Source organism: Cryptomeria japonica, chromosome 1 (genome assembly GCF_030272615.1).
Source record: "Cryptomeria japonica chromosome 1, Sugi_1.0, whole genome shotgun sequence".
Classification (NCBI taxonomy): Eukaryota; Viridiplantae; Streptophyta; class Pinopsida; order Cupressales; family Cupressaceae; genus Cryptomeria; species Cryptomeria japonica.
In genome coordinates, this window is record NC_081405.1 from 541755282 (window position 1) to 541827370 (window position 72089).

Genomic DNA, 72089 nt, shown 5'->3' on the forward strand with positions numbered 1-72089 from the left:
ATAATTCCACCTTCGGTGAGTGATCCACCTCATGTGGAATATTTTATTATTTCTCCTACCTACCACACCTATTTCCTACCTACCCTTGTTTATTATTAAGCCATATGTTATGTTTGTGTGCTCACATATCTATATAGTCTTGCCTATACAAGAAGGCTCATATTCATTGTATGTAACAAATATTGATCTTTTGATCATATATCTATTGATGAGAATACAATTTATTCTTCTTCTATATTTCATCTCTATTTTGTACTTTTCATTGAGCTCTTGATCTTGGCAAAATCTCACAAGTTTTTTTTGTTTATGGCTTCTTCTTTGCTTCTTGTCTTTGTTTTTTTTGTGTTTGCAGGTGCCAGTTTGTAGCAGAGTGTATGGATTCCCCAATTATGCCCCTATCATCAAAAATCCATATGAATTTTATTGGTATAATCAAGGGAAAATGAATGAAGGAGATGCTCAATGAGTCCCATTTCGTCACCTTCGGAGCAATCAAAATGATCTTGGGTGATAAATTCATTAGAGCCAAACACAAGTATAGGGTAAATATGGAAATCCTAGCGGTTTTCATTGCCACCCTTCTACACTGTGACCTTCCTAAGGATAAAACAGAGAGATTACGCAAGAAATTTTTCAAGGAAGCTTTTCTTGGAGACTTGAGAAATACCCTAAATAACATTGATGAGAACTTGACAATTTTGTTGTCCATAGACTACAATGTGAAAATTAGGAATGGAAAACTATTTTCGAGGTTTCCAATATTATACTATGAGGACAAGAAATGCTTCAAAGTCTGGAGATTAATTATAAAGGAGAATGCTATTTTTCTTTCGGATTTGTTTCGATTGACAAAAATAACATAAGAAAATTGGATCAAGTATTATCTTGAATTTCATTGTTTATCAGAATTTGCTCCCATAGAAAGGCTAGTAGAATGGGAAGTAGAGCTTAAATATGTCATGACTCATGGGGGTATAGAACCACTGGAAGTGATCGATTGCTTTTCAAAACCAAAAAACCCAGTTTGGATTAAGCATGTTCCAATGATTGTTGAAAGCTCCATGCCCCTCATCATCAGCTGGGTGGTTATTTAGTATGACAAAGGCTCTTCATGGCCGGGTTAGGTCATTTTGTTTTTTTTAATTTTCAATTTAAGCTAGTATTAGCTCTTTGTGTTAGCATTGTTTTTGGTTTAAGCCCTATATGATCTTTGGGCAATATTGTATACTTTTTAAATTAGGGCATGCTTCTTCAGACTGGTTAAGACTTAATTATGTATTTTTAGTATATATATATATATATTATCAACCTCGACCCTTTACTAATAAAAAAAAATATTACTAATATTATTAATATCAATTTTAAGATGAACTCCTTTAAATTAAGAAGAAAAATAAATACTCATGGGGCCACCGGCTCGACAAATATTTCCTAAAAAAGTAGACCAGCGACTGCTAGTCAAAATAAGCTAAGAAACCTCATAGGAACATGCCCTAAGTTCCACTAAATATTTTGTGTTATCTTTAAATGTAGTATAAGACATAAACAATAATAACTCAATTCAAAACTTAATGTTGAACCCCTTCAGTACATCAAAATTTATTATTAATTGTAACAATCTGAACCAGCAATATTTTATTGTTATGAACAATAGTATTCAATCAAACTCTTATGCGTGTTATCTAAGAGAATATAAACTAGGTGTTTGAACTGTTTGACACAATTCCTGAACGAATTGAGGTTCCCATGACAATGAGATATTCACAAACTAGATTAAGAAATCTCACAAACTTCTTCCAAATCATTTAAATCTATATAACTCTCGATTAAAAAATTGTTGCAACAAAACAGTCTAGGAATTCTTTATCGATAAAGGGAAATATTCAAGACTAAAAAAGAACATGCTAATGGCATGAAACTTACAAGAATAGCTCCACAAGTTTCAAACATGTATTTTGTCTTGATGTATGTTTATAATGCATTTGGCTCTCACCTTGCTTGTATCGTGTTTGAGAAAATGGAACTCCCATATGGGTCGATTCTTAGGAAGAGGGATAAAATCATTCACACACTCATCATTTTCAATGTTCCTTGTAGGGAACAATTTGAAGCTTTTTTGCACATGGAGAAATCTACTTCATTCCATCTTTTTTGTTTGATTGATTTTCAACATCTTTAAAAGACATTGATCATTTTCCTTGCTCTGCACAAAAATGGTATAGGATTTTGTCATAGGTAATAATATCAAAAGAAAAAGGGTGTGGGACATAGAGAATCATTTGGGAATACTAACAACGCATGCCACTCTATTTCTATGCATTCAACCATCACCTATCAAACAAAAAAGAAGATGATAATTATGAAACACTACACACAATTGAGTAAAGGAAGTAAACTTAGAAAATAGAAGCTTATCCCTAATGTCTTTTTGTAAATTAGCAATAAAAATTCTTTGAACATCATGACCAGGCATATGCTAAGGAATTTGGGAATACAAATGTTTGTATCTACGAATAAAAACAATCACTTTCTCTTTAACTGCTTGCTTACAATGATTCAAATAAGTCAAAGTAATCTTAGAACCAATATTATTGTGGAATTGTTGAATGAAAGCATTAGCTAATTGTTGAAATGATGCAATAGAATAAGGAGACAAATAACAATACCATTGAAAAGTTGTATCCCTAAAGGTTCAAGTAAAAAAATTAGCCATGTCTTTGGTCATGAGCAAAATCACTACACAAAGATTGTAATATTTTCACATGAGTCAAGCGATGACCTTTTCCATTGTACAACTCTAATTGGGGGATTTCAATATGTTTAGGAGGGACAACACAAACATTGTCATGGGATAATGGGCTCGCTACATCAAATGTGGACACATTAAACTTGGATTGAGCAATGGAAGCCAATTGTTGTTGTAGGGATGTATCACTTTGGGCAAGGTTATTAATGGTTGCTTCAATGGATGGATTGAAATTGGACATATTGGATTGTGATAAAGGAGTAACATTGTTGTCTATAGCTGGAGGTTAAGAGTAAGGAGGTGGAACACTATGATATGTGGGTATGGGTTATGATTGGGATACAAATGGAAGACTCACGGAAGGACGTATACAAAGAAATGATGAATAATGATGAACAACAAATACCCTAATCAGTACTGAGAGGGGGGGTGAAATAGTACATACAAAAACATCTCAACAACTTATCAAATTAAAACAATGCTAATCAGTTGTCTTCATCACTGAACTTAACCATGGCAATACCTGTTAAACACAGTAAGATTTTAGATAGCTAAACCATTAAAACTAAATACTTCAAATAACATTCAACACTTGATAACTACTTCACCAATATACTCATGCATGTGTTGTATCAGTAATACCATAACCATTAGCTTTGCATGCATATTCACCTAAACAAAGATTGCTCAATCATCACACGAAAAATGCACAACTCATGACACACAAATTTTTCGCATGGAAATCCAAATGGGAAAAACCACGGTGGGGATGAATACCCACAAGCTTGTTTTTGAACTCTTTTGAAGCTCGCTCTGTTAGGAGCCTAGTCCAGTTAAAGACTTTACAATAAGGTTATGTTAGGAACCGATCCTTTTAAAGATCACCCAATTAAGGGATGGCTATATACCCTGTTAAAAGTTGAAACCCTGTTAAAGGTTACCTCACTAGAGGATTTGAAGAACTCAATGATATTGAGTCACTTGGTTAGAGGATTTGCAATAAGCTTGTTAAAGCTACCCGGTAAAGGGATTTTCCTACTATTGAAATGGTTAGAAGACAATAGGTAAATCTCTGGTCTGATAACAACACTACATGCTAAGGCAGATCCTTTTCAGCTCCTCTACTCTGCAATCACACTCTACATTTTTCCACTCACTGGTTTGGAAAGTATCTCATCACTTAGATACAAACACAACATTTGCCAACACAAAAAATAACAAACATCATCAACCTTATAGACAACAATTAGGTCAGTAGCATAAACCCTAAACCCTAAACATTTTAGGTTTACAATTACAAATGGTCCAATCGTGACCATTCAAACACTTTGCATAGAATAAAACAATCTCAAACAAATCACAAGTCATTCTGCATTGTCCATTCTTCACCGTATATGGAAATCAGTAACCCATCACGCTCTCTTCACATATCGCTAAAAAGAATGTTCAGGTAGACATTTAATGCAATGGATCTTCACATGAAAGATCCTCAAGGAAATCCTTCACGTGCACAAAACTAACATGGCATCTCGATCTCATTCTTATCTCTTGGCTAACTCATCACCACAATGTCACCGGTTGCATCACACAAGCTAGATTGCCAAACTAGAAACCCTAGAGCTGAGACTACCAACTGATAGTCACACTTAGTGAAACCCTGACACCGGTCCACTTCATCCCTTCATACTAGTTCGCCTAATTGAACATCAATAACAACTTCTTCCAATCTTCATACCGATTCACCTGCACTTATTGACATCAATGACAACATATATTATCATCATACCGATTCATCATATGCCAATAGTCTCCCCCTTTGGCATTGATGGCAATACTCAGTGTAGCATTGCAACTATAAACAACATAGACCAGTGCAACTATAACATATATCTTCTCTCATATCATATATCTTCATCACTTCATATATCTTCTCCCCCTTTGACAACAATGCCAAAGTGGAGGCACAAGCTTCCATTCTCCACTATATTGTTGCCCCTATGGAGTAGCATCCTTCAACGCATCAATCCTGAAAGATTTGACACTATAGTACCTGACTGATGTGGAGCACACAACTTTATTTTACTTCATGAAGGGGCAGAACCCCTAATTCACCTCTCAAATAGGTAAATGTAGTCTTCGATAAGGGCTTAGTAAATATGTCCGCTAGCTGCTCCTTACTGGAAACATGTTCTACTACAACCTTTTCTCTCAAGAAGTGATACTTGAGCTCAATGTGCTTTGTCCTAGCATACAATACCGTATTTTTGGAAATATTGATTGCACTAGTATTATCACAGAAAATACTCACCGGTTTAGATACAGGTACTTTGAAACCATCCAATACATGTTTCATCTAGATTGCTTGAGTGCAGTTCATAAATGTTGCCACATACTTCGCTGCAGCTGTAGACTGGTAAATATAGCTTTGCTTCTCGCTCATCCATGAGACTAGTCTTCCACCAAGGAAGAACACTCCACTGGTTGTGCTCTTTCGGTCGTCCACATTACCTGCCCAATTTACATCGGTAAACACTTTGAGATCAAAGTTGCTATTGTATGGATACCACAATCCATAGTCAACTATCCCTTTCAGGTATCTAAGAATCCTCTTGACTACTACCAAGTAGGATTCTCTTGGACTTTTCTTAAAATAGGCCACAATTCCCATTGCATGAGCAATATCCGGTTTGTTGTGTACCACGTAGTGTAGCTTAGCGATCATTGACCGGTACTCCTTCTCATTTACCAATGTTGAATCATCTTCCTTAGTCAATTTGCAGTAGGTCACCCTTAGTGTACCAACCGGTTTGCTCTCCTCCATGCCAAAGGTCTTCAATACCTCTTTGACATACTTGGACTGGGTAATAAAGATACCCTCTTTCATCTATTGAATCTGTAGACCAATGAAGAAATTTATCTCTCCAATCAGAGACATCTCAAACTATTTCTTCACTTCATCTGCAAATGCATGGCTCGTTTTATCATCTCCTCCAAAGATTATGTCATCTACAAACACTTCACAAATCAGAATCTGATCACCTTCAAATTTCAGGTAGATGTTGTTGTCCTCACTTATTCTCTGAAATCCTATCTTCACAAGATGAGAGTGTAATTGTTCATACCATGCCCTTGGTGCTTGTTTCAATCCATACAGGGCCTTGTGTAATCTACACACCATGTTACTATCTTCTGTTAAGGCAAACCCATCTGGTTTCTCAATATGCAGTTCCTCTTCTAGGATTCCATTCAAGAATGTAGACTTCACATCCATCTGGTATACCTTGAATCCCTAAATGCTGCAAATGCAAGTAGCATTCAAACACCTTCCAGTCTAGCCACTGAGGCAAAGGTTTCTCCATAGTCTTCTCCCTCTTCCTGAGCATATCCCTTGCATACAAGTCTTGCCTTGTTACTTACAATTGTGCCTTCTTCATTCAGCTTATTCTTGAAGACCCATTTGGTACCTATGTCATTCTTGTGTTCTGGTTTGGGTACCAAAGACCATGTTGCATTCTTTTCTATCTAGTCTAGCTCCTCTTCCATTGCCTTAATCCAATCTTCATCTATAAGTGTCTCTCTAGTGGTCTTAAGCTCAAATTTAGAAATCATGCAAGAGTTTTCTTTCACCTTTCTTCTTCTGAGTATCTCTACATCTTTATCTCCTATGATCTTCTTCGGATCATGATGTAGTTTCACATATCTAGAAATGACTCTGGGTGAATTCACAAAGTTGGTTCCCACTTTTGCCAATGAAGGAATTTGGCAAAAGTGGGAACTTTGATTTTCTAGGTGTTCGAGCGAAATAGTGGTATTCGCTCGAACTACCCCTGGGAGTTCGAGCGAAATAGTGGTATTCACTCGAACTACCCCTGGGAGTTCGAGTGAACCACGTTGCGGACCTGGGTTCGCTCGAACCACAGGTGAATTTGTACGGGCTGAAATCAAGCCTATTGGTTCAAGCGAATGGGGATTCACTCAAACCATAATTGATTCGAGTGAACCCCATTCGCTCAAAGTATTGTTCATTCGAACCCTCTAATTTGAGGTTTCTCCCAAAAATTTTCAGAATTCTGAAGAATTAATGACTTCGAAGCTCTGGTTCAAAGAATGAATGAAATAATCTTGATAACCCAAAAATATTAGATTGTAGTACTCGGAGCAAGCTTTCCAATGAGTATAATTTTGTTATATTTTGAATTTATTATGTTCTTGTTTTTTTAATTTTATGGAAAATTGGTTTTTCATCGAACATGAACTTCTCTATTCAATGCACTGGGAAAAATAAGAAACTAATTCAAAAAATTTTTGAAAAATATCTATGCCCCTGGTATTGATGTCTTCTTTCTATCAAAAAAAAAAATTGAATTTCGATTTATATAGAACAAGTTATGTGTTCAAACGTAAACCTATGTCTAAATTATGACTAGTCGGACTTCAAAACTTTATAAAATGAAAAATATTGAACATATCACTATAAAACTAAATGCAAGCCCCAGATATTGATGTTACAAACCAAAATTCGAAAGAATTGAGTTTTTATCATTTATAGAAAAAAAGTTATACGTTTCGGGAGGCACCTCACTCTTAAAAAATGTAGTTTGTTGTAAAAAACTACTTTTCAAGGGAGATGGAATTTTTTTTTTTAAATCCTTCAAAAAAAATTGAAAAAAATGTATATAGAATCTACAAACAAAATGCTAGAAATCACTAATTTACATCATCTTCAAATTTTTAATAGTTTAAAAGTTATAGTTCTCAGAAGTTGAAGATTATTTTAAAAATGTACATCTCAGTGTCAAAAGTGGCAAAAAAGTGGGAACCATTATTGTGAGTTCACCCCTCTAGCTGGTTTTGCTTTCTTTTCCTCTTCTTCTTCTTCTTCTCCATCTTCTTCTTCACCTACTGCAACTTCTACCAGTACAGGAACACTGAGGTCTTTGATTATTTCTTTCTTAACCGGTTCCCAGAAGATTACACCCAGTTCATCTTCCACTTGCTCATTGTTGGTTTCCTTGAGTTTCTCGTAGGATTCATCAACCCTAACATTGATACTCTCAACAATTTTTTGAGTCCTATTTTTGTAGCACTTGAGAGCTTTTCTTTTAGTGGAATATCCTAGAAATATTCTTTCACCACATCTAGCATCAAACTTTCTCAGATGCTCACCTCTCTTGATATAACACTTACTGCCGAATGCTTTAAAATAACTCACAGTGGGAGTCTTCTCGGTCCAGTACTCATAAGGGGTTTTAACTTTACCTTTCTTCATGAGTACCCCATTCATAGTATAGACTACAGTGCTCACCGCTTCTCTTCAAAAAGTGTGAGAAAACCTTTCTTTGGATCAACATTGTTCTGGCTGCTTCAACTACAGTCCTGTTATTCCTTTCTGCCATGCCATTCTATTGTGGTATCCTTGGGGCAAACAACTGCCTCTTGATACCGTTCTCTTCACAGTACTTGTTGAGTTCATCAGAAGTGAATTCACCTCCTTGATCAGTTCTTAGGCATTTTATCCTTCGACCACTTTCCTTCTCTACCAATGCTCTAAAGGCTTTGAACTTTCCAAATGCCTCATATTTGTCTTTCAAGAATGTGACCCACATCATTCTTGAGTAGTCATCAGTAAGAATAATGAAATACCTATCTCCCTAAATAAATCTAGTTTTCATTGGACCACACAAATCGGTGTGTACAAGATCAAGTAAGTTCTCTACTGAAAAAGACTTACCTTTGAAAGTTGAGGAAGACATCTTCCCAAGTTGGTATTCTTTGCACAAATAATTCTTCGGTTTGTTCAGCAAAGGAAATCCTCTTACTGGTTTTTACATATTGTCAAAGTTTATATGATAAAGTTTCTTATGCCATATCCAACTGTCATTAAACTTCGCCATCAAACACTAACTAATCTTGGCATTCAACTGAAACATGTTACCTCTGGTCTTCTTATCGATGGCAATAAGTTCACCACTCTTTCCAATTATACTACAGACTCCACCTTTGAACTCCAAAATGAGTCCTTTGTCATTTAGTTGAGCAACACTCAAAAGGTTATGCTTAATACCTTCTACCTAGTAGACATTGATGTAGAACATCTATCACAAACCATAAAACCTTCATTCAAAGGTAGACTTTAAACTTGAATCAAGAGGTGCATATAAAAAGATAAAAAATTCTTCTCAACTCCAAACCAATTTCAAAGGTTATATTACATCCCTAAAAACCTTCATTCAATATTTTAAATTATAACATTCACCATAACATGAGAGAACAAATTCTTTATTGCCATGGAATACCCTAGTTCAAGGTTTCATCCTTTAAAAACTGTTTTCACCAATATAACCACACAAAATTCAATTCTTAACCAAATTAAGTAAGACAAAAACAAATGGAAATAATATTCAGAGACCTTTCCAAAAAATATATTCTCTCTTCATTAATATTCCTCATGTGACCACACCAAATGCTGCAACCAGGCTATTGCTGCCTTCACCAGTCTGCCTTTCACCATGAACTGTAACAAATAGTCATCAATCACATTTACAATATTGATTATAAATACAATCTCTTTGGTCAGCTTTTATATTACTGAGTTACACAATTCCTCTCAAAATTTCAGCCAAATCCAATGGTTAATTCGAACGTTATGATCATTTTCCCAAAAACAGGTAACCCTTGGCAGGGTTTTGACAATTATTTTAAAAACAAACATATCTTACCAAATACTCCACAAAAATGCATAAGAAAGGATTCATCTGAAAGATATTTCATTAATATATCATTCAATAACATCTACATACAAAATTACATCAAATGTGATCCTCCATGGATCTATGACAGCCATAGATTCCTTAAAACCTCATGACAGTTTGAGGGTTTGATGGATAATCTTTGTCAAATCCCCTCCAAACTGATCTACCTTCTTGATTTCGACCAAACATGGTTTTATAAACCATTTCCAACTCCTTTCTAACTACTCCAACCACCTCATAACCAATGGATTTCATTTTTACACTTATGTTGCACTTTTTGGCAATATTGCAACTTTGCAATTTTTACAATTTTTGACATAAATGACTCTAACTCTTACATGGACACTTTTAAAACTTCAATATGAACCAAATATGATATCTTTGGAAAAAATGGCTCATTTAGGCTTACATATTATGATTCAATTGACTCAAATAGCCTTAATACACTATGAATGACTCAAATACAATAAATTGTTCATATTATGACTTTTGACCTCCTGGTATGCTTGTGTGCTTAGGTGCCTCTGCACCAGACATCATCTACACTTCTCTTTCCATTCAATGAGATGGATCCTTTACCTTTCACCAAGCATGGTGCATCGTTGCTAAACTGGACAACACCTCCATCATATTCTTCCAGAGACACAAACTTTCTTCGTTCACTAGTCATGTGGTGAGAACACCCACTATCAATAATCCACTCATTAGAGTTGTCAATGCGAGAGACAAGGGCTTTCTTGTCAGACACTTCTTCCTTTACAACTATAAACACTATGTCCTCATTCTCTTCATCCTCATAATCTTCATCGGTAACACCTTCATCCACTGCAACAAGACAATTTCTCCTACCTCCTCCTTTATACTTTCTAAACCTCTATGGTTTATCCTTATTGTCATTGTTAGGACAGTTAATAGCTATATGTCCTATCTTATTGCAGGAAAAACATTTTAAAGAAATCTTACCTCTGTATTTTTTGGTGCCTTTTGGAAGTCTCTTGGAAAGAATAGTTTCAAACTCCATCAGAATCTCTTCATCATCCATATCTCTGCATTGCTTGGATTCATAACATGTACTTACTTCTTTTCCTTTTCTAGTTGGTGTAGCAGATGCTCTAAAGGTTGACTCAGTCTTTTGAACACTGCCATCATAGCTATTCAACTCATATACAGTCAACTTTGCAATGATAGAGTCTAAGGATACCTTGGTTTTGTCGATAGACCTTATCTCCTGAATAGTAGCAACTCTGATTGCATAGACCGGTAACAATGATCTCAAAACTTTACTAACAACGGTGGCATCATCAATTGTTCCACCAGTGCTCTTGATATCTCCAACCACATTCTTGATCCTTATGCCATATTGTTGAATGGTCTCTCCTTCAACCATCCTCATATCTTCAAATTTTCCTCTAAGGCTCTTTTCCTTAGCTTGCTTGACATGCTCATCACCACCATAAATGGTTTCCAGAGTGTCACATACATCCTTAGGATTGTCCTTATCTTGTACATCAATGAACTCAATATCAAATAGGATGCTAATAAGGGCTTCCATGACTTGCCCATTTTCTTGAATCTCTCTTTTATGATCACCGGTTAGAGTGCCAGTGGGGATAACATAGACATTCTCAACATAGCCCCAGTGTTGAGCACCCAAACTCTTGATATAAATCTCCATTTTGTCCTTCCATATTTTGAAGTTATCTCTATTGAACTTGGGACCTTCCCTCTTCATCATTAAAGCGAGATCTTTTACCTCAAGCGGTTAAGCTTATATCACGGAGGACCTGGAGTCGTTCTGATACCAATTGATGAATAATGATGAACAACAAATATCCTAATCGGTACTCAGAGGGGGGGGTGAATCAATACATACAAAAACATCTCAACAACTTATCAAGTTAAAACAATGCTAACTTGTTGTCTTCATCACTAAACTTAACCATGGCAATATCGGTTAAACACAATAAGACTTCAGACAGCTAAACCAGTAAAACTAAATACTTCAAATAACATTCAACACTTGATAACTACTTCACCAATATACTCGTGCATGTGTTGTATCAGTAATACCATAACCATTAGCTTTGCATGCATATTCACCTAAACAAAGACTGTTCAATCATCACATGAAAAATGCACAACTCATGACACACAATTTTTTCACTTGAAACCCAAATGGGAAAAACCACGGTGGGGATGAATACCCACAAGCTTGTTTTGAACTCTTTTGAAGCTCGCTCTGTTAGGAGCCTAGTCCTTTTAAAGACTTTACAATAAGGTTATGTTAGGAACCGATCCTGTTAAAGATCACCTGGTTAAGAGATGGCTATATAACCTATTAAAGGTTGAAACCCTGTTAAAGGTTACCTCGCTAAAGGATTTGAAGAACTCAATGATCTTGAGTCACCTAGTTAGAGGATTTTCAATAAACTTGTTAAAGCTACCCGGTAAAGGGATTTTCCTACTGTTGAAATGGTTAGAAGACAGCAGGTAAAGCTATGATCTGATAACAACACTACATGCTAAGGCAAATCATTTTCAGCTCCTCTACTCTACAATCACACTCTATAGTTTTCTACTCACTAGTCTAGAAATTATCTCATCACTCCGATACAAACACAACATTTGTCAACACAAAAAATAACAAACATCATTGACCTTATAGACAACAATCAGGGTAGTAGCATAAACCCTAAACCCTAAACATTTTAGGTTTATAATTACAAGCAGTCCAATCCTGACCATTCAAATACTTTGCATAGAATAAAACAATCTCAAACAGATCACAAGTCATTTTGCATCGTCCATTCTTCACCGCATATGGAAATCAGTAACCCATCACGCTCTCTTCACATACCACTAAGAAGAATGTTCATTCTCGAGGTAGACATTTAATGCAATCGATCTTCACATGAAAGATCCTCAAGGAAATCCTTCATGCACACAAAACTGACGTGGCATCTCGATTTCATCCTTATCTCCTAGCTAACTCATCATAGAATGTCACCGGTTGCATCACACAAGCGAGATTGCCAAACCGAAAACCCTAGAGCTGAGACTACCAACCAATAGTCACACTTAGTGAAACCCTGACACTGGTCCACTCAATCCCTTCATACTGATTCTTTTACTTGAACATCAATAACAACTTCTTCCAATCTTCATACCGGTTCACCTGCACTTATTGACATCAATGACAACATACATTATCATCATACTGGTTCATCATATGCCAACATAAAATTGATTAACGGGATCGCTCCCATGACTAACATGTGTAGGATTAATATTTTTTGTGGTAGTAGTCATGATAGAAGATGTAAATGTAGGCACACTAGGCAAGGATTTAGGCATAGGAATGGAATGATTGACTTGACTAGTAGGTCGAGAATAACTGAGGACTATGACACAACTTTTGATTGGCATGATATAACAGAACAATATGAGCAAGGCCACACAACAAATCAACACCAATTTTATCACTTTGCACCATTCTTTTTAATCCTCCAATCAATGGGATTGCCTCACTTTTTGGGTATTGTTAACTCATCCATTGTTGAAGATTTTTAAATTTATTTTCAATCTTCTCCAATTGGTTAATGGTAACCATAGTTAGTGATTCATTCTCATCATGAGAACTATGAAGAGAATGAGGATAAATGACATCATTTGTTGGATTGGAGAAATCACCAACATTCTCATAAAACAAGTTGTCCACATTAGGCTCCATATCCTTAGTAATTATACCCTGAGAAGCCTTAATTATACAACTTCCCATGAGAATATTGTAGGTAGGACTAATGGTAACAAAACTCATGCACAAATTAAAAATTATAATTAAACAATGCACTTTTTTGTAAAAGATTGATTAACCAATTAATTAAGAAATTTGATTTGTGAATTTGAAAGACAGATGCCTCTAAATCATAGAATAACATGTCATAAAGATCACATCTGAAAATAGACTTGAAAACTTATACAACCCACATGTTAATTTTAGAATTATAAATTAGGGTTTTTTGTGAATTTAAACTCTAAATTTATGTAATTCAATTGAAAATTAAACTTATGAATGCAAATTTGAATTTTAAAGTACATAAATAATCAAATCTGAGATCACAAAATAAAAATTAAGGTGCACGAGGTTGGGTTCATCAAAATATAATAATGAAAAATTAGGGTTAAGATTAAATTAAGATAATAAAACCACTAAATTACCTAATTAACCATCACATTAAAGAGAAGAGAAATTTAAAAGATCTAGCCTTGATAGACCAATATTCTAATAAGATTCTAGGCTCCTTTGATAGGGCTATACCCTCCTTAAATTGAATTGATTTGAATTGTTGAAGATTAGGGAAATATAGTGAAATATTGAAGCAATCAAATAGAAACAGTGAGATACAAATGTCGTAAAAAGCCACCAACCTGGATTTGAATAGAAGAAGATGTTTTAGATTTGTTCCTAGAACTTCAACTTGATTTTTCAAGACCAAGTAGTATCAATTCGCCATGGTCCTCTGAATTTCTTGCGGTCGAAAGCTGAACCTATTCGTCTTTGTGAATCCTGTTGATCCTCCTAAACACAACTCTATACCTATTTTTGCACATAGTAAAAAGAGGGAAATATGTTCAAAATTGGGGTTTTCCTTTTGTCAAACCCCAATTTTGGAATTAACCATGAAATTGAATTGAAAATGTAAATGAAAGACTGCAGTGAAATACTTTCCTTTTGAGGGAAAGGTTAAAAATTAATGAAACACTAATGATATACCTTCAATGAATTTTTGTTTGTCTCCACAAAGGAATTGGGATTTCATGTAGGTTGTCTTCATAAAACATAAAATGTGAATTTCATCTCCAATTCTTGAATCTTCACTTCACTTCTATTCCAATCCTTCATAGAAGACTAATTGCTTGCTCATTGGAATTCGCTAGAGTGTAATTGAGATCTTGAATTTTTGGATTAGTTGTGTTAGGTTTAAAATGAGAGGGGTAGAGCTACTTTTATACTTTCTTGTCAAAAATCCAATTAAATTTATGCAATAGGCCAACATGGGGCTAGATTTCCTTCTCATCAAAGGTGACTGTTAAAGGCAGCCAATTTGGGGCCTGATTAGGAGGCCCCAGGTGTATATGCATTGGTCTTGATTTAGGACCAAGGCGTTGTACGTCCTGGTCTTACAAATCAGAACTCCAAACTGATGAATAAGTTATAAATTTAGTGAAAATGTAAGGTAAATGAGTGGTGTGAACAAAATCTTGCAATCAAGCCTTAGAGGATGGAACACCAAAGTGAGGCCTAAGTGAGGACAAAATTGTAGCCAAGTATAATTTAGGATGCTACAGGTATGACAAGATAATACACATCCATTTAAGTAAATCCACTAATGGAGGAACCATCCATAGATGGACTTATGTGTAGCATAATGGGAATCATATGATCTAAATCAAGTCATCAATAGTTCATACATCACTTTGAAGTCTATTAGAGATATATGAGTTCTATATTTCATCATTAGCTATTTAATTATAATTCTTCATTGAATTTGCCAATAGTGTATCGTATTAACATTGTTAGATGTACGCACTTCTAAGTAATTTACCATTAAGGTCATTAAGGTGCCAACATGATATGTGGGCCTCATAAGAGAATGATTTTTTCATATGAAAATGTATTATTTTATTAAAGACTTTAAAATTGTTCTTATTTAAATCTTTAAGAAATTAGACCATGCAATAAAGTGGTAATCATTTATCTCCATCCAATAGTTTGTGCATCTCCTTGACCTTGTTACAAATACTTTTGTTTAAAGATTGTGTTATTAGTTTATCCAAAGTGGTAGTAGGGACATACAAAGTTAAAAAGGCTTTCTGAATTATTGATTATTTCTCTCCATCCAACAACTAATGCTCCATTTAAAAGTTGTTAGACATGCTTTATCTACAAGGTGAAATGCATGTGAGACCATGATTAAAAATAGAGGAAATAAAAATTTAAAATGAAATCACATGGATGCCTTTTTTAAAGGGCTCTCAATAGCTAAAGGAAAAGGCTTTATTTAATAAAACATGCAGATTTAAAAAAGGTGAACTGCAAGAAATAAGAAAAGAGCATATAAAAGTGTGAAAATAACATTGAACTAGGAGATATATGGTTGTTATGTAGTAGAATGGATATTTTTCCCTATTTTTTCTTTCACCTTTTTAAATTTTTCCTTCTCTAAAAGATTTCTTTTCTTCTAATTTTATATAAAAGGATATAATTTAAGACAAAGGTAAGATTCTTTTAGCAATGAAGTTATATTGGATTGTATACTTGGGCCTTTTAAGGAGAACTTTTATAATCATTATGTTTAATCAAAACAATTTTGTGACTAAGCATACTTTCTTTTACATTTTATTGTTAAATTATTTACGATAAATTAGATACAATGTTCTATTTTACTATTATCTACCCTTTTTTGTTAGTAAATTTATTCTTGCTTTCTTATTATGCAAATGTAATCTTGGTTTGCAAATCTACACTTTCGAAACATGAAATTTCCATAATGCATGAAGTTTTGATTTTTTTTTTATTTGACTGTGTAGATTTTATTGATGCTGAAAAATAATAATCAGAATATGCACTTTATTATCTTGCATCTTTATGATTTTTTGGATCTTTCGTTTTATTTCGACATTTATATTTTTATTGTTTCATGATTACAAATCTTGGGCAAGTCATATAATTGTGTGAGGGTTTTCTATTTGGTGTATTGCCACTTTAGTTGGAAATTATTTTCTTGATTTCTTCTTTTCTTTTCTCTTGAAAGTTCAAAAAAATCTTTAAATACCCTATGAAGAACAAACTTCTTAGAGATCATTTTGCTATTCACATCCCATGTTTGCAAAACTTCCCATGTTGATGTAGGTTTATTTGTGGGTGCAACATTTGGGTACAAATTTTAACATCACCACATAGAAATCACTAGATTTACCTTAGGAGTCTACCTTTTTGAAATATCTAGCAAGAACACATATCCAATACATTATATAATAATAAGATTATAATAGAGCATAAACTTGTCCTAATAGAAAATTTCACCCTCTATTAAATTTAATGGCATACACGTCAAAGAACCTCTTCTCAATTCAACATGCACACACGAATAACCTATCCTTAATGCACCTATGATTTTTTGGTAGCATAACCTTGCTCTAGAAATATACCATAACACATATAATTCCAGTCCCAAGCACTTTATTTATAAGATTTACAAACTAGCAAACCAATGTTGAGTTACAAAGCCATGGTCCCAATTTACACACCCATAGCCCAATATGCAACACCAACATTCCACATGATTCCTTTAAAAATAAGAGTACACTTGGTCAAACCAAGTGCTCCAATTAAGGGTACTAATTTCTTTTACTGATTCTCTCATATCCAATCATTTTTAGTCAATCAAGGATTTCTTTATAAGTAAATTTGTAACTCCCGTTGTTTCCCCAAGGTATATCTTGTGTTATCTCATGGCATGTCTTTGATCTTTATATATAGTTATTCCATAAACTTGCAAGCATGCTTTTCTCTCATGGGGTTATCTAAAAAAATGTTTGATCAACTTGTATGATTTTCCTAACATGGATGAGGTTATGCATAGATACATTTATCCTGATAGAAAATAATTTATCAATCAATTTTTCAAACATTGCTTCCAATTAAAATTTGTAGGACTATGTTTTTGCCCATAAGAATTTGCAATTTTGACCTTAAGGAACTAAATGTTGAATACAATAGGTTTAAATTATCCAATTGTCATCAACCTATTTTGATCATTTGTCAGCATTACTATAATGTATACCTTTTTTTACTTTCATTTTGAACCACCATACAACCAAGCAATACATCATTGAATTATTGAAATGTATCAACAATATTTTCTATTTCTTGTTTACTGAAAGATAATTCCCACATTTAGTATTTAAGAGTCTTATGAAGGCCAATATTCATTTCAATGGCTTCCTTCTTATCACTTCACACACAAAAAAAAAAACATGTAGGTATTTTAAAAATAATATTGAAAATCAAACATTGTTTCTAATGAGAGTGGAGCCTTTGAGATAGTGAGCAAGACAATTTGTATAGTAGATTAATGTAGGAGTTTGTAGGCACATAATGCTACCCTTGGTAAAACAAGTTTACAATGAAATTTTTAGTGTATGTCACAACAAATTGTGGGTATAAAACACCACCATAGTATGCTTTCAAGAGATAAAATAGAGGGAATCGTCTTGGCCATCATATCTTCAATTGGAACTCACCGAATCAAGATCAACATCTTGAAGAGGTGGGATGACACAATGGTTTTTTTTTTAGACACGTGATAAATCAAGAATGCACAGTTGCAAATTGTTTCAAAAGACATTGATAGAATTCTTCGCCTATAGGGTTAATTCCAAGCTAGATATTGTAGTAATTGGAGAATTTGTCTAAAGTGTAGATCTCAAAGTTAATAGTTTGCAAAAGAGCGTAGGAGAGTTGTAAGAAGGGATCTTGATTCTTGGGCAAACACCACAAATATCATATTGTTTAATCATCAATACCCTTTAACATCTCTTCCTTGTAGGAATCCTTAGATGTTTTGACCATCTTTAAACACCTTAGATTTCTTGATATTATTAGGAATTGAGGGACTAAAAGTTGTCTAGATCTTTAGGTTCTTAGTAACTAAGTCAATACAAGGAAAAGATAATACATCCACTTTTTGATCCAGCTCTCTAAGTATCTTCTTTTCCTAATCTTCAAATAAATCTATTTTATCTTGATACTTTTTTAGCATGTCACTCGTTGTCACACATATTGCATACACTTGAATTGAATGCTTTTACATTTCTAGAAATACATAGGATTTAAACTCTAATTTTAAAATAAGTTAATAAACCTAAGAGAAATGCTTCATATTTTTTTATATTTTATACTACAAAATTACCTTTGAAAATAATGTAGAATCAAGTTGTACATATCAAACATTTTTCATAGAGTGAACTATCAACATATTAATACTTACATAAATACCTTCATAACGATCTTGTTATTATAACCATAAAGGTCAAGAACATGACATTTATTAATAATATCTTGGATAAAACAACATCACCAATTTTATGAACTACATTTTATGTCTCACCCATGACTCATCACATGACCCGTCATCAAGCTTTAAATGAGCTAAAGCATTTGACCAAGGTTTGTAGTAAATAAATAACTTTGGAAAATGCTAATTTCCTATTCTCTTTTCGTTTTCTTAAGAAAAACATATCAATTTGATTATTGGAAAGGCTATAGAAAGGGGATCCCAAAGTGAGTCAAAGGTGTAACCCTTCATCATGGTTCACATTTCTATCACATTTTTTTTCAACCTATACATTTTTTGTAAATCATCTTTTCATACAACATTTCTCTATTGCATTTTTTTCCTCAAGTATATAGGTGTGGTGCTTTGTCTTGTCAAATAGCCCATCTAAATTTGATGCATTGCTTCTTATGGCAACTTTGTTCTATTATCTTGATTTTGAAGATCTACCAATCTAAACTTAAATTTCAAAACATGAGCATCAAATCATGTTGACGCCACTAAATTGATTACAATCGACAAGTCTTTTGAGAAGTACCTTATATACATGAAGAAAGGCCTCGCATTGATTTAATTGGATTCTTGACTAGTCTCATTTTTGTCATTCAAAATGCAATAGTTTAGTAGGTGTTCCTAATCTTCTTCAATGCAATAGCATCCACAATTCCCAATGCTTTGGTATCAAGTGTATTGTTAACACACCCCATAACATTATTGTATTTTTCTTCTTATTCAATGTTGAAGAAATCTTTCATGGGAATGAATTTATAATACCAATCATATGTATCATGCCTCACATGTCAAGAGACCACTTATGGTTCGATAGAATTCCATGTAAAAATACTATATTAGATGCCAAAATACTCATCAAAACATGTATCTAATTTTCTTTGACCAAACAAAAATTCAAGTGTTTAGCCATTCCAACTTTGCAAACTGAAGTTGTATCATAAATAGGTAGGCATTCCTACTAGTTCTTGAACACTCCGGTCTAAGTTGCTTCATAACTAACTGAAATAACATATGATCTATGGACCTAGAAGCCATGATATAATCTCAAATTCACATTGAAAGGTGGGTAACCATGACTATAGGAAACCAATTTTACTGAGAGTCCAAGGTGTTTCTCTTCAACTAAGTGCCTCCATCAAGACTTCTTTCCTCTAGAGTTCTCTAAATACTTCATCCATGTTGATATTAGCTAGCCTTGTAGCTAAGATAATTGAACTATTGTAGCTCATTCTTGGAGCAAGCAAGAGAGTTTGTGTTTTTTCCTTCGTTACCATATTTTTTACTTCTAGCTAACATAATTGAACTATTGTAACTCATTCTTGAAGCATGCAAGAGAGTTTGTGTTATTTTCTTCTTTACCCATATACCAAAAACATTAAATTGTTGCAATACTTGACTGGAGAAGAAATTTTCTTTTGGGTGACTAACACTTCCCTTTATACTTCCTTCTACTCTTCTATATTCTCCTCATTTTGAGTTGTATCCTGAAGCCACATATGTTGTGTTATTTAATGATTTTTGTTCTCTTTGAATGAATAAATATGGCTAACGATTGTGATAATTTGACAAATTCTATAAAAAAAAATCGAATAAGCTGTTTGCCAAAAAAGGAGTAGAGTTTTCACTCCCATGAGGTACTTTTGGTTTTGGACGAGACGAATGATATATTTGGGAAGATATTTTTAACACTTGAATTTGTCAATGTGTGCTATACAAAAGTAAAGGGATGTTCTCCATAGTTCAACTTTTATGTAATTAACTTATTTATAGCTAAAAGAAAATTATGTTAAATATGTCTAGAGATATTCGTTTTTAAAAGAATGGTAGATTTTTCAAATACAAGCAGACACATCAAAAAAACCCATACAATTACAAATCTAGCAAAACAAATCTTTGAATTTCTATCATAATACAAGAGAGTGATTAAAAAGTTGGCATAAATGAAATTGTTTCTTCTTTGTATCTAGTGGAATTCTCATTTCCAAAAACTATAGGAAACCCAAATAATAAAATTGATGATCTTTAAACCCTAGCACACATTTTGAGGACACGTTGCAAATTGAAGGAAAACCACATAAAAAACATCACACAAAACATCTACTACAATCCATAAGCCTCAACAATCAACAATTCCTTTTAATAGATTCCCACAAGTTAGCTAGGCTAAGAAATCATAATAGAAAAAGTACCCAAAACCTTAAAACTGTCAATCTTTCAAATGCAATGATATGCAAGAAGATGCAAGCAGCAAGCAACATTCAAGTTCATAAATGCACATGGAAATTATTTATATTGAAAATTCTTACACGATTCTTTGAAAAAAATCTACCTACACAAACAAAGGCAACACGTGATTTAACCTTGAAATCTTCATGAGTTTTTTCACAAGATTCAACTTCATTTCACACAACTCCTTGCTATGATACCATATTGCAAAAATTAATAGAAGACACCATTTTAATTGCCTATTAATTGATAGGATACAATTCCATTTGGGTCATCTCCTTCTATAAATACAGGAGAAAAAACCACCCAAACGGATAGACATTACAAGACCCACTAAAAGGCCAATTAAAAAAATAGAGAGAAAGTACTTGCCACTAAGGTGGCTTTATTACAACTATAGTCCTTATCAGGCCTAGAATTTGACAAGCAAAATGGCCGTTTTTTCACTTTTGAAAAACGTATTTGATAGCTTAAAAAATTAGTAGAATGTATGCATTGACATGTTATTTTTTTCTAAAACAGTATAGATGACTCTTCAATTTATAAATAAACCGTAAAAAAATATAGTAGGTAATATATATTAGTTTAGAATGTTTATTATAAAAATATAAAAAAAAATTAGAATATTTTGAAATAGAAGGATTTAGAATATGGAAGGATGTAGTTGTTTCTAATTTTATAATATTTTAATATGATTTTTTAGAATAGTTCTATTTTTTCAAATGAATTTAGAAACTTGTCATAATTGAAATGATAGAATATAATTGATAAAATATTTTAATATGAATTTTTACAATATATTCTATTTTTTTATATATGAATTTAGAAACTTAGTCAATTTAATTTTTTAAATATATTTAATAAGATTGTTATAGAAACTTGTCATAATATATATAATTTTAAAATTTAAATGTTTATTATTACTAAATTAGTAATTATTAATTGATTATCATTCAATGTTAATATACAATATATATTAGTGTATTAATTTAGAAACTTGTTTAGTAAATTTAAGATTTTTGCATATATTACTAATTTATCATTATTTTCTCATTAAGATAATGATTTTCATTTCTTCCAAGAAAGATGTGCATTGATTTTCATTGCTTCAATCTTCTACTTTTATATTTTTTGACAATTAATATTTTTCTTAAAACGTCAAATGAAAGGCATTGAAATGACTAAACCGTCATCAAAAATTCATATAACAGGTAGGGGTCACCGTCAAATTCTAAGCCTGGTCCTTATAATAATTTAAGACACTTAAAGTCAGAGGAATTTCTCCATCTTAAGCTAGGTTCACACTTCAATATGCTAAATTATTTGAGCACCACCTAATTTGTTTCCATTCTTGGAGAGGGGGTCGTGGCAATTTTTTAACTATGGAAGAAGTCCACACTTTGAAGATAGAAATGGATTTAGTGTAGATAAAGCTAAGTATGAATATGGATGGTTGCCCAAATAATTTAGGAGTTAGTGGATCTTGATAATTATGTTCTTGCTAGGCTCATGAGACAACTTATGGAGCACTATGGATGTAGCTCAACATGGATGGTTGTCCAATAATTCGGGAGATCTATAATTCAAGAGTTTTTGACGTAGAATCTAGGAACTCGGGAATTCAGCTTGGGAGATACACCTTTACGAAGATTGTGAGATAGTTTGATGCACGAACTCCTCTCAAAAAGAAGCTAATAATGAATATGTGGTTCTATTTGTTAGTATAAAAAGAATACAAATGTTAGTTGTGTATAATATCCCTTCAATTCGATATTTAATGCTGAACCCCTTCAGTACATCAAAATTTATTATTAATTGTAACAATCTGAACCATATAAAATTAATAACAATCTGAACCATATAAAATACTGATATGAACAGCAATATTATATTGTTATGAACAACAATATTCAATCAAACTCTTATGCGTTTTACTGTTTGAACTGTTTGACACAATGCCTGGACGAATTGAGGTTGCCATGATAGCAGGATATGCACAAACTAGATCAAGAAAACATAGAAACACATGATACCTATTACCACTTTTGAAGGCAACTAATTTCAGAAGTGGATTGAACTAGTGTGTTAAGATTAGTTTCCATTAGGAGAGGTTCCATCAGAAGTAGATGTGGATGTAGAAACTCATGATAGCTGTTATCACTTTTGAAGGCAACCTAGCGCCCAAATGGTTTGAACACAATCCAATAGCCTTCTCTTAAGATTATTCTACATCTTGACTTTTATGGTAGTAAGCTAAGCAACAAGGAGCTGAACCAATATTACAGAGTTTTCACTTTCAGAGCAACCTGCATGGTCAGAAGAGAAACTCCGGCTTCCCAATATGTCCAGAGTACAGAGTCCAGACTGCTCTGTATGATCATCAATACTACTGGATATATTAAACATGGGTATAATATCTCTAATCCAAACTCTTTATGTTTTGCTAGTATACCGCATAAATATTATTGTATTCCAGTTCTCATTCAATTTTGATCTTATATGTCACAGGATTAATCGTCTGAGACCAATCCATGAATACCATGCCTAAAATATCAACACACTAGTTTAGCCCAATATTGTTGATTTTATGAATTAAACTTTATCACCAATATATGGATATTTTAAATAGGAGCTTTGGTCTTGTCTGCATAAGTCTAAATTCATGCTACAGAACTAAGAAGAATTTCATAAACCAATGAATTGTTGTAATGGACAAAAACATGATATAACAAACTGTTTGAGGCAAAAACATGACAGTTGTGAAAGGTAGAAAGATTGACAAGAAGCAATCCTGGAGGTGCTGCCTCTGTTACACTTTGACAGTACTTATATCTACGCTCAACTGAATCAGACCGTCATCAACTAAACCCAAAAGCAATTTGCAGGTCAGATTATTTGTCTCTCTCTCATACACACAAATTTATATGAATGCAAACAGCACCAAGATTGTAATCCAACTCCAGTTTCACAAAAGGGTTTCAAAATGACAAAAGGGTAGGCTCAAAAGATAAACATTCTATATTTTTCCGCTGCCTCAAAGCAAGAGCATCGTCTAGTCGATGAGTGGACAAATGTCTCTTCTCCATATGGTAAACTGTTACAGCATTGTAACCACATGTAAACCATACTACGCCACCGCTTGCAGATACCTTGACCAGCCAGGAAGTGTGAAACTCTTGTGATAAATCTAATTCCCGTTCTTGTGTCCACAGCTTATGTTTTGTATCCAATACCCACAAAACATAATGCCCATCACCCTCATCCCATCTGTACAGATGGGATGAACTTGCTGCCAATACAAATGGGTTTTCCTTATGGGTGGAATTAGATGAACAAACTAATAGATTTCCCTCCCATTCAATGAGGCAATGTGGATAGCCTACTGAGGCAGGAATGAAAATAGAAAAGCTCAATTGATCTTGATTCACATCATAACCTATAATCATGTATAAAAAATCTTGGTCATCTATATACAAGGCCTCTACATCTCTAATTTCTTTCAATTCCTCTGCATCTATGCTTTCGGCTATAGCAATGAAATAAATGACACCATTCAAAAAAAGGGGATCCCCTAAGAATAAAGCAATAGAGCGCAGTAGAGGCGGACCCTTATGCCACGAATTTGTTTGGAAATCAAACACTAGGATATATGCTTGCTCCTCGTCAACAGAGAAGCAAGCCATCACCAATTTTCCAGTATTATGCGTATAACAAATGCCAACAAAAGTTCCTATGAATACATCCACTTCAATAGGTACTGACAATTTTCTTAAAATCTTTGTTACAGGGTTGTACACCGAAAACACTCGGAAATCCCTATGCTCATGTGGACAAAAGAAGCACATCAGCCCATTTGATGCAGAAACTAACTTTAACTTCGTATTTAGAAAAGAACTGTCTAAGCCCTCCCAAGAAAAAGGAACAATTGAAAGATTACCCGTTTTGGGATTGTAAGAGCGGAATTGAAAGGTTTCTCGCATCGTTCCTCTGACTGGTTTGTACTCATGGAAAAAAAACATTGATTCTGGGTGAGAATTCTTGTAATGGGTGTATGCAAAAGATGGGTCAAAAATCATTGTGCGCCATCTCTGTACCACTGTACACATCTTTAGCACATCTCTTGTTGAAACCCTCGAAAGTATTTTAGTGATCAGCTCCTCGCACCATTCCACCTGCTCTGCATTGCTTCCAGCTGTCAGTCTGGGAATGTTCGCCATTTCCAGCTCGCTCAAATAGCCACACTATAATTCTTTTATTTTCATAGCGGAGCTTCTTCAATGGCAGTACTGGAAATGGAAAGAGTGAAGAAGTGTGCTCAAATATCCCCAATGGAATGCAATGGGGATTACATTTTTTTTGAAATTTGGAAGTGCCGGGGTAATACACTAACCGATGTTTAACAAAACCCTATTTTACCAAGGGTACAGAGTTTGATAAAGGAATGGTTTTACTGTTGAAGGTCAATTGATTAGGGTGCAAATTTATTTCAAATGAGTTTATCAAGAATTGATTCTCGCTGAGTGTAATATTCTAACATCATAAGGGATGAGGCTAGGATTATGTCCCGAGCAAATTTGATGGAATGGATGTCCCTTAGTCTTTTGCTCTTAGCGGAAAAGGTTTTACCTTACGTTTCATAAATAAAAATGTAAGTGTTATATCAATAAAAAAGTATGTGTTGGAATATTTTCATTGTCTAATGTGATTTTGAGATACATATAATATTTTTTAAGACAATAAAAATATTTTAGAATTATATATTTATTTAAAGTCAATTGAAAGAAAAATTTACAATTATTATAATCGTGAATATTTGGCAATTGATTATTTCCTTTGCTTGTAATTTTTAATAAGAAAATTACAAGTTAACATGGTAAAGAAGTGTATTTTTCATTGACTATATAATTTTGTAATACAACCTAGAAATGCATACAATCTTATTCATGATCTTTATTAAATATTTTTATTACATATTTGCTTATAGTGAATTGAACGAAATATTTGTAACAATTTCAATGTTGTTCATTTATTTTGTTTATACATGTTGAAAATAAATTTAGTGGACTTATATCAAAAATGTATGGTTGGTTTTAAAGATATAAATTGTAAAAAATTGAAAGCTTTTGTTCAATAAATAAATTAAATGTGAGTGAATATAATATTTTAACATGGAGAAATTGTTCAAAATGGTAATATACAAATATCAAGCATTCACTCATACACAATAAAGTAGTGAATATATTAGGTTTCAATTTCTTTTTGTAAACCATATAGTATAAAGACAATAACAAAAAGAATAAATTGAAATTTTATCTAGAGAAGGTTGCACTAAAAAATTGCATACTTGTACTCATTATAATGAGAGGAGATGTATTTGCGACTCTTCCTTTTTTCTAATAATTGTGTATAGATTATTTTAATTCGTGATATCAATCAAAGGGAAATTGTGGTTCTATTCAAAAACCCTTTATTGATTTAACTCTAGATATAGTTGTAAAATTTCAGCCTTGTCTTTCTATTTTAGCTATATTGATTGTTGCTTTGTTAAATGTTAGTTTGTAAGATTTATGTATAGTAATTGCATATGCCATGGATAGTGATATTTGTTTATGATTACCTAGAGATATGGGTGTTATACATATAAATTTTAGTTCACCTTTGTTCCAAGGTAGCTCATTGTAGCTATCAAATCACAACACTATGTAAAAAGGTAAATCGGGTGGTTTAGATCCAACTATGTACACATTATCTAGTACATGTTGTTATGTTTTTGTGTATTAATAAATTCATTTGTGCATTAGAGCACATCGATGATTAATGAGATCAAAAGAACCATTGAAGGTTTCTAAAGGGTAAAAAAGAATCACATCTATACATATATAGGTCATATTCATGATAGTGAATGTTATCTTTAATATCAAGAGACTTTCTATAGTTTCATATGGGTGTGACGAACCCATGTACATAAAAAAAATCTTGTGAATTAAATTAGTTTTTATTTAATTATTTAGACATTATATATCCATTAGTCGCAAATTGCAAGAGACAATCACAACATGGAGTGGAATATGGATGGAATGATAGTAAACTTCATGGAAATTACTAGTAGGAACAACCACAAATTCGTTCAACATGGGTTATTATCAAGGGAGTGCACTGGCTACATATGAGGTAGAGATGGTGTGTGGTAGAGTATTTGGAAAGGGAACATACTTGAGCTATGCAAGAGATTTATAGGTGAACAAGAGAAATAAAGCAAGCTACAATGAACAATCATAAACTTCTTGTATTTACAATGTGGAACCCCTCTTCTCTTTAATGTAAAACTATCTTCTTGTATTTTTTTATATTGATATTATGGTTCATGATTCGATTATTTCTTAATCGCTATTGATAAAGCCTTCAAATAGTTATTTCTCCACATGGCCCATTCAATATTTGTAGTTTCACATATATTTATTGTAAAAAACATTCATTTGATTGTGCATGATAATAACTACATGTTGGTATTAATTGACCAAGCTTAACCAGTGCACTTTAAGCATTAACTGCTTAGGTGTCACGAGCCCATGTGGAGCTCTCTTAATCCATTTTTTTTCATTTCTAACTAGTATTTCACTTTTTTCCATTCTCATTTCCCTACTAGTTTTGTTTGTCATTTGCACTGTTTGAAGGATTCCTTTGTTTGTAGTCATTAGTGCCCCATCATTTGCTTGGTAATTGGAATATTGTTTTCATTTTAATCTTGCATTCGTTTCTTCACATAGATTGGATGAGTGTAGCTGTTTTTATGAAGGAACCCCATGTCCAAAAATACAAGAACAAAATTGTCAAATTTAGTTTATTCTTCTTTATATATTACTTAATAATTTTTAAAAATTAAGATTTATAACTCAAAATTATGAATATATGTTAATATTTATAATTTAAATTTTATATATGAGAGGATTGACACTAAAATTAAATAAAATATTTTATAGGTTTAATAATTGGTAGGTATGTTTTAATAAAAATTACTCTAACAACTTTTGATGCTTTCAACATAATTTATGTGATCATGATAATTGTTGAATCTTGCTATCTCCATGCCATTAATCCTAGCCGACCATTTATCCTTTCACCTCTTAATCCTATCCCTCCATTTCTAAGGTACTCTCTATATAAGAGGATCATTTCATCGTTATCAACCCTAACTAATCAACAAATGCATCTATCTACCTCATGTGATCAATCAATCACTCAAGCGTCTACACAACCACAATCTATTCTTTGTTGAGCTCTTGTGCACAATACAAAATCTAAGAGCAACCATATCAAAGAAGATCAATGGAGATAGGAAACAATGGAGATTAAACCCTACTAAGAAAGTGAATGGTATAATCTTTTATTTTTTTGATGTTTTGCATGTTTTAGGTTCTTCATTGGTGTATGGTGGATTTTCATTGTAGAACTAGTGTTATATGTGGTTGGATCTTTGTTGGTTTTACAATAGTTTATCATCACGATTTCACCGCACACATTTTGGAACACCCAGTGGGACATGGATTTTTATTAGAACTATTTTTTTGCAAGTTTCCCTAACCCTATATTGTTGTTTTGTAAAATAATTTGGAGACTAACCTTGTGCAACTAGGGTTTTGGAAAGATTTGATCATATCTCACAAACGGTTGGGAATCCATGCACCAATTTTTTTTGCAAGTTTGGAATGGTATCAAGAGTGCTCAGTCTGAAAATCAAATTTGTTGAATCCACTTTGACTTATTTACATTTTTTCATAAAATATAATTGTGGGACTAAATTAGCGAATTTTTAGAATTTTCTTACATTTTTGTAAAGATCTCAGAATTATAGAGGGGGCTTGCTCTTTATGATTTTAATTTTGATGCAAAATAATTCATGAAGGATTGGATCTTTGAAAATTAGGGTTTTGCAATGATTTGATCATATCTCAGAAATAGATGGGAATTTGTGTCCAAAATTATTTTTGAAGGTTTGGAATGCTATCAAAATTTCTCAGTCTACAGTTCAGATTTTTTGGATCAGTTTTAGATTATGAATGATTTTTCATACAAAAATTAATTTTGGGAGTAAATTAACAATTTTTTTGGATTTTCTTACATTTCTAGAAATATCTCAAAATCATAGAGGGGGTTTGTTCTTTGTGATTTTCATTTTGATGCAAAATAATTTGTAAAAACTCAAATCTTTGGAAATTAGGGTTTTTCAATATAAATTTGCTTTCTAGGGCTCAAATCATGGTATTTTTTCTTAAAAAATTACATTTTCAGAAAGCTCTTAGAATTTTAGTAGGGGTTTGGTATTTTAATTTTAATTTTTGGGGTAAAAATCATTGCAAAAAAAATAAAACCTTGTTACCTAGGTTAAAAAGGCACAAAAAAAATAAAAAATTTAACTTAATATAAAAATGAAAAAAAGTAAAGAGAAATAAATTTGTCCAACGGTGAAACCACTTCAGTGGTGCTCTGGGCAAGTACCATGGTGAAAATCGGGTTACCGACACCATGTGTAGAGACTTTTGCTCCTCTTTTCTTCAAGACTCAATTTCACCGTTTTCACTTTGTACACACTCACAACCTATCATTCCATAATAAAACTGTTCATCCCCATCATGGCTCATTATTGATCTACCTAAGATTTTTTTTGCCATTCATAATAAACCCTTTCCAACTTTCCTTTCACTCATAATAAACTAGGTCCTATCTATAACTAGGAGCAGATCCTAAATCTGGTGATGGGAAAGGAACCTTGGAATCGCATGTTTTAAGGAGCATTGTTCTTTCATTCCTTCTTTTTGTGCTCAATCCACTGTAATAAAATATCACTTGCATCATCGATCCGTGATAAATTTTTGTTCTTTTCCGCAATAAAGTATTGGTTTCATGGAATAATGCCATTTTTAGCTGAGACACAAGCAGCAATGAGATTTCAACAAATCAATCTTTCGGCTTGACTACAACATTTTTTTTAGCATTATCTGTTCTTTATCAAGATGACAATATTGTGACCAAATCAAACATGTTAACATATGTGGCAAGATACACTTATAACTTGAGAATTTCAATTTATTGTGGTGTCAGGCCTTTGATTTTTTTAATTTGATCTTTGGTGGCGACATGTCTTTTAATTTTTTTGGGATGTCTCTAACTAGATATTTTATCTCTAGGATGTCTTTGACTAGAAAGGTGAGAATGGGGCATGATCACCTAGCTTGTTATTTGTGGATTATCTCTTAGTAATACTATGACTCGTCCATGAATATGAGGACACTTTGACTCTACTGTGAACTAAGATATTCCTTGTCTGTGACTATCTGATCTCCATTCAAATGATGCAATGACTATCTAGGTCTAGCCTATATTTGGATGGTCACAATACATTTGCCATAATAAAATTGAATGATGATAATGCACAAGAAGCTCATTCACTTCCATATCTTCTACCTTCCATCCCCCTTTCACGTATGTCCTTCATTTTTCCTCTCTGAGCTGTGTAGTCTAAAATCACACGACTGAGTATAATGACACACCAAAAACATCTACATTTCATGTAGTGTGCATTAGCATCATCATTTGTTAGTATGCATTATACATATCATAAATAGAAATCATATTTCATCCATAATGCATATCAATAGGTTAGTTTGCATATAATCATATCATAAAAATGTACATAGGATTACATCCTGCCCACATCACATGTCATTATATCATCATACATAGCATAGGCATATAGAAAATAAAAATGCATCTCATAAGAATGATAAAACATATATTAACATCATATCATAAGCATAATCGTAAATGCATCACATAACATCATAAGTATATCGTAGTTGCCAAATAGATCATCTCTCATATATATATCAAAAAATAATGTGTCAGGATGCAATGATGTCACAAAATCATATGACTACAACTATCCCACATGTTTATATCATACAAAAAACTAATACAACATGGACTCGAGAGGGCTATGGTGAACTGCCTCCCTCGAAGCCGGTAGGCCTCAGTGGATTTTGGGCTCCTAATGATGGTCCAACCCGCTATCCTTGGTGATGGAACCCCTCTTTGGGATTAACTTGCAAGCAAACACAATCGCATCAACATTAGCTCTGTCAACTTTATTAGCTTTTTACCATAGCTATGCAACTTCATCAGCTTTATCAGCTTCATCATTCGCTTTGCAATGTAACCTTCTAGGGCACTCACCGAATTTCATCAATTTGACGACTTATCCAATATCTGCTTTACAATCTATCCTACTAGGGCACTGACCAGATTTCATCAATCCAATGGCTTATCCAATATCTACTTTGCAATCTATCTTGTTATGTCACTCGTTGGATTTCATTAATCCAACGACTTATCCAATATCTACTTTGCAATCTATCTTGCTAGGGCACTTGTTGGATTTCATCAATCTAACGACTTATCCAATATCGGCTTTGCAACCTGTCCTGCTAGGGCACTCGTCAAATTTCATCAATTTGATGGCTTATCCAATACTTCTTTTCAACCTATTCTGCTAAGGCACTCATCGGATTTCATCAATCTGATGACTTATCCAATTAGATCTTGCTTAACCTTTTTCTTATTAAGAGATTTTTTGAACTTTTTCAAAAAGTTTCACCCAATCTCTCGAGGGGGCATACCACTCTCTTACTAGAGAAAATGTTCTATCAGTTAATCTTATCTTCTGTAAAACAACGCGACAAGCTACATCATCTCAAAGAGGCCAAATGTAGACAACTAAAATTGTCCTAGCCTAATTAAATAAATATTTATTTATTCAATTAATTCACTAAGCCTTTTCTAGTCTTTCTCTATTTAAATAAAAAGTATTTATTTAAATTATCTTTTCCCTAAATTAAATAAATATTTTATTTATTTAATTGGTCTCACATCTTCTATTAATTAAATAAATCTTTATTTGTTTTATTAACTCATTAGATTTTACCCTCCATGATACTTGTCATTCATCTCTTAATTTGTTTTTAACCACCCTCCTATTATTTTATCATTTTCTATACCTACCCTTTAATCCTATCCAACCATTTATGCTTTCACCTCTTAATCTTATCCCTCCATTTCTAAGGTACTCTCTATATAAGAGGATCCTTTCATCCTTATCAATCCTAACTAATCAACTAACATGTCTATCTAGCTCATCTAATCAATCAATCACTCAAGCATCTACACAACCACAATCTATTCTTTGTTGAGCTCTTATGCACAATACAAAATATGAGAGCAACCATATCAAACAAGATCAATGGAGATTAAACCCTACTAAGCATGTGGATGGTATAATATTTCACGTTTTTGATGTTTTACATGTTTTAGGTTCTTCATTGGTGTACATGGTGGATTTTCATTATAGAACTAGGGTTTTATGTGGTTGGATCTTTGTTGGTTTTACAATAGTTTATCATCCTAATTTCATCGCACACAATACACACTCAAAGTAAATCAATGCACAACAAACAAATTAAATGAACATTTATTTATTGACAAGGACCAATTGTAGGTTGTTTGAATTAAACTATAACAATTCAAATTATAAGTACCAAAAATATAATTCAAGATTTGTCTGTGTAATTTTTTTAATGCCAAAAAATAATAATCAAAATATGCACTTTCTTATCTTGCATCTTTATGATTTTGTGGATCTCACTTTTTATTTCTACATTTGTATTTTCATTGTTTCATGATTATGAATCTTATGCAAGTCATATACAAGTGAGAGGGTTTTGTAATTGGTATATTGTCACTTTAGCTAGAAATTATTTTCTTGATTCCTTCTTCCCTTTTCTCTCAAAATTTATAAAAATTCTTTAAATGTCGTACAAAGAACTGACTTCTTAGAGATCATTTTGCAATCCACGTCCCATGTTTGCAAAAATTCTCATGTTGATGTAGGTTTATATGTGGGTGCAACATTTAGGTACAAATTTGAACATCACCACATAGAAAACACTAGATTGGCCTTAGGAAACCTTTTTGAAATATCTAGCAATAACACATATCCACTATATTATATAATAATAATAATAATAATAATAAGATTACAATAATCGAGTATAAACTTGTGCTAAAAGAGATTTTCACTCTCTATTATATTTAATAGCATTCACCTCAAAGAACCTATCCTCAATGCACCTATGAGTTGCTTTTCAAACTTGAATTATTTGGTAGCATAAACTTGCTCTAGATATATATCATAATACATGTAATGCCAATCCCAAGCACTTGATTTATAAGATTTACAAACTAGCAAATCAATATTGAGTTACAAAATCATGGCCCCAATCCACACACCCAAACCCAAGCATGCAACACCAACATTCCACATGATTTCTCTAAATAAAGAGTACATATGGTCAAACTAAGTGCTCCAATTCAAGGTACTAATTTATTTTACATGATTCTCTCATATCCAATTATTTTTAGTCAATCAAGGATTTATTTACAAGTCCATTTGTAACCCCCATTATTTTTCCAAGGTATATCTTGTGTTATCTCATGACATATGTTTGATCTTTGTATAAACTTATTCCATAAGCTTGTAAGCATGCTTTTCTCTCGTGGGATTATCTAAGAAATGGATCGATCAACTTGTATGATTTTCCTAACATGAGGTTGTGCATAGCTATTGTTAGGTCCCGAAGATAGCTAAGAGGGGGGGGGGGGGGAGGGGGGGTGAATCAGTTGTCAAATAAATTCAAACCAAAAATAACTTAACCAACTTATTACTTAATACCGGTAAACTAGTCTTTTATACTGGTGGACAGTTTTATCACTTAATTGCAATATTGGTAAAGATTAATGCATGAAACAAAAAGACAAAGTCATCCACAACACATAACACCAATATTTGTACGTGGAAACCCTGTAAGGGGAAAAACCACGATGGGAAACCTTACCCACAATCACATGATACTACTGCAGATAGTAAGTGTATACAAATGGGGTCTGCACATGCAAAAAGGCCAAGCGCCTAGAGCTCACTACTCAAACACAAATAGGAGTCACACTAACTACAACTAGATGGTTAAATCCAATAAGAATGTACTGCTTAATTTAGCATCTTCTATGTTGGATTCAGTACCGATGTAGTTCTGATTGTCTTCACAAAAACCTTCCTTCAACCTTCAAATGATGTCTGCATGTATAGCTCTTCTTATTCTCGCATATACCTTTTCACAATCCTTTTTCGCATTCCACATCCGATCTTACAAATAAGATCTTACATTTATATCATAACCTAGGACCAATTTTAGTAGGTCATCTCTAAAGGATATTACAATAAAATAAATTTACAAATAAATTAATGCCCGATGCAATAACCGATTCAACATGTCGACTTAATGCATTTACAACAATAATAAATCATCTCCATAGTGTGCCATGCTGATCTGGAAAAGATAAGCCTGTTGGTGTATAACCTGGACCTATTTGCCGGTAACAGCAAATATGCTAATACAAATATGCCAGTAAACAAATCTTCAAGACAAGGTGTCCAAATGATGTCTTTGACATACCAAGTGTTTTCCATGCCATTCCAAGTGTTGGTGATCATTATATCCTACCTGTGTACCAGATACCAATGACTGTGCATGAGTCACTTGCTTGCCGGTGAATGTTGTTGATTCTCCAAAGTGCCAGAGTTGATAAGTGTTAGTAGGTGTTGACATCAATGACAAAACCATACCAAAATACCAACAATCTCCCCCTTTGGCATTGATGGCAACACAAGATGGAAAAACCATCAAAGTGCCAAAACAGAAATGCCAAATACCAAAAACCAACAATCTCAAAAAGAGATCATAACAAGAAATCAAAATTCAGATATAAATAATCTCTCCCCAAAGTAACAATCTCTCCCCCTGAGAGTGACATGTGTCTTTCTTGTGTTTTTCCATATACCAATCTCTCGCCCTTTGACATCAAATGCCAAAGTAATATAAAACCATTTATAGATACAAAATACCAACCAATTCACTATACCAACTACTCCCCCTGAGAAGTAGCTTCCTCATCAAAGTCAGAGTTAAAGATTTATCTATTAATTATGTTGGTTGATGACAAACATCAATTTCCTAAGTCTCTTCTGGTGGGGGTATGACCCCAAGTTGATTTCTAAGATATTCAAAGGTCTCCTTAGGCAGAGGTTTAGTGAAAATATTTGCAATTTGCTCTTTAGTATTCACATAAACCAGTTTTATTTCTTTTGCTTCAACATTTTCCCTTAGAAAATTTAGTTTTATAGAAACATGTTTGGTCTTAGAATGTAATACCGGGTTTTTAGATATATCAATTGTTGTAGTGTTATCACAATAGATAGTAATAGGTTCCTTGCATTTTACTTTTATGTCTTTCAACATTTACTTAAGCCATAGTACCTGTGTACAGTTAGTTATTGCTGCAACATATTCTGATTCTGGTGTTGATAAAGATGTACAACTTTGTTTCTTACTCAACCAGTAAATTAATTTGCTTCCAAGAAAAAATGCTCCGTCGGTGGTGCTTTTTCTATCATCCACATCTCCTGCCCAATTTGCATCTATATATGCACATAGTTCAAATTTTTCATCTCTAGGATACCATAATCCAAGATTTGTAGTGCCTTGTAAGTACCAAAAAATCCTTTTTATAGTTGATTCATGATTTTTTCTAGGATTACTCTGAAATCTTGAAACAATACATACTGCATTCATGATATTAGGTTTGGTTTGTGTCAAATACAGTAAACCTCCTATCATAGATTTGTACCTAGTCGGATTAACAAGTGTAGATTCATCTCTTAGTGATAATTTGTCATTTGTAGTCATAGGTGTGCTTACCGGTTTAGAGTTCTCCATCCCAAATTTCTTTAGTAACTCCTTTAAGTACTTGGATTGACTCAAGAATATACCTTTATCAGTCTGTAAAATCTGCAATCCTAAAAAGAATTTTATTTCTCCAATCATAGACATTTCAAATTCTTGTTGCATTTCAATAGAAAAGTCTTTACATAATCCATCTTCTCCTCCAAAGATTATATCATCAAAAAAAACTTCTATAACAAAGATGTCATCATTAGTCACTTTATAATATAAGTTACTATCAGCATTACCTTTAGAAAAACCAATCTTCAAAAGATACTTATCCAATCTTGCATACCAAGCTCTTGGAGCTTGCTTCAACCCATACAAAGCTTTCCTTAACCTGCAAACCATATCTTTGTTATCTGTCAAAGAAAATCTATCAGGTTATTCAATGTAAACTTCTTCTTCAAGATCTTCATTCAAAAATGCACATTTAATATCCATTTGGTATACTTTGTAGTTCTTGTGTGCTGCAAAAGCTAAGAATAATCTAACTGCCTCAATTCTAGCTACCCGTGCAAAGGTCTCATTATAATCAATTCCTTCTTTCTGAGAATATCCCTTACACACTAGTCTTGCTTTCTTTCTGATAACCTTACCATCTTCATTAAGTTTGTTTCTCAATACCTATTTTGTTCCAATCACATTTTTGTCTTTAGGCCAAGGAACTAATGTCCAAGTGTTATTCTTCTCAATTTTCTCTAATTCTTCTTCCATAGTTTTAATCCAGTGTTTATCTTCACATGCCTCATTAACAGATGATGGTTCAATTTGAGATATAAGACATACCTCTTCATTTGCCAATCTTTTTCTTGTCATAACTCCTTTATACTTGTTTCCAATTATATCTGATCTTTAGAATGATCCAGTCTTACATACCGAGGTGTCTTTGTTTGTTGTTGTTCCTCAGTTACAATGTAATTTTCAGATGATGCCGGTGTAAATGGATCTTCATTCTGTACCGGTGGGTTCAATTTAGGTTCACATTTGTACTCTCAACAATTTATTGCAATCTTTTGTTAAAACATCTATATGCCTTGCTCTTAGATGAATAACCAAGAAATATTCTTTCATCACTTCTAGGATCAAATTTACCAATATACTCATCTCTTCTAATATAACATTTGCTTCCAAATATTCTGAAATATTTAAGAGTAGGAGTAATACCAAACCATAGTTCATGAGGGGTCTTATCGGTTTCACCTTTGATGTGAACTTTGTTGAATGTATAGACCGTTGTACTTAATACTTCTCTCTAATATACATGTGGTAGGTTTGCTTCTGATAACATACTTCTAGCTGCATCCAAGATAGTTCTATTTTTTCTTTCTACAACTCCATTCTGTTGTGGTGTTTGAGGTGCTGATAGCTGTCTTCTGATTCCATTCACTTCACAAAATGCATTAAATTCCTTAGATGTAAATTCTCCTCCTTGATCTGATCTCAAACATTTGATTTTCTTACTGGTTTCATTCTCTACCATTGCTTTGAACAGTTTGAACTTCCCAAGTGCTTCTGATTTTTCTCTGAGAAAAGTAACCCAACACATTCTAGAGTAGTCATCAATGATTAGCATGAAATATCTATCACCTTGTAAACTTTTAGTTCTAGCTGGACTACATAAATCAGTATGAATTAATTCAAGAGCATTATTAGATTTTTCTAGAATACTTTTGAAAGTAGCTCTAACTTGTTTTCCAAATTGACATTCCTTACATACTGTATTGTGAGGTTTGACAATTTTAGGTAAATCTCTAACTGCCTTAGTGGTACTGATTTTTACCATGCAATCAAAATTTACATGACAGAGTCTCTTATGCCATAGCCAACTTTCATCAATATGTGCAATCAAGCATGTCTTTTCATTGTTATTCAAATGAAAGATATTACCTCTAGTTTGATTACCAGTTGCAATTTCTAAACCAGTTCTGTTCATAATTGCATTTTCCATTCTTGAATTGTAACTAAAATCCTTTCTCAACTAATTGACCAACACTCAAAATATTATGCTTTAAACCTTCAACATAGTAAACATTGTCAGTATTATGCTTACCATCAAGAGATATTGTACCTTTGCCTTTGATCAAACAAGCTTTATCATCTCCAAATCTCACTAGACCTCCATTATATTCTTGAAAAGTCAAGAATTTACTTTTATCACTAGTCATATGATGTGAGCATCATGAATAAATGATCCATTCATCTTTAACTTCAATTTTAGTTGCCAAGGCCTGCTCTACCGGTTGAACTGTAGGTGCTGGTTGATCTTTTGTTATAGCAACAAAAACCCATCCATTGTTTGTCGGATCCTCATCAGAATCATCAGTCACTCCTTCATCAGTAAGATAACAAGATTTGTCTTTATTCTTCTTAAATTTGTATCTCCGATATTCAGGGTTAGGCTTGTATGTTCTCCTAGCTTCTTCTCTTAGTCTAGCATGTCTATCAGGGCATCTAGAAGCCATATGACCAATCTTATTACAGTTAAAACATTTAAAGGGTGCTTTACCTTCATACTTACTTCCAACTGGACCTTTAGGCATTTTCCTTGCAAATAGTGCTTCAAGTTCTTCATTTTCACTCCTGCTTTCTTCAAGTTCTCTTGCATAAAAGGCTTTCTAATCAGACTTGTCAAATGATGGTGCAGATGATGTTGATGCTTTAAAAGCTAAATTTGTCTTTATAGTAGCAACATGACCAAATTCCTCAATTTCAAAAGCTGAAAGTTTTCCAATAGATGTATCCCTAGTTATTGATGTATTAGGCATTGTTCTTAACTCATTTATAGCAGTAACTTTCATTTTATATGCCGGTGGCAATCCTCTTAAAACTTTTGAAACAATTTCATCTTCACTCAAGGTTCCTCCACAACATTTCATACCCAAAACAATTTCATTTACTCTTTCCATAAAAGCATAAATCCTTTCATCTTCTTCCATTTTCAGATTTTCATACTTGACCCGGAAGCTTTCAAGTTTTGTAATTTTGACTGTGGAATCTCCTTCATTCAATGTTTCTAAATGCTCCCAAATAGCTTTAGTAGTTGATCTATCTGATAATCCCATGATTTGTTGATTTGTTAATGCGCTCAAAAGTGCTTCTCTAGCTTTGCAATCATTTTCCTCATCTTTTCCTAAGGTAGGTGGATTAGGCTGACCGGGAGTAGGAGCAGTATAGTCATTCTTTGTAACATCCCAGATGTCCTTTCCAATGCAATTCAGATGTGTCTCCATTATGATCTTCCATATGCCATAGTTGGTTCCATCAAGTTTAGGATTGTCCTTCCTAAAATAGTTAGTAGACATTGGATCTCCTCAAGCTATTAAACTTCTGCAAAAGATGACTAAGCTCTGATACCAATTGTTAGGTCTCAGAGACAACTGAGGGGGGGGGGTTAATCAGTTGTCAAATAAATTCAAACCAAAAACAACTTAACCAACTTATTGCTTAATACTGGTAAACGAGTCTTTTATACCAGTGGACAGTTTTATCAGTTAATTGCAATACCGGTAAAGATTAATGTATTAAACAAAAAGACAAAGTCATCCACAACACATAACACCAATATTTGTACATGGAAACCCTATAAGGAGAAAAACCATGGTGAGAAACCTTACCCACAATCAGATGATACTACTGCAAATAGTAAGTGTATATAAATGGGGTCTGCACATGCAGAAAGGCCAAGTGCCTAGAGCTCACTGCTCAAACACAAATAGGAGTCACACTGACTACAATTGGATGGTTAAATCCAATAAGAATGTACTGCTTAATTTAGCATCTTCTATGCTAGATTCAGTACCGATGTAGTTCTGATTGTCTTCACAAAAACCTTCCTTCAACCTTCAAATCATGTCTGCGTGTATAGCTCTGCTTATTCTCGCATATACCATTTCACAATCCTTTTTCGCATTCCACATCCGATCTTACAAATAAGATCTTACATTTATATCATAACCTAGGACCAATTTTAGTAGGTCGACTCTAAAGGATATTACAATAAAATAAATTTACAAATAAATTAATGCTCGATGCAATAACCGATTCAACATGTCGACTTAATGCATTTACAACAATAATAAATCATCTCCATAGCGTGCCATGTTGATCTGGAAAAGATAAGACTGTCGGTGTATAAGCTGGACCTATTTGCCGGTAACAGCAAATATGCTAATACGAATAAGCCAGTTAACAAATCTTCAAGACAAGGTGTCCAAACGATGTCTCTGACATACCAAGTGTTTTCCATGCCATTCCAAGTGTCAGTGATCATTACATCCTGCCAGTGTACTAGATACCGATGACTGTGCATGAATCACTTGCTTGCTGGTGAATGTTGTTGATTCTCCAAAGTGCCAGAGTTGATAAGTGTTAGTAGGTGTTGACATCAATGACAAAACCATACCAAAATACCAACAACTACATTGTCCTAATAGAAAATAATTTATCAATCAATTTTTGAATCATTACTTGAAATTAAAATTTGTAGGACTATGTTCTTTCCCATAAGAATTCACAATTTTGACCTTAGGGAATTGAAATTTCAATACAATAGGTTTAAATTATCCAACTGCCATCAACCTATTTTGATCATTTGTTAACATTACTATAATTTATACCTTTTTTACTTTCATTTTCAGCCACCACACAACCAAGTAAAAACATCATTGAATTATTGAAATGTCTCAACAAGATTTTCTATTTCTTGTTTCGTGAAAGATAATTCCCAAATTTATCATTTTAGGCTCTTATGAAAGCCAATATTCATTTCAACGAATTCCTACTTATCACTTCACACACACAAAAAAAAGCATGTAGGTTTTTTAAAATAATATTGAAAATCAAGCATCTTTTCTAATGAGATTAGAGCCTTTGAGATAGTGGGCAAGACCACTTGTATAATATATTAATATAGAGGTTTGTAAGCACATAATGTCACCCTTGGCAAAACAAGTTTACAATGAAATGTGTAGTGTATGTCATGACAAAACTATGGGTATAAAACACCACATGATATGCTTTCAAAAGACAAAATAGAGGCAGTCATCTTAGCCATCATATCTCCTATTGAAATTTGCTTAAAGTGTATATCTTAGAGCTAATAGTGTGCAAAAGAGAAAAGGAGAGTTGTAATAAGGGATCTCGATTCTTGGGAAAAAACCACGGGTTGGCTCCCACTTTTTGGTACATCCCAATTTTTGTTAAAATCATACATTTTTTAGAAAATATAATGATTTAATCTTTAAGAGGTCCCATTTGAAGTAATTAATTGAGAGAATTAGATCAAAGACTCTTAGATCAAAATTTCTTGGATAGAACCTCCATACTTCTAAATCATACTTGCAATGGAGTCTCCTTTGCATCTATCAAATGTTGATAAAACCAATTTTACATTATCTTTTGGGGGGGTCAAATGAATTCATATAGAATTTTTTTTTAAGTATTTAGTCCTTATTATAAGCTTTGCAAATAGTATAATTTTTAATGTATTTATTTTCATTAATATATTTTTATTTTATTTCTTATGAATGTAGGTTTTGCACCGAACATGAACTTCTTTGTTCAATGCATTGGGAAAAATAGTAAACTAATTAAAAAAATATCTAAAAAATATCTATGCACTAGGTAATGATGTCTTCTTTCTAACAAAAAAAATAAAATCGAAGTTTGATAAATACAAAACAAGTTATGTGTTTAAACGTACACCTATATCTAAATTATAATTAGTCTGACTTCAAAACTTAATAAAATGAAAAATATTCAACATATCACTATAAAACCAACTGCATGCCCTGAGTATTGATGTTACAAACCAAAATTCAAAATAATTAATTTTTTATCATTTCTAAAAAAAAAATAATGCATTTTGGGATGCACATCACTCTTAAAAAATATTGTTTGCTCTAAAAACTACTTTTTGAGGGAGATGGAAAATAAAATAAAATTTTATTCAAAAAAAATTGAAAAAAATATATTTCGAATCTACAAACAATATGTTGCAAATCACTAGTTTACATCATCTTCAAATTTTTAACTGTTTAAAAGTTATAGGTGTCAGAAAATGAAGGTTTTTTTTCAAAATATTCATCTAAGTGTTAAAGTTGGTCAAAAAGTGGGAACCAGTATTGTGAGTACACCCCCACAAATGTCATATTCTTTAATTATTTATAAACAAACATTTGCAAGAATCCTTAGATATTTTGACCATCTTTAAACACCTTAGAATTCTTGATATTTTTAGGAATTGAGAGTCTAAAAATTGTCTAGATCTTAGATTCTTAGTAACTAAATCAATATAAGGAAAAAATAATGTGTCTATGTTTTGATTCTTCTCTCTAAGTATCTTCTTTGCCTAATAGTCAAATAAATCTATTTTACCTTAATAAACTTTTGGCATGTCACACATATTGCATACACTTGACTTGAATGCTTTCACATCTCTAGAAATGTATAGGGTTTAAACTCTAATTTTAAAATAAGTTAATAACTCTAAGAGAAATGCTTCATGTTCTTCTATATTTGATACAAAAAAATTTCCATTGAAAATAATGTAGAATCAATTTGTACATTTCAAACATTTTCTTAGAAAGAACCATCAACATATAAATGCGTACACAAATACCTACATAAAAGATATTGTTATTATAACCATAAAGGTCAAGAACATGACATTTGTAAATAATATCTTGTAGAAAACAACATCACTAATTTTATGAACTACATTTTAAGCCTTAAATGTGACTCATCACATGACCCATCATCAAGCTTTAAATGAGCTCAAGTATTTGACCAAGGTTTATAGCGAATAAATATATATGGAAAACACTTATTTTGTATTCTCTTTTCTTTTTATTAAGAAAAATATATGAAATTGATTATTGAAAAGGCTATACAAAGGGGGATCCCAAAGTGAGTCAAGGGTTTAACCCTTCGTCATAGTTCAAGTTTATATCACAAAATTTTTTAGACTATACAACTTCCGCAAATCATCTTTTCATACAAAATTTCTCTATTGCAATTTTTTTCCCTTGTATATAAGTGTGGTACTTTGTCTTGTCAAATAGCTCATATAAATTTGATGCATTGCTTCTTATGACAATTTTGTTAGATTATCTTAATTTTGAAGATCTACCAATCTCACCTACAAATTTCAAAACATGACCAAAAAATCATTTGAATCCCACTAAATTGTTCACAATTGATGGACGTTTTGACACTTTTTAGATTTCTTTCCAAGGCATTGGAAGGAAGTTTTATTCAAAGTAACCTATATACATGAAGAAAGGCTTCTTGTTGATTTAATTAGATGCTTGACTAGTCTCATTTTTCTCCTTCAAAATGTAATAGTTTAGTAGGGGTTCCTTCTCTTCTTAAATGCAATAACATCCACAATTCCCATTACTCTAGCATCAAGTGTATTGTCAACACACCCCATAAAAGATATTGTATTTTGCTTCTTATTTAGTGTTGAAGAAATATTTCATGGGAATGAATTTATAATACCAATTATAGGTATCATGCCTCATATGTCAAGAGACCACTTATGGATCAATAGCATTCTATACAAAACTACTATGTTAGATACCAAAATACTCATCAAAACATATATTTGATCTTCTTTGACGAAATGAAAAGTTGAGTGTTTATTCATTCCAACTTTGGAAACTAAAGTTGAATCATGAATAGGTAGGTATTCCTTTTGGTTATTGAACACGCTAGTGTAAGTTGCTTCATAACTAAGGGAAATAACGTATGATCTATGGACATAAAATTCATAATGTAAACTCAAATTCACATTAAAAGGTGGGTAAACATGACTAAGGAAGCCAATTTTACTGAGAATCTAGAGTGTTTCTCATCAACTAAGTGGCTTCAACATGACTTCTTTCATTTGGAGTTCTCTAAGTATTTCATTCATGTTGATATTAGCTAGCCTTCTAGCTAACATAATTGAGCTATTGTAGCTCATTCTTCGAGCTACAAACATTCATGTTGATATTAACTATGGAAGTCCACACTTTGAAGATAGAAACAGATTTAGTGTAGATAATGCTTAGTACGAATATAAATGGCTGCCCAAATAATTTGGGAGTTAGTGGATCTTGATAAGTATACATTTACTAGTTCATGAGACAACTTGATTGAGCATTATGGATGTAGCTCAGCATGGATGGTTGTTCAATAATTTGAGAGATCTATAATTGAAAAGTTTTAGAGGTGGAATCTAGGAACTCAAGAATTCAGCTTGGAGATGCACCTTTATGAAGATTATGAAGTAGTTTGATGGAAGTCTACCCAATCCAAGAACTCCTCTCAAAGATAAGCTTCTAGTGAATATGTGGTTCTGACATAATGCCTGAAAGAACTAAGGTTGTCATGATAGCAGGATGTGCACAAACTAGATTAAGGAATTCCACAAACTTCTTCCAAATCGTTCGAACCTATGTAACTCTAGGTTAAAAAATCGTTGCAACAAAATCAGTCTACAAACGTATTCTAGGAAGAGGGATGAAATCATTCACACACTCATCACATTCAATTTGCCTTGCAGAGAACAATTTGAAGCTTTTTCGCCGATGCAGCGTTCTGCTTCGTTCCATATTTTTTTGTTTAATTGAGTTTCAACTTCTTTAAAAGACACCCAACATTTTCCCCGCTCTGTACAGAAATGGAATAGGATTCAGCCCCCCTACTAATCTCTGTCATAATGTCAAAAGTATCAGGCCACTCCATTTCTATGCATTCAACCATCACCTATCAATAAAAATATTTGTGTGTATTTTAAAATTGTTGTATCAATTTCTGTTAATTTCGTCAAAACATTGAAACACATAAATACCTCTTATCAGTTTTGAAGGCAACTAATTTCTACATCTTGTCTTTCATGGTAGTAAGTAAGCTAAGCAACAAGGAGCTGCACCAATATTACATATTTTTCACATTCAAAGCAATCTGCATGGTCAACTGAGAATCTTTAGGCTTCCCAATATGTCCAGACTGCTCTGTATGATCATCAATATTACTGGATATATTAAACATAAGTATAAAATTTTCTAATCTAAACTCTTTTTGTTTTGTCAGAATGCCAAATAAATATAATTGTATTCCAGTTCTAAATCAATTTTGATCTTATCTCTCACAAGACTAATCGCCTGATACCATGCCTAAAAATACCAACACACTACTTATGACTCAATATTGTTGATTTTATGAATTAAACTTTATCATCAATATATGGAAATTTTGAATAGGAGCTTGTTGGATTATTGGGGAGATTGTTGGATTTGGTTGTTCATTATTGCTACTAGGATATGTTGTTGTCATTGATGTTAACATATTCTTGTGAGTTATTTTGGAGAGATTGGGAAGATTTTCTGATCCAGTTTTTGGTAGTTTGGTTTTGTTGATCATTGTTTTGCAAAATCTGGTATTCCCTCCGGTATATTCTATAATGATCTTGTGCTGAGACTTTGGGATATTGTTTGGGATGATCTTGTGTATCTTCATTTCAAATGGTTCATTATTTGGTACCCCACAAGTTATATTTCTTCATCACAGTTGCTGATTGGTTGTGTTCTTAAGCTTTTTGATGTTGATCGATGAAGATTTGAAAAGTGGTGTTGGTGTAGTTGTTCTGAATGATTCTAACATGTTTGCTGGTGTTTCCTAGTCATTTCCTATTTGTTTTGGTGATCCGCATTGATCGTTGTGTAAGTTTTTGGTGGTTTTCATCAACCGATGATGATTTTTCATGTTATGCAGTATTTCTGGTGGTGTAGCATGTTGCAGTTGATCTTGGTGGGATTTACAGTGGATGTGATCATTTGGGAACTTGCATTAGGTCCATGATATGTAATGTAAATCATAATATTGATCCAGTGGTAAATATTTCTATTGTGTAATGTAATTTTTGTAATTGAGGGTTGAGGGTTTAGTTGACCTTATTATCAAAGTTGATGATTTGTATATATAGGCGAGATGCTTATGTAATTTGATGTGTCGGTATTGTGTCTGCTAGAGAGAGTTGAATGTGCAAAAAATAAATTTATCATTCAACGAAGTGTTGTGGTGAGATTGGTGTTGCAGATCAGACAACCATGCTTAATCGGAACTGTCATCAGGCATTTGTAGATGCTATCATTGCAATTGATTTCTTTCATATTATAGTATGAATCAAATTATAAGTCAATGAGACTTCCCTGAGGGTTTTAGCCTTACAGAAAAATATATTTTGAGAAGTGAGCTCTATGCAGTGTGCTTGAATGCATGTGCATTCCCCATTGTAATATTTTCACATGCTACTGCAAAGTATCATCTTACTGTGGTTAGGTTCTCACAGTAATGTGTGTTATGTTGTTAATTTGATTATCTATTTGTTGTTGCAGTTTATCTATGTATGTTTTGGAGTTTAAGTATCTGTTTCTGGTGAAGGCTGATTCAACTCCCCTCCTCTTAGTCTTCCTTCTTGATTGCTACAAACAATTGGTATCAAAGCTACATCCTTCGGTAGAAGCTTAATAGCTTGAGGAGATCCAGGATGGAAGCTCAAGGTATCCTTTTCAAGAAGGACAAACTGAGGTTTGATGGAAGTAACTATACCATATGGAAGATCCGAATGGACCTGCACTTGAAATTTCTTGGAGAAGGTTACTAAGAATGTCTGTGTTGTTCCTCAGAATGGACCATCCACTTCTGATGAGGTTAAGGAAGCTGGATATAACATCAGAGTGAATTAATCATTGCTTAGTGCCCTGATTGATTCTAAAATGACAAATGTAATGGGACTTCAGACTGCAAATGAGATCTAGGAGAAGCTTGAGATCGTGTATAAAAGTGATAGTCAAGTGAAAGTTGCTAAGTTGTAGAGTTTGAAAGGAAAGTATGAGACATTGAAGATGGGAGAAAATGAGAACATGCATTCATACAAGGCTAAGGTGAATGAACTTGTCCTTGGTATCAGATGTGTCGATGGAAAGATTGAGGAAAATGAGATTGTTGTTGAGGTGTTGAGATCTTTGCCTCTTGCTTACAAACATAAGGTTAATGCTATTGATGAGATCTAGAGTGTAACTACAATAACAAAAGATATATTAGTTGGAAAACTTGTTGCATTTGAGTTGAGCGAATTTGGAGAATCACATAAAAGTCTGAGACAACATTCAAAGCATCAGCATATGTGTTTGATAAGCAGAAATATGATCTTGATGAGTGCAGGATATCCAGATATGAAAGAGAAAGAAGAGAGATAGTAGAGAAAGAAAGAGAACTTGATGAGCTTGAAGCATTGATTTCTCATAGCTTGCCTAAAGGTGTATGTAAGTATGATGGAAAGTTGCCCCTGAATTTTTTTTTTTTGTAATAAGATACGACATTTTGCTTCTAGATGCTCGAAGAGAATGGCTAAGAATGAAAAACATGATAAGTTTGATAAACATGATAGGAATGATAGATATGAGAAGCATGAAAAATATTATAAGCTTTATAAGTCTAATCGGAAGTTTAGGAACCAGAAGAAATGTTATTATGTTGCAGATGAAGGTGTTACAAATGAAGAATCGGAAGGAGATGAAGTTGTGTTTATTGTCATTAAAGAAGATAGACATGTGCCTATTTATTCTACTAGTTGTTTTGCTGAGGAGAAAGCTTTGGCTGCTAAGGTAGAAGAAAAGGGTGAATGGGTGATTGACAATGACTGTTCACATCATATGACTAGTGATAAATGCAAATTTGTAAGCATGGAAAGGTATGATGGTGGAATAGTCAAATTTAGAGATGACAAAGCCTGTGTAGTCCATGAGAGAGGTTCTATTTCTTTTTATGGTAAGCATAACATTGATGGTGTCTTGTATGTTGAAGATTTGAAACATAATATTTTGAGTGTTGGATATATAGTTGACAAGGGTCATGATCTACAATTCAAGGCTGGTAAATGCAAGATCTCAAATACCTTTGATATAGAGATTGCACATGGGACTAAGACTGAGGGTAACATTTTTCATTTGAATGCTAGTGAGAAAATTTGTTTGATTGCTAAGATAGATGAGAATTGGTTATGACATAGAAGAATGTGTCATGTAAAATTTGATTCATTGATTAAGATTAGTTCTACGCAAGCTATTAGAGATCTTCCTAATATTGTTAAACATGTTAATCCGATATGTAAGGAATGTCAATTGGGTAGGCAAACAAGATTTTCTTTCAAAAGTAAGCGGTATACATCAGATGGATTGTTGGATCGTGTGCATATTGACCTATGTGGACCTACAAATGTTAGAAGTGTGCAGGGTGATAGATACTTTATGCTGCTCATTGATGATTATTCAAGGATGATGTGGGTTGTCTTTCTGAAGGAGAAATCGGAAGCATTTGAGAAATTCAAGATATTCAAAGCTAAAGTAGAAACTGAGTCTGGATTGAAGCTGAAGTGTCTAAGATATAATAGAGGTGGAGAATTATGTTCTGGTGAGTTCCATTCATTCTGTGAGATGCATGGAATCAGAAGACAACTATATGCTCCTAGAACCCCACAACAAAATGGATTTGTTGAAAGCAAGAACCGCACTATTTTGAATGTTGCAAGAACTATGTTGATTGAAGGAAATGTTCTGAAGGTCTACTGGAGAGAAGCCATTAGCATTGTAGTCTATACATTTAACAAAGTTCATATCAAAGGTGATATCGATAAGACCTCTTATGAGCTTTGGTTTGGTCATATTCTTACTATGAAATATTTCAAAGTTTTTCATAGAAAATGTTATATCAAGAGAGATGAGGACATTGGAAAGTTTGATGCTAGAAATGATGAAGGTATCTTTTTGGGATACTCTACAAAGAGAAAAGCCTACAAGTACTATAACAAGAGACTGAGAAAGATAGTTGAGAGTGCAAATGTGAAGGTGGGTGAGAACCTTGGGAAGGAGATCAAAGCTTATGATGATGGTCAACATGTTGTTTTAGCTCCTATTCAGCCTAAAGAGTCTAAGCAGAATGATCTGGTAGATACGGTTAATCCGGATGTTGTTGCTGATGGTGATGATGTGTAGGAACCTGAAGATCAGAACATTCATTAAACTCTAAAGTGTGTAAGATTGAATCATTCCGAGAATTAGATTATTGGTGACAAGAATAAAAGTGCGATGACTAGAAGAAGGTTAGTTGCAGAAGAAGTATGTTTAATTTCCAAAGTTGAACCTAAATTATGTTGTTGAGGCATGTAAAGATGAAAACTGGATAAGATCCATGGAAGAAGAGTTAGATCAGATTGAAAAGAACAACACTTGGGAACTTGTGCCTAGACCTAAGGATAAAAACGTTATTGGTACTAAATGGGTTTTAGAAACAAATTGAGTGAAGTTGGTGAAGTAGTTAGAAATAAAGCTAGACTGGCCTGCAAAGGGTATTTGCAACAAGAAGGAATTGATTATGAAGAAACTTTTGCTCCGGTTGCTAGAATTGAAGCTGTTAGACTGTTATTCGCTTATGCTGCTTATAAAGATTTCAAGGTATATCAGATGGATGTCAAATCTGCATTTTTGAATGGTGATCTAGAGGAAGAAGTTTACATTGAACAACCTGATTGATTTTCACTGTTGGATGATGGAGACATGGTATGCAAGTTGAAGAAATCACTTTATGGATTGAAACAAGCTCCTAGAGCCTGGTATGCTAGATTAGACAAATACTTGTTGAAATTAGGATTTACTAAAGGTGTTGCTGACAGTAACCTGTACTCTAAGATTGAAAATGATAACATTTTGATTGTTGAAGTCTTTGTTGATGATATTATTTTTGGTGGTGTTGATGATTTGAGTATGAAGTTTGTCGATGATATACAAAAAGAATTTGAGATGTCTATGATTGGTGAGATGAAATTTTTCTTAGATTTGTAGTTTGCACAGATAAGAAAAGGTATCTTTATATCTCAAACTAAGCATGTGAAGGAACTGTTGAAGAATTGTGGACTAGATGATTCTGAACTAGTTGGAACTCCTATGGTGACTGGTTGTAAATTGTCTAAAAATGATGAATCTCCTAAAGCTAATTAGAGTTTGTACAGATCTATGGTTGGTAGACTTTTATATCTCACTCAGACTAGGCCTGACATTATGCATGTTGTATGTATGGTTGCTAGATATCAAATTGATCCTGTAGATAGGAATCTGGAAATCATCAAAGAAAATCAATATTAAGCTAGCTCAATCATGAAAACTCAATTGCAATGATAACAATCCTAAAAACACTCAATAAAGACATGAAAACAAGACATTCAAGATTGAAAACTAAGCAAACCAAATGCAGACTTGAATGTCTCCTTCATGTGGCTCCATTGTCCTTCTTTCTCCTTCAAATAGCTTTGTTTGTGGATCTCACCTACTAGTGCATAAGCATGATGTGAGAGCAAGTAGACAAGATAGTAGCGCAAGAATACTCGAAGCATGATTGATTCGGGGATCGATTCGAAAAAGTGATTAATTCGATAATGTGATTAGTTGGGATTGAAGAAATTCATCCAATTTATAGACAAATTGGAGAGAAGATCAAATTAGCATGAAGAGATTCAAATGGAAATTGCAAATCAAGAATGACAAATATGACAAATTATGACAAATTTGCACTTTCTATGCAAGATTGATTGATTGATAATTCATGACAAATTTCTATGTCAAAATTGATTGATTGTCAATTATGACAAATTATGACAACTTGAAATGTCATTCCCATGAAATTAGGAGAAATATAGGAGAGAATTGAAAATTAGAAATTAGGAAATTAGGAATTAGAAATTGATGAAAATTAGGAAATTAGGAATTAGGAAAATTAGAAAATTAGGAAATTAGGAATTAAGTGAATTAATTAACAATTTTTCATTTATTAATTAATTCACAAAGAGGGAGGAATTAGTTAGCCAATTAAATAAACATTTAATTGTGACAAGAAGACTTAGGATAAATAAATAAATTATTTAACCTAGAGGGAGAAATGACAAACAAGGTTAAATGAATAAATCATGAAACCCTAGAAGATGAATTAGAAAATGCAAGAATGACAATTAGGTCTTGACAAAAGATAATTAATATCGATTCGATTTGATCATTATTCTGACTAACAAAGGACCAATGCTGACAAATGATTTGATTGATAAATGTGCCAATTGACGAGGAACAATAACTAACTGATCCAAATTGACATGATTGAGAAAGACGACGATCGATGACAAATCGATCGCAAAATGACAAAATTGACAAGAGGACAAGGATCGATGACAAAATAGATTGCAAAACGACAAGATTGAAAATGTCAACGATCGATGACAAATCGATCACAAGACGACAAGATTGATGACAAATTGATCAAAGGACAAGGATCAATGACAAATCGATCGCAAGATGACAAGATTGATAAGAGGACAAAACCCTAATTAGGATTGACGATGTCCAAAATGATGACAAATCAGCACGCACATTGATGCGACAGGATAAGATCGACCAAAATCATGACTGAAGATTATTGTCGACAAGACCAAATTTGAGAGCAAGATAAATGAAGAATACAGAAGAAGGACTCGATGCTCGCAAATGATAAAGACCAAATGCGAATCATAGGAGAAATGTTAATGCGATGCAAATACCCTAAAATAAGGCAATGCGCAAATGTTAAAGTATGACTCTGCAAGCGTTGACCATTTTTAGGTGTCTACAGATCCAAAGGAAATTCATGTCATTGTTGTTAAAAGGATATTTAGATATCTAAAGGGAACTGTGGATTATGGTTTATGGTATCCACAGAATGATGATTTCATGTTGTGTGCTTACACTGATACAGATTAGTTTGGTGATGTAGATGACTGGAAGAGTACCACCCGTAGAGCATTATTTTTAGGTAATAAGTTGGTTTCATGGGCTAGCAAGAAACAAGATCCAATATATTTATCTACTACTGAAACTGAGTACATTGTTGCTGCTAGTAATTGCACTAAGATAGTTTGGATGAAGCAAATGCTGAAAGATATCAGAGTTATTCATGATGAGCCTATTTTTATATACTGTGATAATTCTAGTGCTATAAACATGTCAAAGAATCCAGTGCAACATTCAAAGACAAAGCATATATCAATCAAATATAATTACAGGAGAGAGCAAGTCAGTGAAAAGAAGGTGAAGTTGGAATATGTATCTACAAAGGAACAAATTATTGATATTTTCACTAAGCCTTTGCCTGCAGATACATTTGTCTATTTGAGAGACAAGTTAGGAGTATCCAGCCCTCCTAATGAGAACTAGATGCATTAAGTTGCATTGATCCAATGGAATTCAGAGCCTTATTCTTTTATCTGAATTGATGAGTTGGTGTTGCTCCTCTGTTGGAGTACTCTGTTGATTTGGTTGTTTCTATTTTGGGAGAGAGATTGGTTTTCTGTTTTGAAAATCTCTGGCATTGTTGTCAAAGGGAGAGAGAGTGTTGGCAATATGGTGGATTTGGTTAAGTGTTGTCATTGATGTCAACACTGTATCTCGGTTGGAGACTATCCCGATTAGTCTTGGTGATCATCTTGGTTTTGGCTATGATTCTGATCCGTTATAATCAGATCTCTGGAATTGGTTTTCAATGCTTATTCTAGATGGTTTGTTTTCCATATTCTGTTGGTTCATGTTTTGGTGCTCTAGTAACTATCACTTATGTTCTCGGTTGGTATTTCCTGGTACCGGTTAGCTTTACCGATATGTGATATTTGGTGTTTTGGTCAAACAATTTTGGTCTGGCTTATGGAATTGGTTTCTATCATGTTGAAGGTGCTTCTTGATCATATTTTGAGTGTTTGGTGAATTTTCTTTGGCTGGTGTGTTTTTATGGTGGTCCTATTTGGATCCGGTTAGACTTTTTGTGTTACTTCACTAAGGGTTTCTACCGATTGGTGAAGCGTGTTGGATTTTGGTCTTAGCAGAGTTTCAAAAGATGGAATTGTTCGGTTACTTGATTTAGGTCCATGTTATGTAATGTAAATCATAATATTGGTCTGGTGATACCATGTAATTTCTTTTTTGTTATTATGGGTTTATGGGTTTATGGTCTAGCCGACCTTGTCAATAAGGTTGATGATCTGTATTTATAGGTGACTTATTCATGTAATTTGGATATCAATACATGCATGGGATCGATGGTTATTTTTGCATTATCAGAGAAAGGTTTATGTGCAAATAAGTGATATATCATTCGGTAAAGGTTTTTTCATATTGTAGGGCAGACATATGTGCTTAACCGAAACTATATCAAGCATTAGGAGATGCTACTTTCATAGTTCATTCTTTCTTAATTGCAGTCCAATGTTTTTGTAAGTCAGTGAGACTTCTTTTTGTGATGAGCAGTGAGCTTTAGGCGGTTGGCTTGATTGCAAGTGCAATCCCCATTGTAATCTCACATACTGCTGCAGAAGTATTATCTAATTGTGGGTAGGGTTTCCCACCATGGTTTTTCCCTTTACCGGGTTTTCCACGTCAAAATATTGGTGTTGTGTGTACTGTGCTTTCCTGTTCTATCCTTCATTGTGTTGGTTTCTTTGTGCTTCGGTTTAACAGTTTTGATATGCATAAGTTCTTAATTGTGATGGTAAACTGATTTACACCCCCCCCCCCCTCAGTTTAATCCATGTATCAGATTTGTCTAACAATTGGTATCAGAGCAAGGTCCTCTCTGCAGAAGCTTAACCACTTGAGGAGATCCAATGGCAACTGCATCTAGTTCTACATTCAATCCCTATCGGAAGGAGAGTCCCAGATTTGATGGTACAAATTACAAAATATGGAAGGAGTGAATGAAGATTCATCTCAGATGTCTTGGAGCTGAAGTTTGGGAGATAGTGGAGAAAGGGTATATACTTCATGATCCTAATTCTGGAACACCGACACCTACTGATGAACAAAAGAAGGCTGAAAAATGATGTCAGAGATAAAGAAGCATTGTTAAGCACCCTATCTGATGAAAATCTATTGAATGTCATAGAGTTGGAGAATGCAAAATCGATATGGAAAAAGCTTGAAACTCTTTATGAAGGTGACCAGGCTATAAAAATAGCAAAACTTGAAGGTTTTCGGTTAAGGTGTGAAACTTTGAAGATGGAAGAAGATGAGAAGATAAGTTCTTTCATGGATAGCATAAATGAGATTGTTATGGGAATCAAATGCTGAGGCGGATCTGTTAGTGAGGATGAGATAGTGTCAAAGGTTTTGAGAGTTCTACCTTCGGCTTATAAGATGAAAACTACTGCAATCAATGAACTCCAGACAATGTCAAGTACCCATGTTACCAGAAATATACTGCTTGGTAAATTGACTGCTTTTGAGCTCGAGGAACTTGGAGATTAGAGTGCTACTAAAACTGAGACTTCTTTTAAAGCATCTGCCTCTGATATGCGGAAGATAGATTGGAAGGAGATGTATGCTAACGATATGGAGGACATTGAAAGAGAGGAAAGAGAACTTGAAGAGCTGGAAGCCTTGATCGCTAGAAGAATTCCTAAAGGACCAGTTGGAAGTGAGTATGAAGGAAAAGTCCCTTTTAAATGTTTTTCATGCAATAAGATTGGTCATTTTGCTTCTAGATGCCCTGAAAGAGCTGCTAGGAATCATGAAAAATTTGTGAAGAGTTATAAGCCTAATCTGGAATATCAAAACAGACCTAGATTTTGAAGGAATAAGGATAAATCATGCTATTATGCTAGTGATGATGATTTTGGTATTACTGATGATGATGATGGTGAACCTGTAAGTGGAACCGGTAATGGTGCTTCCTCTGGAAGGACTGGGTTTTTATTGCTATCAAGGATGATTCTTCGGAATCTGTCATTGAAACAACTCATACTGAAGAAAAGGCTTTAGCTGCTAAAATTGAAGAAAATGATGAATGGGTTATAGACAGTGGATGCTCACATCACATGACTGGTGACAAGAGAAAATTTATATCACTACAAGAATTTGATGGCGGATTAGTCAAATTTGGAGACAACAAGGCATGTAGGATCAAAGACAAAGGAACAATATCATTGGATGGTAAGATTAACACTGATAATGTTTATTATGTTGAAGGCTTAAAGCATAATCTTTTAAGTGTAGGTTAGATGGTGGATAGAGGATTTCATTTACAATTCAAGGATGGAAAATGTAAGATCTTGAATAAATTTGGATTGAAAATTGCTTCTGAAACTCAGACCAATGGAAAAATCTTTCATTTGAACTCCTGTGAGAAAGCTTGCTTGATTGCTCAGATTGATGAAAGCTAGTTATGGCATAAGAGGACGTGTCACGTAAATTTTGATTGCATAGTGAAGATCGGCTCAACACATGCTATCAGAGATTTGCCCAAAATTGTCAAACCTCATAATCCAGTATGTAGAGAATGTCAAATGGGTAAGCAAGTCAGAACTTATTCTAGAAGCATACATGATCAATCTAATGAAACTCTTGATCTTATTCATATCGATCTGTGTTGACCGAAAAGGACTAAAAGTTTTCAAGGTGATAGATACTTGATGTTACTTATTGACGATTATTCTAGAATGATGTGGGTAGCATTTTTTATAGAAAAATCTAAAGCTTTTGAGAAATTCAAAATCTTTAAAGCTATGGTTGAGACTGAGATAGGATTGAAGATAAAGTGTTTGAGATCAGATCAAGGTGGTGAGTTTACATCCGGTGAATTCAACAACTTTGTGAGAAGAATGAAATCAGAAGACAACTTTTTGCACCTAGGACTTCACAACAAAATGGATTGGTGGAAAGGAAGAACATAACCATATTGGATGCGGCAAGGACTATGATGACAAAAACTAAATTGTCTGATATATATTGGAGGGAAGTTGTTAATACAGTTGTATAGACTTTCAATAGAGTAAACATTAAAGGTGATACCGACAAGACTCCTTATGAATTATGGCTTGGTCAAACTCCTACTGTCAGATATTTCAGAATTTTTGGAAGTAAATGTTACATTAGAAGAGATGATGCATTGAGAAAATTTGATCCTAGAAGTGATGAAGGAATATTTTTGGGTTATTATACTATGAGCAAATCATATAGATCTTATAAAAAAAGATTGAATAGGATAACTGAGAGCATAAATGTCAAGGTGGATGAACATGGTAGTAATCAGATTAGATCATATGACTGTGGACCGGAAGATGAATTTATTAGACTTGAACCGGTAATGCATGAAGCTTCTCAGAACAGTGAACATGTGACTCCGGTAACATCAGAAAACTCATCTGTGACAATTGAACAACATAAAGAGTCAATAAATCAAGAAAATTCAAAGACTCCCAGGTATGTGAAACTAAAGCATTATGAAGATCAGATCACTGGAGATAAAAGAAAAGGTGTAATGACTAGGAGAAGGCTAACTACTGAAGAGGTATGTTTGATTTCTCAAATTGAACCAGAATTATTTATTGAAGAAAGTAAAGATGAAAATTGGATAAAAGAAATGGAAGAAGAATTAGATCATATTGAAAAGAATAAGACATGGGAACTAGTAAATGCCACATGACATATGTTGTTTACCTATTTCATACACTGAGACCTAAAGACATCTACTGAGATCTTTGAAAGTCATTGAAAGCATTGTCTACTAAGTCCTCCAGTACTTCTGTATACAAATCTTGGACATCTTCCCTCTGAATCAACCTACCTATCTGTTGGGTTTTTGTCCACCAACTATTAAGGACAAGCCTGTTCTTTTCACATATTTCCACAGATACAACACAACTTAATTGTTTCCCAAGTCGATGCAAAGCAACCTCTGCTCCACCAATACCAAAAAATAGTGAAAGAACTTTAATGCCATCAGGATAAAATGCTTTCAAGACAGATAAATGGTATGCAACTATATCTATTTGGAATGCATTACCCAAACAGTGCAATCGATCAATCGCACAAGAAGTTCCAGGAGTGTGATCTTTTTCAAATCCTAATATAATTTCTATCTCGTCAACCTATAGAGGAGCCACCTGACCTGGCCCCACCCAAACCAAGTTCCATTCTTCACACTTTTCAAGAATGTATTTTTGTTCACTATCTTACAGTTTCCCTCATGAATTTTCAATTATAGTACAAAGTTCTTCACGAAGGACACTACCAAATCATCTAGTCTATGCAATTCTATTTTTTTCTTTGATCCCATGGAGGCCAATAGTCGTTTGTCTGAGGAAGTTCTTCCTGAATAGTCATGGGGGGGAAGGTAATGCTAGACATCGCCTTTCTATTGGGAGATTGTGTACATAACCTCTTGGTCTTCTGGAATCTGAAAAATACTTCGTGTCCACCAACTCTGGTTCCACACCATAGAAATTTTCAGATATTGTCTTCCAAAGATCCTTCGGTGCAAAAGAATCATTCTCATAATAGAAAAAAGGTGGCCCTTGCATGAACACATTGATTTCCTCCAAGTGTGGCCCAATAGGTTTTGCCGGAACTCCAAAACTAGTTAGTCCCTCCGGACATAAATTAGAGACCACATCACACACTCCAAACATTGTTTGTTTGTATTGCATACTCTCTATGTATTTATCACCCTTTAACACTTTCCTCTGCTTTTCTCCTATTTCTCTCTTCTGGGCATCTAATGAGCTTGTTTCCATGCCATTCAAGATAATGCCTGCTTGCTTTCTTTTACAAAATTTACTTGCACACGACTCTTTATCTTGTATCTTCTCCTTCTACAAAGTGTCTGATTCCATCGGAATTTCGATGACAACTACAGAAATAGTCAACAAGGATGTTGTATGTCCGATGACACTTCCTTGTCGGACATTCATCGACATGGTAGTGGGAGAGCGTTGGCATTTTGATGCTCCTCCGATGACATTTGTGGCCGGAGGAGCGATCATAGATGTCGTCAGAAGAGTTCATGGCGTGGTTGGAATTCTGACGTTCAATGGCATCGTCGGGAAGTCCGACGACGAGTTTTCAATGGCTACATTTATCGGCAGTCTGACGAAAAATAATCGGACTTCCGACAATAGGCCATCATAAATTAGCCTCGAATGTACTAGTGCACACACACACACACACACACACACACACACACACACACACACACACACACACACATACATACACACACAAACACACACTCATACACACACACACACATACTCATGCATACACACATACACATACTTACACGCATACACATACACACATACACATACATAGATACACATGCACACACACATACTCATGCATACACACATACACATACTTACACGCATACACATACACACATACACATACATAGATACACATGCACACACACATACACATATACACACATGCACACATACATACATACACACATACTTACATGCATACACATACACATACATAGATACACATGCACATACATATACACATATACACACATGCACACATACATACATACATACATACACACACATACACACACACACATGTACATGCACACACATACACCCATACATGCACACATTCACACATACATACACACCCATACACTCATACACACATACACACATACTCATACATACACATACACTCACATACACATACATATACACACATATACTCATACACATACACATACATACACATACATACTCACACATACACATACACATACACATACACATACATACATACACACATATATACACACACATACACACACACATACTCACACATGTAGACATGCATACACATACACACACACACTCACACACATACACATACATACATACATACATACATACTTACACATTCACACACACATCTACGTGCACATACCATACATACATGTATACATACACACATATATACTTGTGCACATATATACTTACACATGCACACATACATACATACATGCATACATACATGCATACACACATGCACACACATGTACATGCATACACACATGTACATATACACACATATACACACATACACACATATACAGACACACACATATGCACACATGCGTGCACATACATATACAAACATACTTCTATACACATACATACACATACACATACACATACACACATGTACTCATACACACATGCATGCATACACACACATAAACACATACATGTACATATATAGAAACACATATACATAACTTTTTGGTAGCCATTTAGATCAAACATCGCAAAAAAGAAGACAATGATTTTTACAACTCGTGATACTATAAAAATTAATGTGACCAATGTGTATGTTCATAGGCCAAATTCAGCCAATTTCCATGGGTCTAAACACAATCGAAAACACATCAAACACTTTATTATCCTAAGGTCAATGTTCTTATGGCGGTAACTTCATCCCACACCCTGGAATCTCCATCAGCTCAAGTGTAGGGATACCTTGAGGGGTGTATTCACTATTTTTTCCTTTGTTCGTGAGCGAACAACTAGGGGCATCCAAGACTGGAAGGATGACCCTATCACCCTCTCCTCAGAAAGCTACAAGTAGCTTATGCTAAGCTGAGGATTTATGTCTCATCCCACAGGAGCCTTATGGTGAGTGTCTTGGGGGGAAAACCATCTATCCCCTTGCATTGAAGCTATCCTGATTTTTGAACAAAAAAAGGGTGGGCCACTACTCTAAGGTGTTTAGTGGAGGAACTTATGCAGAACTTGGTGTCTACCCATGTGGCGGCAACTCATTCAAGAACCCACTACTCGTTCTCCACACAAGTGCGTACACATAGGGCAAATACTAGGGAGTTCAGATATTTTTGTTATCATCTTTAGGGTTCTATCTAAACACAAAGCATGCCAAAGGCATAAAACACCTCAAACAAGTTAACTAACCCCAAAATGGAATAAAGATGTGAGCCTAATTAAACTAGAAAGGAAAAACAAACAAACATGTAGACAAACTTTTTAATAATATTTAAATGAAAAATGGGTAAAAACTCAAATTATACACGTAATTTAAATATTAAAATATTAATAAATTAAAATTAACATCAAAAATATTAAATTGAATAAAAAATATCTTGTAAAAGTCGTCAACAATACGTCAAAATGGTCATCAAATTGACTCTAATAACTCAGCTAGTTGACTTCACGAATAAAACAAACAAAAAAAAAAAATCTAATTTTGCCCTATGGTCGGATGGGGGACCAAGTTGGGTGGGAAGGAGTCCAGCCGGACTAGCCAATGTGGCACCAAAATGGCCATTTTATTTGCATTTTTTACCAGATTGAACTTCTGGCCAATTTTTTCGTCACACAATTTTATTTTTTTTACAAAAAACGAAAATTACCCTTTTGCAAAGCTCGAAGTCATGAATCCGGTCATATAATTGTTTTACTATTTTAATAATTTTTTATATTTTTTATTAATTAAACATTGCAAGTAGTTTTTTAATGTTAAAAAAGAAGCTAATTAGAAATTAAAAAATAAATATTAAATGAAATTTTAAAAAAATTCACTAGATGAGAGAATCTTCTTGAAAAGGGTTTTTGTTTTTTGGTTAATGATAAATTTAGTAGTCAAAAGGTGACGTCGAACGAAAACTGACAAATTTAGTTGTGTTGGACTTCAAAATATTATAACGAGAAAAATATACATCAAAATTAAATTATTATTTTTTAACACTGCATATATATGTTCTCTATTTAGAAAAAAAAATATCTGAAAAAAATAAGTTCATTTTCATTTTTTTTGGTGGCACTGACTAGAAGCCCCGATTTTCAGCATTTTTCAACAATGAAAAATCTCTTTGAATTTATTAAAAAAATATCAATTTTTTTCCTACAATATTTTTAAAAATAATAGACATAAATTTCATTAATATTTCTACATTTATCAGTTTACATCATTTCAAAATTCAATTTAGAAATGTCACTTTTATGCGGTCGAAGTTAAACAATTTTAGTTCTATTGGTCGGTGCCTTTATAAAAGTGTGACACAACATTGTGATTTTACCCATAAGTTTAGCATAAAATTGTGATATGGATGAGAGAAAGAAGGCTCCAATTTATATATTTTTGGGATTCAAATAGATGTCAATCATCAATTTAGCATCCCCATCCCAAGTTCACCATATGCGTTGCCACAACGGTGTCCACACAAATGACTTGACACATGCACATGCAGGGAACCACATATGTAGGCGTCGATCTATTGATCGACATCTATATCTGAGGGCAAAAGGGGGAGTAAAAGAATTTGGAAATAAGGACTAACATTTGTGCCATTTAGCGCAAGTGCCTAAACTTCAACATCTCTGCCTTAGTTTTGGCATCTACGCTATTTGGAACAAGCACTTGGGAAACAACATCTTCATTGAGAAGGAAAATAGGCTAAGGCTTAGAAGAAAAAGTTGAATTAATGCAAATTTGGATGTAGGTGGATCTGGGATTGGTGGAGTCATAGGAGTATTGGCCACCGACAATGCGACTCTGAGATCAGTTAGGACAAAAAAATCAGATGGTATTAGATTTTATCAACATGGACCAAGTTGGAAAATGGTTGCATCTGCAAGTGTACAATACGATGATCACTACATTACTAGAGCGATGGCATAATGAGAGATGCACCTTCCATCTACAGATAAGGGATTCCACTATTACCTTGGAGGATGTGTGACAGATTCTACACATCCCTATTCGAGGTGTGATTCTAGAGTATATTTTGAACCATGGAGAGGAGTACATGCGATGGGCATTCGGAATAGATGATCTATTAATGGATTGGACAAGGATGAGACTAGATCCAACTATGGCACCTCATCAACGAATATCAAAACTAGCACTATATTTAGCAAGGTTGATTAGCAGGTGGTTGATGCTCAATTGCAATGATCATGAATTTTCTATCAGATGGGCCCGATGTTTGTATATGATGATGGATGACAACATCACCTACTATTGGGGATATGTCATGCTAGGGAAATTGTACCATGATATACAAATATGTGTATATCATAGGTGATGCACTGCAAAATACTCAAAGGTTAGATTGGAACTTGTGGTGGTATAACACACAAAAACACAAGAAACAAAGATCAAGTTAGTGTTATTCAACCAAAAACCAATCTAAGCAGGCATATCAAAAGAGACACTAGAAACATGCTAGAATATTTAACTATCAAAGTAAACACAACAAGGCATCTCCAAATGCCTTCTAACATGCTTTTAACTCCTTCTCCTTTGTTCCTCTCCTTTCCAAGTTCCAAAATAGTGTAGCTCTCAACATCTTTTTGCACTATGGATGCTTATGGAGATTCAAGATTGTAGATGATCTCAAGTTTATACTATGCAAAGTATAAAACAAACTAATTAGACATATTATGAAAAAGAACTAAGATTTATTTTAGTCCAAGATGACAATATATGTGATGATTTATGCTAAATGCTCTCTAAAATTCTCTATAACTTAGATGCATGCAAGTTTTCAGGATCTGGATAATGAAGAAATGGGCTCTATTTATAGGAAAAATGGAGCAATGGATGGTTGAGATTGAGCAATCTCAATAAGGGTCAGGATTGAATGACATTCAATCCATGTGAGGGATTTCAACCCAATCCTAGGATGACAAGGGTCAATATAAGATAGGTTGAGAGGAGAGGGAATAAGCATTAAATGCTTGACATGACCTGGGAGTCAACTTGGGGGTTAAGGTCAAGATTGGATTGAGTGAATAAATTCTTTATTTCAAGAATAAAATTTTTATCCAATGGATAAACTCTTGTGCAAAGGCAAAAGGGATAACCATGGTCAAAGCAATAAATGTTTGAGGAGACACATGAGTCATAGTTGAAATAACCATAAATGGTTATGTAAGAGCCATTAATGGTCATGTAAGAGCCATTAGTGGTCATGGAAGACTTTGGAGGTTAAATTGTTGAACACACAAAACATTTAATATTTTTCAAAGACTTTGAAGTCTTTGAGAAGTGACTCCAAGTTGCTTAGGAATGTGACAATAATTAGGGGATGGATTAGGTTAATTAGGAAGCGTTAGAAGAATCTAGAAGGGGGTTTAGGAGTGCAAGTGGATTTGGTGGGTGAGGGAAAATAAGATTTTTATTAAAATAAAATTCATTTATTTCAATAAATGTGTGCAAGTTGCTTTTGTAGGAAAATGCAAATGGGGGGGAATTTATGATTTAAATAAATGTTTTATTTAATTTATTTAAAAGAGGAAAAGGGGGATTAATTGAATAAATAAGATTTATTCATTTAATTGATTTGTGGATTTGGTTGAATGAATGAATTAAAATAAATTGAATAATTTATTTAATTAATAGGAGAATGTTTGAAGATGAATTAATTAAATATTAATTTAATTAACTGATTGCTAGTGGATTTTTAATCAAATAAATAGCAAATATTCACTTAATTAAAATGGACAGATTTGTGTGACTACATTTGCCCCTATTACGTCGTTTCAAAGAAAGAAACATAGGTGTGAAGAAATGTGCCCCATAAAAATGTAAATTTAATGGGTGGTATGCCCCCTCGAGATATGGGCTGAAAAATTTCGAAAAATCGAGCGATCTCTCGAAAAAGAATGAAAATTGGCAGGGTGGTAGAAGAGAAGAAGTTAGCAATGCAAGTGAAAAATAGAAGAAAACAGAGATAAAACGGAGAAATGGGAGGCTCAAGAAGTTCACGAGGACCACGACGGTGAACGAGGGAAAAATTGGGTTACGGCGAAGAGTTTGTATGGGGAGAAAGGGGTGAAAACAGGGTCATTTGTAACCGTGACCAATGTGAATTCAGAGCTCTGATAGTGACCTTTTGGAGTAGCAAGCAGCAATCAGGATACCGGTACTTATTGCAGAGCATCGATTTGAGCGAGTCCGACGATTCCAACGGCTAGATGACTATGGACCAGCGGTGTGCAAATTTGAAATTTTGATTTTTATGCATTTTTTATATGTTTTTAGCTGAGTCCAAGTTGAGTCGTGACAATAGCGCTGAAACTATGTTTTGACACTTTTGTCCAATTAACTAGCGCTTTTGTGCCGCAATGGTGCTATTGTGCTATTGTTTGAGTGTTATTGCTAGAAGTAGCGCTATTGTATGCATGTTTGAGTGCTAGTGTTAGTGTAGCGCTATTGAGGGGTCAATTGAGCGCTTATGTCTTTAAGCAGCGCTATTGCATAGGTTTTGTAGCGCTTTTGTAGTTTGAGTGCTTTTGTATGGTTGATGAAGCGCTTTTGTTAGGTTATTAGCGCTATTGTATAGAAAGTAGCACTTGTGTTTTCAAGATAGCGCTTTTGTTAGGGTATTAGCGCTAGTGTCTAGAAAGTAGCGCTTTTGTTTAGGAAACGAGATGCCCCAGTGTGTGTGAACAAAAATCTCTCGATGTCAATGATGGATGGAAGGCAATATTGAGTGAGAGTTGTTTTGAACCATAGCAGCCCTGATGAGACTTAGGTCATGAGGATACATGTCTGTTGAAGTCTAGGTGTGCCATGATTGCTTACCTGTTGAGACCCGAAGATACTTGATCAAAGTATTTGTTGATAGTCTAGGTTTAAACTTAAGAAAGTTTGAAACAAAACAACTGATGATGATTGATGATGCACATGTGCAGGAGGATCTATGCATCTTATAGTTGCATGAGGGACATCCAGCTACATGGGGGCTAAACGATCGGCTGACAGAGGCCGAGATTGATTGCATTGTAGCGACTGAGTTGTATGATGTGATGCATAGACCTGTGATTCGGATGAATCACAATTTGATTACAGCCTTGGCAGAGCGCTGCCATAGTGAGACGTGCACGTTTCACTTAGCACAGGGGGAGATGACGGTGACACTAGACGATGTGTGGCGCATCTTGCATATTCCCATTTGGGGTGAGCTAGTCACATATGATAGATCATGGGGGACTCTAGCGGTGTAGAGATTCTTTGATGAGGATGTGTACATTGATGATGGCTCCATAGCCTGGGAGGATATTGTTGCTCTGTACAAGCCATTGCCAGAAGTTTTGTCGGGGATCGTGGGAGGTCTACTGTTCAGCCCTATATGTTCATGTACAGTGGTATGATGAGTCAGCCCCACCTGGGGAAGTTAGAGTGGTGTCGGTGGATGTTAGATGACATGGATGCAGTGATTTGGAGACCCTATATTGAGTGCAAGCCCTCGGAGGATGATGCAGAGGCATTGCCATATGTATTTATGACCCGATTCCTCATTGGGAGGACATCTTATGACGTAGAGAGGCAGGTGTCAGGCAGAGTGATGAGACAGTTTGGACATCGGCAGGGATTGCCAAGGGGATCAAGAGAGTACGCTAGAGTGGTCTGGGAGAGATATGCATGGGGGCCAGTACTACCCTATGATTAGGCATTGGTTTCGGATGTTACAGGCGAGGCCATGGGATATACGGCCTAGGGTGGTAGATGCAGGGGTGTCGGAGGAGTATACGCGGTTTATGGTGGCTCATCCGATACTTCGAATATCAGATCCTACGAAGCCGATTCTCGATTTTGTGGAGGATAGGGGGCAGAGACAGAGGAGGAGAGGAGGACGAGGATTGATAGTAGGTGGATGGGGGAGAGGGGATGGTGGTAATGGAGGAGGGGATGGTGATGGTGATGGAGGAGGGGGGGATGGAGGAGGTGGTGGATTCGGAGGAGGAGGTGGAGGTGGTGGATGGCAGGTTCAATGGAGAGGGAGAGGTGGGTTGCCACTATGGATATCATAGGGTCCTTTGATACAGGGAGGAGTCAGATTAGGTGGTCAAGGTATGGAGAGGGAGATACCGATAGATAGAGTGGAGGGAGCCACTAGAGAGGGAGCTATAGGTGATGCACCTATGGATATAGGGGAGGGGGCCACTGGAGATCTGTGAGATCACATGATTTTACATTTGCAGACCCGTCTGATAGCAGCCGAGACATAGGTGGAGGTGGCAGCTAGAGATGTTCAATTGTTTGCCCGAGAGTTAGAGTTGACTGTAGTTTTGCAGGAGAAAGATCGAGCCGTGGAGAGATTGGTAGAGTTGTAGGAGAGAGTTCGGGTTGGAGTAGGAGCACAGGGTCCTACTGGGGAGGTGATGAGGGAGATCCGACGAGCATAGGCTGAGATAGAGTATTGGGGGGGGCTATATGAGCAGGAGGTGCCATCTAGTCGGCGGGCACTGAGCTATTCACAGATGTAGCAGGCCAGATCAGAGCGATCTCAGAGGGCGCAGAGCAGTGGGGGTGTGATTGGTCCACTATGGAGAGATAGGTCAGGTGGTGCTGGAGTTAGTGGTGGTTTGATGGGTCCTCCACGGAGAGATAGATCGGATGATGCAGGGACTAGTGGGGGAGCAGGTGGAGAGAGTGGTGCAGCATCTGGTCAAAGTGGTATCTGAGAGAGCATTTTTGCATATATATATTTATATTTGTCATTTTGTACTGGATCTTGGATGGCTCTTGGTAGCCAATTTTTGGACTTCATTGTACTCTGATACATGAGATGATATATATATATGAGGAGATCCCATTTTTGGTTTATGATATGCATGTTGATATGTATGGATGCTATGCAGGATGATGAGTTTGATGAGTTTATGCTGAGATGGATATGTGTATTTGATATATGTATGTGTTTTTATGAGATGATTCCTATATGCATGTGTTTATGATGATTTGCTAACATGTGGATGCAGGGTTATATGTGCATGATTTGTTTGATGTATTGCTTTATGTATGTAATGCCATGATGATGTATGTATAATGATATAATGATATAGATAGTATCTTGTACTTTATATTAATACAAGGATGAGATAATGATATACAATGTTTAGAATGAATGATTCTTTTATGGATATGCATCTATATGGTTTGTTTAGATGAATGCAACATGGATAAACAAATGTAAAGTACAAATGTTTAAATGATGATTTCTAAATGTATGCACATGTTATAATGTATGAACTAAATGTTGGAAATGAATAAGCAAAATGATTTCAAATGCCTAAAATATGATTAAGCAAAAATGATAATGCAACTCATGGTTTAATAACTGCACCTTAATGCAATTTTTAAAGGGGATAATGAATGCAATTTAAATGAATCCTAAGGAAAAATAAAATGAGTATGAGTAAGACACTAAAATGGATGAATGAATGCACTTTTTAACTAATGGATAGATAAATGAATATATGCAATGATAAATGATAAATAATGATGTCTAAATGAATGTATAGTAATGGTTTAATTCAATCAAGGACAATTTGATCATATGAATGAACCTAAACATTATGAGTATGCAATGATGAAATGATCTAAGTAGACTAATGTTAATAAATGATAATGAACTATTGCATTGCAAACAACTAAAATGATATGAAATGTACTTAATGCAAATGCAACTAAATGTAATGATGATGATATGATCATGATGGATGAATGCAAGGTCATTTAGACTTTGCATGATACACTGATGATGTATCAGAGTACTTTGTCGCGATTGTATCCAAGACCAGCTTAATTTTCACATAACTGCTCATATTAATTTTGTTCACATTTGCATACAAAAATTACATATATGAATGAGTAAATGGATGGGTGATATGCAACAAAATGCAACATATAAACAGACGAGATGAGATGACGATCCATAGTGCTCTATTTTCATCATTGAGCTTTAAAATGTTGTAAGAAAATACAAGCAACTTGACATAATGATTCAAGATGACCTGAGTATTTCTTACATGGATTTTGATATAACAAGTTAATACAAGCAACTTGATATAATGGATCAAGTTGACCTGAGTATTGCTTGCGGAACAGACAAGGATTATCTCCTTTCATGCATGACTTGGATCATCCTCCTTGATCTTAGGCTGATCATATCTTGAGACAAGTGCATACCATAATAAGAGATAAAACCTTTATCTGGTTTGGATGAGGTAGGAGGAACGAAAGGAAGAGCATTCATACCTGTAAACAAATAGTATATACATAAAGAATAAAGAATGTGGATCCTTGGTAATGGTTCGTGCTCATATGGTTGAGGTATACACTGTAGTCATCAAGTTGTAGTGATCTATGACTATATTTTGCCTATGATCACGTAGCTTAGTGAACTTCACACATAGACACCATTAGGACATGCCCCAATACTTCATCGGAATAATGCGTAGAGAATACACAAACAATGTTGTAAGAACCTGACATAAATAACCCACAAATCAATCAAGTATTTGATAGCTTCAAACAGAATTTTCTTGTCAAATAAAATGTTATTTTGTCTTTGTTTTGGTAAGGAAGGGTTCATCTTTGTCGAAGACAATTTTGAGTTTTTGATGTTGATGGTTTGTTTTGATTGATAAGTGGTCATGTGTTTTGGAGTATGTCACAATGTTTGTTTGGTATTTTCTTTGAAAAACGCATATTCAAGGTGTTGCCCTATTTTTTATTGATTTTTGATGTTTTCTGATGTTTTTGGATTTTGTGAGATAATTTTCCAATGTTTTTGGTATTTTGATGATTGTTTTCCAATGTTTTTGGTATTTTGATGATTGTTTTGAATGTTTTTGGTATTTTGATGATTGTTTTCCAATGTTTTTGGTATTTTGTGAGACAATTTGAATGAAGAACCCAACAAATCACCATTAATGCATAATCCACTTCCATCAAATAGATTAAGGGCATTTCCCCCAGTTTCAGACATGACTATAAAAAAAGCGGGATGCGAGATGCATGAAGTACTTTCTTGATTTCAGAGCAATAACAAGCCATAGTTTGGGTGGATGGATGTGTGTATGTAATGCATGTAATCGCAACAAGCTTGAAAGACAATGGAGTTATAGTCTTTACGAGTGGTGCCTATTTGCCAGGTTTTCACCATTGCACTTACCCAAGGTGCCACTAGAGTGGTTGTTCACCGTTTGGATGTATGATTTTTCTTTTCTATTTTGATGTTTTTGTATGTTCTTCAGGATATTTTTCTGAATGTTTTGGGTATTTTTCTAATATATATGGGAGCCTAAAGCTCTGTGCAACTTATGTATAAAACCTTTTGAGGTGCATGCTATTGATCGGATCTACTAGTGGTTCTCCTTCTGAAGTAGCCAATTGATATGCCCCGGATCCAAATACAACAGTGATAACATATGGACCCAGCCAATTTGATTCAAAATTTCCCTGATGTTCTCGGTTGGGTTGGTTATGAGGATTCTCCCGGAGAACAATATCACCTACCTCGAATGTACGAGGTCGAACTCGATGATTATAGCTTCTGCTCATGCGTTGCTGATAAGATTTGAGGTGATTGTATGCAGCTTGTCATTTTTCATCAAGTAGTTCTAAGTCTTGAAGATGTGATACTCTGTATGCTTCATCATCTATTAGATTATGCAAGGAAACCTGTAGTGATGGTAGCTCGACCTCAATAGGTAAGATAGCTTCTGCACCATAGACCAGTGAGTAAGGAGTCGCGCCTGTAGGGGTTCGAATACTAGCTCGATATGCCCATAACATTGGATTTAATTGAACATGCCAATCACGGCCAGCATCATTGACTGTCTTCTTGAGGATTCTTAATATGTTTTTATTCGATGCTTCGGCCTGGCCATTGCCTTGTGGGTAATAGGGTGTGGAAAAGCGGTGTTGAATGTGAAACTTCTCATAGAGTTCATGGACATCTTGATTCTTGAAAGGAAGATCGTTATCTGTGATGATGGACATGGGTACACCATACCGGCAGATGATGTAATTAAGGATGAATGAGGCGATCTGCTTGCCGGTGACTTGGGTAAGTGGAATAGCTTCGATCCACTTTGTGAAGTATTCAGTAGCGGTAATGATGAACTTATGGCCATTGGATGAAGATGGATGGATTTTACCCACAAGGTCAAGGCCCCATTGACAAAAGGGCCATGGTGTTGTGATTGGTTGCAATTCCTATGCTGGTGCATGTATCAGGTCTCCATGAACTTGGCATTTCTTGCACTTTCTAACAAAGTAGTAGGAGTCTTTTTCCATGGATGGCCAATAGTATCTAGTGCACATGAGTTTCTTGGTGAGTGATGGACCGCTTGCATGTGTTCCACAAATTCCTTCATGTACTTCTTCCAAGGCCTTTGTTATCTCATCCTGCTCTAAACATCGAAGGAGAGTACCATCAAGACTGCATCAGTATAGGGTTTCAACAATAAGGGTATATCGAGCAATTTGGCAAATGAAGGTTTTACGTTGGTTATTCGATTGGTTAGGTGGAAGGGTGTGATTGCGAAGGTAGGCGTAAAACTCACCATACCATGGGGATTCAGAACTGACAAGGTGACATATCATCTCAAATTCGGGGATATCATAAGTGGGAATCCAAAGCTGTTCAACCAAGAACTCATAGTGTGTTGAATTTTTCGGAAGATCTAGGAGAGAAGCAATAGTAGCCATAGCGTCAGCTGCTCGATTTTGATCTCTAGGTATCTATTCAAAGGTGATAGTAGTAAATGATGCTTTTAGCCTATCCACCATTTGTTTGTATGGCATGAGTTTATCATCCTTGGTCTAATACTCATACGTTGTTTGTCGAATGACCAGTTGGGAATCTCCATATACTTGCAGCTCTTGTAACTTCCATTGCACGACTAGCCTAAGTCTTGTGATCAAGGCCTCATACTCAGCTATGTTGTTTGTACATGAAAATGCGAGCCTGTATGACTTCGGGATACTGTCACCTTCAGGTGTTATAAATAGAATGCCCACCCCTGAGTCGTGCCTAGTGTATGAACCATCAAAGTATAGTTTCCATGGTTGTGTGGTTGTGAGCATGAAGATCTCCTCATCTGAAAAATTAGAAATGAGAGGATGATTACCTATGAGTGGCACATTGGCCAACTGATCTGCAATAACTTGTCCTTTGATAACCTTTCAGTCTACATACTCAATATCAAATTCACTGAGGATCATCACCCATTTGACCAAACGACTAGTTAATGCAGCTTTGCTGAGTAAGTACTTGAGTGGGTCGATCTTGGCAATGAGTTGTACTGTGTCCATTAACAGATAGTGTCTTAATTTGGTGGCTGCTAAGATGACTGCTAGGCAAGCTCGCTCAATAGGGATGTAATTGAGTTCATAGCCAACTAGTGTACAAGAGATGTAGTACACGACACACTCTTTTCCTACTTCATTGTGTTGTGCCAGTAGGACACCCAATGTTGAACTTGTCGCTGATATATAGAGCAAGAGAGGCCTGCTCGGAGTTGGTGGAATCAGCAATGGCATATTGATTAGATAGTCCTTAAGCATCTGGAACGCTTGCTGGCATTTAGCATCCCACTGAAAGTGGATGTTCTTGTGTAATAGGTGTGTAAAGGGGTGACATTTGTCTGCCAGTTGTGCGATGAATTTGTGGATGGATTGAAGTTGCCCTTGTAGTGTTCTCAGCTGACTGATGTTCTTTGGAGGTGGCATGTCCATGATTGCCTTGACCTTTGCTGGATCGACCTCAATACCTTTGCTTGAGACAATGTATCCTAGAAGTTTCCCGAAGCTTACTCCAAAGACACATTTCTTTGGGTTGAGTCGAACATGATATTGTTCTAGTCTACCAACGATTTTCTCTCATATCTCTAGATGACCTTCTCTTGTGAGTGATTTTGCTAGTAAGTCATCAACATAATCTTCCATTATAGTATGCATCATGTCGTGGAAGATGGTGGTCATTGCTCGCTGATAGGTCGCTCCTGCATTCTTTAGACCAAAAGGCATCACATTCCAGAAGTATGTGCCCCATGAGCATGTGAAGGTTGTCTTATGTTGATCTTCTAGTGCGATCTTTATCTGATTGTATCCTGAAAAGCCATCCATGAGTGAAAGCATGGCATGTCCTACTATCAGGTCTACTATGATGTCGATATTTGGTAGGGGGAAGTCATCCTTAGGACATGCCTTGTTCAGATCTCTGAAGTTAGTACAAATGTGGATGCCCCCTTTTGGTTTACTGACAGGAACAATGTTGGATATCTAATCCGCATAATCAATGGGTCTAATGAAACCAACATCCAGAAGTTTCTTAAGTTCTGCTTTGACTAGGACTGCAATCTAAGGGTGCATCTAGCAAAGCTTTTGCTTGACAGGTTTGGGTCCTTCTGCTACTGTGAGGTGATGCATGACTAAATCTAGATCAAGACCAAGCATGTCTACATATGACCATGCAAAATTGATCTCGCACTTCTGGAAGAATTCGACAAACTTGGGTTGTTCCTCTGGAGTTAAAAGAGATACCAGATGTATGTGATGAGGAGTTTCAATAGTCCCCATGTTGTATTCTTTGGTTTCTTCAATGAGAATCATGGATCATTCCTGTTGTGTGCTACAGGGAAGGATGTCAAACCTTTCATCTCCAGGCA

At 34.5% G+C, this 72089-nt stretch overlaps 1 protein-coding gene across 1 annotated transcript; it reads right to left on the reverse strand.

Annotated features, from left to right (window-relative positions):
• Positions 1-23508: 23508 nt before the first annotated feature.
• LOC131044859 (uncharacterized) lies at positions 23509-25316 on the reverse strand. Its single transcript, XM_057978326.2, has one exon. The coding sequence runs from the start codon at positions 25070-25072 to the stop codon at positions 23834-23836; it is 1239 nt and encodes a 412-aa protein (XP_057834309.1). The 5' UTR covers positions 25073-25316; the 3' UTR covers positions 23509-23833.
• Positions 25317-72089: the final 46773 nt, after the last annotated feature.

Bases quoted from the DNA above. Each gene is read 5' to 3' on its own strand.
- LOC131044859 (XM_057978326.2), bottom strand. From the start codon at position 25,072: ATGGCGAACATTCCCAGACTGACAGCTGGAAGCAATGCAGAGCAGGTG.